This window comes from Papaver somniferum, chromosome 1 (genome assembly GCF_003573695.1).
Source record: "Papaver somniferum cultivar HN1 chromosome 1, ASM357369v1, whole genome shotgun sequence".
NCBI lineage: Eukaryota > Viridiplantae > Streptophyta > Magnoliopsida > Ranunculales > Papaveraceae > Papaver > Papaver somniferum.
Window position 1 is genome coordinate 179,524,721 of NC_039358.1, and position 72,089 is coordinate 179,596,809.

Sequence of the window (72,089 nt, forward strand, 5' to 3'; positions counted from 1 at the left end):
TGCAGTTGCGGTTTCCTCATTAACAAAATTTCTGGTGTCTGTGTTATTTCTTTTCCGCATTACATTTGTTTATATAATTGAAATATCACAGGTTGTGCGTAGTTGAATCATAGTTGATAAATCTGACCTTGTTTGTTGGATAGGACTTGATTGACACTCGGGCATTGTCTTTGGTACCATCCGAGTTATTCTCATAAAAATCAATCTCATAGAATTCTATCTAGTTGATTTACTGATTGTATTGAGAAATAGATAAAGCTCTTTGATATCTTTCTTGATTGAGTCTCACTTTTAAGTAGGTGCTCTCGAAATTATATTGGAGTTTAGTTCATACAGATTTCCGAACGAAATATTGGTTGTGGTTGTTATACCCCCACGTTTCCAGTATCAACATTGCTAGACTTTCTAGTCTAACCTAAATGAAGTTGACTCTAGTATTTAATCAAACGACTCTAGATGAGTTTTGATACTAAAATATGACAACCAAACTTGATATACCAACGCTTGGTGGGTTCAACCGAGCTATGCTCTAACAATATCCCTTTTATCAAAGTGACAACACTCTTATTACATATAGAGCTAAACGAATTACAAAATAACTCATTCTTTATACGCTTGATTCCAAGCTTCAACAACACAATAACCTGCATATATTCAATAAATAAATGCCGTTGTTGACATTTGAATAACAAAAGCTTTTACTCCCCTTAAAGGCAAGCTAGGTAAGTATTTAATCCGAACATCTTTGTTATTCCCCTTTTGTAGTCAGAAATACTACACAACATGATGATATGTTTCTCCCCTTTAGTCTATGATTTACTCTTTCGTTAGACATAACGTTTAAGCACAACTTTACTTTCCTAGTTATTAAAAATCACTTGTTTACTCCATATATTTCTCCCCCTTTTTGTCACAAAAATGAGAAAGGTTCGAGCAAACAAAGGACAAACCGAAAGGATCTTACAGATCTATAAGACTTGTACAACCTATAAGAGTTAAGCACGAAGGTTCCACATACCATTTTAGATAACCAATATTTCAACTGAAACTAAAAAAGTAATTTAGTTTCAATATGCTATCAAGGAAACAATTGCCCGAAGCAATTTTCCATGTAGGCCAACAAATCGACTAAGATACTTAATTCTAATGTTGAACCGATTGCGTATGTACAATCGCTTGTTTCGAGAAGACCAAAATAAAGGTCAGAATTAACTCTATTTCTCTGATCAGGCTCTAATCATTCAAGAGTAGACCTTTCCCTTTAGACAAGACAAACACTAGGTTAGCTAACTAGTTTTTTCTTGTCAAGGCATTCGATTAGACTTGAATAACCGAATCCTCCAATTGATAAGTCTAACTAAGATCAGAACTAACTTAGTTTCTCTTATACGAAATCAAATGGACTAAACAAATGACCCCGTAATTTTGGTAAGCCAAAAACAATAAACACAAACCAAAATAAATTGACTTGTTATTATTTTTCTCAACCGGAAGCAATTGAAACAAATATAAACATTACAACACCGCAATTGTACCGAATTTCGTTAAGCAAAAACACTTGATACCCAACAATAAAGAAGATACCAAATCATAAGCCAAAACATTGACACGGTTTTTCTAACCAGAAATAATTGAATCATATAAAGAAATCCATACACAATAATGGAACATTTTCAATTGTACCGAAGTTTTGTTAAGTAAAAGCAAAATATATGCAATATAAACAGGTTATTCTTGAACAGGAAAAATGATTAACTAACAAATAAAATCGTTACCTCAATTTCCGAAGCCACTTCTCCCCAGAAAGATATATCATTAAGCGCAAGTTCAAATAAGAATTCTCCCTATGTTTGTTGTCATCCTCTCACAAGAACAAAAGAACAACAAAAAAACAACCTTTACCAGATAAAGATTGAATTGTTTTTAACTAATGCGTGCCAATAGCAAAAGTTGAAACCCGAATCACATGTGTTATGCTAAACACAACTTCTGTAAACATAAATTGATGATCAACATATTGTGACTTTTCACATATTAGTTTCAATCGGAACACCTTATGATCATTTGATAAAGCCTACCAACATGGGCTAGAACTTACTCCCGCTAAATAAAAAATCCACACAAATCGTAAGGGATTCACAATATGAGATCGAAAATAAGGTTAATGAAAACCAACATTTATGTCATATATCTAGAGTACTCATACATATACCAAATATTTAGTTTATAGAATATAAACAAACATTAGTATATGTGACTTACATATGAGCTACACCATCAAAACTTTCTTATGATTTTGGTGTAGCAATCATAAAGATATGATCCAAAGATCGGCTGACCTCAAAAGTCACTAACCATAAGGAAGTGAGCCAATATATGAGACTGAAACACAGAAGTTTATCTCATAAACTCAAATGCAATACCCCATAAATATTCAACAGAAAATAAAGTATTTCAATTACCTCAATCTTGTAGGAAATGAAATTACGAAAACAACGCAAAAAAAAATGAGGTCATTCTGAGTTAGGACGAAGAAATTATGAGTAAAAAAGTTTTACACTCCTTTGTATGGATGATGTTATGACTGGTTACACCTTGATCCCTAGGTTAGGTTGTAACCGGATACACCTTGAGTTCCCACACAAAACTGTTTTAGGCCTAACTTTTGCATACGATGTCCGAATTCGGTGATTCTTGGCTCTTTTTAACCGTATAAACAAGAGGTACACATATATAACCTTAGATATCAACACCATAAACTAATAATTACTGTTTCTATCGAAAGAAATTATGGATAGATAAGGTATGAGTAAAGACGAGAAAAATTTCCCTGAAGATGTTAATTAGTCATATAATAACCGAGAGGTCATGTGCTCAGTTTTTATGTACTTCCTCACGTTCAATAAGATTGAGCACAAAGGTGAGCATGCACAATTCAACACAACTAGGTTGTGTTGAGTTGACGCTTGTCTTGTTTGTCACAGGTGACTAAGACAGAATCATCATCCTTGACCTCTTGCTTGGTTTTCTTATTACTCTTGTTCCATCTTTTCTTCTTTGAATTGTGATGAAGAGTGTCATTATCATAATGTGCATTTGTACAAGAAATATTAGACAATATAATGTCTTTCTTTTAGTCTTTCAAGACGATTCTCATAATCATTGTTACCAACAATTATCAAATGAGAATCATTCATGTAACTAACTTTTGGTCTCTCCTTGGATATGGGGGACTTCGTGACCCATTTGTAGATGGGTTTTGCAGGAGTGGATTTCTCCTTAATACCATTAGGACCATTGCCCTTTTGGCTATTTTGCGAATCGACCTTTCTCCAATTTGGAATATCAGATCTTGTCTTCGCATTTACAAAGTCATCTCTCTTTCTATAATTAGGTATTTTATGAGATGACCTTGTCGAGCGATATGCAAAATTTGAACTATCATTATAATAATTCTTTTGCCTAAACTTAGGACAATACCGATCTAAGTTCATTCGAGGAGCAAACTTAGCCAATTCGTTTGATACAAAAGAAATTACATCGTTCATCTTACGAACTTTGCATCCCCATTGCAAGTGTCCTTTATTACCACAAAAATAACAATGCTTAGTAACATGAGGAGCGTGATTTTTAATGTTACCTTTTTGTGGAACCTCTTGCATTGGATTTCAACGAGTTTTTTTTTTTTCTTCTTCTTCTTTGTTCAACGTTGTTGCTTTCTTGACATTAGCAGAAGTTCTCTCTTTGATTTTTGTTCTTGAAGAGTCTGGTTGAACACAATTCTTAGGCTTGACATGCTTTACTTAATTGAAGAAATAAGAACATCTTTGACAACAGTGGAAGCCTCTGGTTGAGAAGAATTCGTAGCTTTGAAAAACTTTACCTCTTTGCTAATATTTGAAGCATCTTTCCCTTATAGCCCAAACCTCGTCTATCACGATGATTTCTACTTGCTTCTAGCATTGAGGTTATACTGTTTGAGTTATCAACGCACTTTTTCAAGATCAAATTTTCTTCTTCCAATTTCTTGATATTATCAAGAGCACCAGTAAGATCGGGAGCCTTAAGGCGTTTTTCTCGAGAGAGATATGTGTTTGTACCCAGAAATATTTCCAGGCACTAAACACGATGATTTTGGTGATGATGAGGAAAACAGGGTTAAAAACATGAAATAAGCATAAAGAAAAGGGACACAGGTTTTACGTGGTTCGGCATGGTTTGCCTACATACACGGATGAATCCCCTTGTGGAGTAATATTTTATTTATCTCATAATTACAATAGTTATTTTTTGTATTCTCTCTCTCAGCTCCCACCCCCTCATCTCTATCAGGACTCCCTATTTATACAGTTCAATCCCTCAGTTCAACCCTAATTTAGTGATAAACTTAAATGGCCATTAATCTACCCATTCATGCCTCCCTGTTTATTTCTGCATGAAACTTCTCATTCATGCCTCCATGTTAAATTCTGCATGAAACTGCTCATTCATGCCTCCCTTTTTAATTCTGCATGAAACTGCTCTTTGCATGCCTCCTGAATTAATTCACATGAAACTGTCTTTGCATGCCTCCTGAATTAATTCGCATGAAACTGTCTTTGCATGCCTCCTGAATTAATTCGCATGAAACTATCTTTGCATGCCTCCTGAATTAATTCGCAAGAAACTGTCTTTGCATGCCTCCTGAACTAATTCTGCGTGCTGGCAGACTGGATTGATGGTTGACAGGCATAATAGGCTGATAGTATGGATGGAGACTGGCTGACAGCGCATCTGGCAACATGGCTGGAAACTGGTTAGCAACACATCTAGCAACATGGATAGAAACTGGTTGGCAGTGCGGCAGAGTACTTGGATGGAAATTGGTTAGAAGCACTGCTGGCAACATGACTGAAAATTGGCTAGAGGTCCGACGTACAACCTGACTTTGACAGTCGACCAACGGTTGACTTTGACTGTTGACCGAGCATTGAGTTTGACCATTGACCGGTCATTGTAATACTGGGCAGGCTGGTGGGCTACTTCGGTTGACTGGTTAGCGGGTGGTGGGCCGGGGAAAGTGTATAAAATTGAAGAGCAATGAAAACGGGCCTACAGTAATACCGCAAGTGCACGGTCGTCGGTTGTAGCTCGTGCAAGTACGGGTCGATCCACAGAGACTAGGTGTGTTTGGAGTTTTCTAGCTATTTTGGGCTCTAAATTGTTGTTGGGCTTTGAGTACAAATGGATTTTGGTAACCCATGGGTTATGATTGTGCTTTGGGCCTTTGAGTTCTTTGGGAATGAACTGGGCTTTAGCTTTAGCCTATCAGTAAACTAGGCTTTTAGAGAGAACTGTGGACTGGGCTTAACAGTTCACTTGTGAACTGGGCTTGGTAACAGTGAACTGGGCCTTTGCTTGGAAAGTGAACTGTTACAGTGGGCTTGTGCTGTGAGCCAAGCTCAGTTGCAGCAGCAGTGGTGGAAACCAGGTTGCAGCAGCAGTGGTGGCTGGCACAGCAGGAGCAGAAGCAGTGCACAGCAGCAGATGCTCAGCAGGGAAAGGGAGAGCAGCAGTGGCTTCAGCAGTGCACTTAGGCCACAGTGAGATTCAATGGACTAATGGGGAGCAAAACAGAGAAACTATAAGAGAAAAAGATAGCAAAAGAAAGAGAATAAAAGAGAACACAGACAGAGATGAGGAACAGGGAAGAATAGGGAACAATAACTAAAGGATTAACAATGGCAGTGAAACAAACTAACAATGATCATGGGAAAGAAGCAAAAATCAGTGGCAATGAGGCACAAAGGCAGTTAGCCTAAGGCAAGGGAGCAGCAATGAAACAAATGGTAACAGTGGCATTTAACAGGAAACAAAATCAAATAAACCAAGGCTGTTAGCCAAGGGCAGGGAGGAGAAAAAGTAACAAAGCAAAGCCAAGGCATTCATCTAGAGTGGGAAGAGAACCAGCTTGCTCACAGTCACTAGTGAGCACTAGTTTCTCCCCACTGCTCAATCAACTCAATGCTCTAAGGCTCTAACCTAGCATTGACACAAAACAGTAAACTAATCCTAACATTTGAGAAGCTAACAGTTGACAAAACAAGAGAGCCTAGGCATACAACTAGAGTGGGAAGAGAACCAGTTTGCTCACAGTCACTAGTGAGCACTAGTTTCTCCCCACTGCTCAATCAATACAATGCCTCAAAGCTAAACTTCTACCACTAACAGTGAACAAAACATGAATTTAAACAAGACAATAGAACATGGACTAGACATTTAAAACAAAATCACAGGGACTGAAATGAAACATGAACTGGAATTAAACATAACCAAGCATGGAATTGATCAAAACAAAAAGGAAACAGGGTATTGATTTAAACTTAACAAGAACAGTGGCACTAAAACATGAATCACAAAACAGGCACAATGCTAACAAACATGAACTGAAACAGTGAACATTAAACAAAGCATTTGAACACAATTACTGAATTGAAACACTAAAAGTAAACTAACATAGATTAACAAATTAAATTAAACTAACACAGACTAAAATTTAATTTCGAATTGAAAATGCAAATTAAGCTAACTTAAACTAAAACTGAATTGAAACATGCAATGATATAAATTAAAAAACACACATAAATTGAAAGTAAAATTGAAATTTAAAACTGAAATTAGAAACAAGAACCCTAAATTGATTTGGAATTTGAAATTAGAAATTAGAAGTGAACCTAACCCAAATTGGGTGGTTACTTGGCTAGTCCAAGAACACCTTTTACATTCCTTGCAACTTGCCTTTTATAGCTTTTCAAAAAGCCCTAATTTTGTGAAACCCTAAAATTCGAAAACCTAAATTTTTAATTGAAAAAATTCCTTACTGTTCTCGCGATTTTGATGTCGACCCATGCTTTATCTTCTCTTCCTCCTGCTCCTGCTACGTTTCTAGCTTCATAGCCATCAACCTAGTTCGTTATTTTCACACGCCAACAGTGAGAAGAGGGGCGTGAAATCGACGAACTCGACTGATAGCTAGTAGGGGAGGTCAGTGGTGATGATGGGTTTTAGTTGTTAGGGTTGTAGGGTGGCTGTGGTGGCTGTTAAGGGCGGAGAAGGTGGTGGCAGGGAGTAGGTGGATCTGTTGCAGAGGGATGGGGGAGAAGATGGAGAAGAAGGTGGTCGATGGAAAATTGGGTAAGGTCTGTTTGGCTGACGGGTATAGGTGTTAGGTGCTCGGGTGTTGGGCGGTTGTAGCAAATTGGATGAACAGCGAGGATGAGCCGTGGGATGTGGAGATGATGGATCGATCTGACGACGAGATGGAAGGAAGCGAGGAGAGACCGTTGGATGCGGAAGTACAACGAAACTGACGGCTCAAGATGGAGTTAGGTGCTATAGTGTTTTTCAGGATCTTCAGATTTTGATGCACTATGATGAAGCGACCGTACGATGCTGAGATGATCCAATCCGACGGATGAATATGAAGGCGGGTATGGATATTGGAAATGGGTTTGGGTGAGGGTTTTGGGCCTTGGGTATGCCAAGCTCATATCTTCTTTAAGAACAATTCTTCCTCTTCAAGCCCATTTCTAGCCTTTTGGTCTTGCGCACAACATTCCTCGCGGCTTCCTTGTGTGATTCCTCTTGGCTTCCACCACTTTTCTGCCCTTTTTGCTCCGCTATTCATCCAAACTTTATTTATTACCTAAAAATGCAAAATTAGTTAATAAAAATATTTATTCTTGAAAACAAAGAAAATACAGAATATGGGATAAAATGTAGAATTAATGCACAAAAGATGAGTTAAATGCCAACAAAAAGATATAGAAATATGCACTTTTTAGGACTCATCAAATACCCCCAAACCTGAATTTTACTTGTCCTCAAGTAAAACAAAACTAAGGAAATCCTACCTATACCACTGTCGCTGGTTTCTCGAATGCATTTAGCATATGCACTAAGCCTTTTAAACCACTAAGTGTCCCTAGTGGACGAGTGAAGTCTCGTGAAGGTTTGCTTAGAACGTACCTACAAAGTTCTAGGTCAAAATATAAGCTCAGATTCCATCAAATGTGACATGTGCAAGACAGTTTAAGCTCACAGCAAAATGGAGATGTCAATCTAGCTATCAAAGGCACAATCCTAGCACTGATAACAAAAAAAGACATGTGATAAGAGTGTAAAGTGTATCTACACATGTGTCTAGAATGACCTGAAGTTATGACTACTAATCACCAAGAGATAGTTTTTAGGCTAAGAACCGAATTCTAAGCCAAGCTAGCTGTCCGGCTTTACGAGAATTGTGAATGTTCACCCAATGAGTTGGTGATATTTCAGTTTACCCGCGTTATACATCGATGGCTGCACCCTCCTTGCTTATTACAAGACTATTTACAACAAAAAGATGACTCTTTACATGACTCTTATTTACATTGATTACTCTCTTTTATTTTTGGAACAAGAGAGAACTATTGTCTTTAACATGACAAAACATGGAATAAATAAATACTTGATTTTTTTTTTATTTTTTTTTCTTTTTTTTCTGATATTTTTTCTGATTTTTTTTTTTTTTTTTTGTAAGAAATAACTTTGATCTTTACAACATAGTGACACTTTTGATACATGAACAAAAAGAAAAACATAATTACATGACTCTTAGCAAGAGGTGGCCCTTATCGAATGCATCCGGTCAAATTCTATGGTTGCTTTTCTTAACGTAACCTCCAACTTCTATCCCAGCCAACCAAAGAACAAGCTAGTCAAGTCTCATTCAGTATTCTAAAGTGATTGGCAATCTAACTTCCTATCAAACACCTTGAAGATCGAGGCTATACATGTATTGGTAGATCGTGCGCGTGCAAATTTCTTATCACTATGTGAATTGTGCTAGAATCAGGGTGCCTAAATATCTAGACTAAGACTCCTAATAATTACATATTTGCACAAGAGTCAACATTTCAAGGTAAATGAGCTCCATTTTTATGTTTTTTTCAATTTTTTATTTTTTTATTTTGATTTTTTTCATTTTTTTCAAAAAGAAGGAGTTCTTGTTTTCAATTATGGCATATTATCAAAGTATCTACTTTTCACCCCCAAACCTAAACTAAACATTGTCCTCAATGTTTCAAAATATGAACAAAATTATAATACAACATATGAAGAGGATCATGTTGAGTAGAGAAAAAGGAAAGAGAATACCCGATTTCGGCGAAAGCAATATTAGAACTCCTTTATTTAAGGCAAGAATCCAACATATGTCAGCCGAGATCATATTGGATTAGCAAAATATATACAAAAGGAACAAAAAGGTTTTTAAGAAATTTTATCTACTGGATTATATACAAAAATTCACCATACACTAACAATCTAAAGAATTGAGGATCAACCCAAAAGACAAAGTGTAGAGGTTTCAACAGCTTCACACAATAATAATATTGTATGCATGCAAGTGAAGCTGTGAAACAAAATGAGCTACCCCCAAACCTGGATTTTTCAACGGATAAAATTTTGGAAACAAAATCTCGCAGTTTTGGGGGTTCATCATGCACAAGGTCTAGCTCGAAATGAACTGTGCTAGGGACGGGCAAACATGCTAATTCCAACTGTGGCTCCTAAAAGATATTATATTTAGAGCAACGGCGCCAAAAACTTTCCCCGGCAACGGCGCCAAAAACTTGGTCTAGTTCATCATGCACAAGGTCTAGTTCATCATGTAGGCCCGTTTTCATTGCTCTTCAATTTTATACACTTTCCCCGGCAACGGCGCCAAAAACTTGGTGGGCCCGGGAAAGTGTATAAAATTGAAGAGCAATGAAAACGGGCCTACAGTAATACCGCAAGTGCACGGTCGTCGGTTGTAGCTCGTGCAAGTACGGGTCGATCCACAGAGACTAGGTGTGTTTGGAGTTTTCTAGCTATTTTGGGCTCTAAATTGTTGTTGGGCTTTGAGTACAAATGGATTTTGGTAACCAATGGGTTATGATTGTGCTTTGGGCCTTTGAGTTCTTTGGGAATGAACTGGGCTTTAGCTTTAGCCTATCAGTAAACTAGGCTTTTGGAGAGAACTGTGGACTGGGCTTAACAGTTCACTTGTGAACTGGGCTTGGTAACAGTGAACTGGGCCTTTGCTTGGAAAGTGAACTGTTACAGTGGGCTTGTGCTATGAGCCAAGCTCAGTTGCAGCAGCAGTGGTGGAAACCAGGTTGCAGCAGCAGTGGTGGCTGGCACAGCAGGAGCAGAAGCAGTGCACAACAGCAGATGCTCAGCAGGGAAAGGGAGAGCAGCAGTGGATTCAGCAGTGCACTTAGGCCACAGTGAGCTTCAATGGACTAATGGGGAGCAAAACAGAGAAACTAGAAGAGCAAAAGATAGCAAAAGAAAGAGAATAAAAGAGAACACAGACAGAGATGAGGAACAGGGAAGAATAGGGAACAATAACTAAAGGATTAACAATGGCAGTGAAACAAACTAACAATGATCATGGGAAAGAAGCAAAAATCAGTGGCAATGAGGCACAAAGGCAGTTAGCCTAAGGCAAGGGAGCAGCAATGAAACAAATGGTAACAGTGGCATTTAACAGGAAACAAAATCAAATAAACCAAGGCTGTTAGCCAAGGGCAGGGAGGAGAAGAAGTAACAAAGCAAAGCCAAGGCATTCATCTAGAGTGGGAAGAGAACCAGCTTGCTCACAGTCACTAGTGAGCACTAGTTTCTCCCCACTGCTCAATCAACTCAATGCTTTAAGGCTCTAACCTAGCATTGACGCAAAACAGTAAACTAATCCTAACATTTGAGAAGCTAACAGTTGACAAAACAAGAGAGCCTAGGCATACAACTAGAGTGGGAAGAGAACCAGTTTGCTCACAGTCACTAGTGAGCACTAGTTTCTCCCCACTGCTCAATCAATACAATGCCTCAAAGCTAAACTTCTACCACTAACAGTGAACAAAACATGAATTTAAACAAGACAATAGAACATGGACTAGACATTTAAAACAAAATCACAGGGACTGAAATGAAACATGAACTGGAATTAAACATAACCATGCATGGAATTGATCAAAACAAAAAGGAAACAGGGTATTGATTTAAACTTAACAAGAACAGTGGCACTAAAACATGAATCACAAAACAGGCACAATGCTAACAAACATGAACTGAAACAGTGAACATTAAACAAAGCATTTGAACACAATTACTGAATTGAAACACTAAAAGTAAACTAACATAGATTAACAAATTAAATTAAACTAACACAGACTAAAATTTAATTTCGAATTGAAAATGCAAATTAAGCTAACTTAAACTAAAACTGAATTGAAACATGCAATGATATAAATTAAACAACACACATAAATTGAAAGTAAAATTGAAATTTAAAACTGAAATTAGAAACAAGAACCCTAAATTGATTTGGAATTTGAAATTAGAAATTAGAAGTGAACCTAACCCAAATTGGGTGGTTACTTGGCTAGTCCAAGAACACCTTTTACATTCCTTGCAACTTGCCTTTTATAGCTTTTCAAAAAGCCCTAATTTTGTGAAACCCTAAAATTCGAAAACCTAAATTTTTAATTGAAAAAATTCCTTACTGTTCTCGCGATTTTGATGTCGACCCATGCTTTATCTTCTCTTCCTCCTGCTCCTGCTACGTTTCTAGCTTCATAGCCATCAACCTAGTTCGTCATTTTCACACGCCAACAGTGAGAAGAGGGGCGTGAAATCGACGAACTCGACTGATAGCTAGTAGGGGAGGTCAGTAGTGATGATGGGTTTTAGTTGTTAGGGTTGTAGGGTGGCTGTGGTGGCTGGTAAGGGCGGAGAAGGTGGTGGCAGGGAGTAGGTGGATCTGTTGCAGAGGGATGGGGGAGAAGATGGAGAAGAAGGTGGTCGATGGAAAATTGGGTAAGGTCTGTTTGGCTGACGGGTATAGGTGTTAGGTGCTCGGGTGTTGGGCGGTTGTAGCAAATTGGATGAACAGCGAGGATGAGCCGTGGGATGTGGAGATGATGGATCGATCTGACGACGAGATGGAAGGAAGCGAGGAGCGACCGTTGGATGCGGAAGTACAACGAAACTGACGGCTCAAGATGGAGTTAGGTGCTATAGTGTTTTTCAGGATCTTCAGATTTTGATGCACTATGATGAAGCGACCGTACGATGCTGAGATGATCCAATCCGACGGCTGAATATGAAGGCGGGTATGGATATTGGAAATGGGTTTGGGTGAGGGCTTTGGGCCTTGGGTATGCCAAGCTCATATCTTCTTTAAGAACAATTCTTCCTCTTCAAGCCCATTTCTAGCCTTTTGGTCTTGCGCACAACATTCCTCGCGGCTTCCTTGTGTGATTCCTCTTGGCTTCCACCACTTTTCTGCTCTTTTTGCTCCGCTATTCATCCAAACTTTATTTATTACCTAAAAATGCAAAATTAGTTAATAAAAATATTTATTCTTGAAAACAAAGAAAATACAGAATATGGGATAAAATGTAGAATTAATGCACAAAAGATGAGTTAAATGCCAACAAAAAGATATAGAAATATGCACTTTTTAGGACTCATCAGCGGGCCTGGATGACAGCTGAACAGTGGCCTTGGCAACATTCTGGCCCTATATGTGGCAATTTTACTCACAAACATCGCCCCCTCTTAACCTCCAACTTGTTGCGGGGTTAAGAAGTTAGTTTTCCATTTTGTATTCACAGACTAAGATAAAATTCACCTTCAAGTGTGGATTATTGTCGTCTGAAGTAAATGACAACTTTCCTTGTTCGTTTGCGGAAATCAAGACGCCCCCAAGAGTAAATTACTGTTGTTGAAGCGCAAAGAAGACTGCCTTCGTTGATTGTGGAAATCATAATCAGGTCGCCCCCAAGTGAGGCTATTGCGATTGGAAGATCGGTGGGAAACGGTTGAGTATGAACAACTGTTGTATGCAAAAACAGGACTGAAAGCTATACTGGCTGCAATGGAAGCGTGATGTTGTACAAGAGTGGTATTGAAAGTCAGCTGTAACTGTTGATGTAAAAATGAACTGTGGTAGTTGCGTAGAACTTGACTAGTAACTGTTGTTTGGAAAACATGAGTTATATTTGACGTCACTCGGCTGGAATCTGTGTGAGTTGTTGTTGTAAACGAAATTTGAATTTGCAGACTGTCAGTAATTTCCGACCAAACTAGGTTGTAGTAGATGTTGGTATTAAGCTGCTACCAATTACGGACTGAGCCGCGGTAGTTGCGAGCGAAAGGGTGTGATCCTTTAGTAGTTAAGATGGTAACAGATTTTGTGTGTTGTTGGACCTCCAATGGTCTTGGCTGTGCTACTGGATGTGACGTCTATCTTTATATATCTTCAATAGTTATATGAATCAGGATAGCAACAGCGATGTCGACTAGATCACAATATTTGCTGCGGAACTAGATTGCAGTAGTTGAGGTAAACTGGACTGCGACGGCCACAGAAAAAACTGTCCTCTGCAGTAACGAGCAAAACTGGATAGTAACACCATTGAGCAAAGCTGATCTGCAGCAGCTGCGATCAGCTGGACTGCAGGAGCTGCGAACAGAACTGGACTACAACAGTTCGATCAACTTGAGTGTAGAAGTTATTAATGTTACTGCTTGAAATAATTACATCAAAATATTAGGGTGTATGATCGCCCCCTCTTAATCCTGTAACTCGTTGGAGGATTAAGAAGTTCGGATTACCTTTTGTTTCGATTTCCAGTAGATGAACTTCTCATTGTATTCAGGTGCCACGTAACTCGCCCCCAAGCGTGTGGAGTGTTACAAAGCTTGCCCCAAGAAAGTTACTTTAGACCATAAGGTGTTACATATCTCTCCCCCAAGTGATGGTCACCCACGTTGAAGTGATATGCAACTCGCCCCCAGAAGATAATAATTGTCATGCTGCTCAATGCTCGCACAAGGGTACACAACCTTGCTGCATCTTTCTCGCGCATGGAATGAGGTTGAAAGTTTTTCTGCTATCTGGAATTCGCACAGGGGGACAATCCCACTATTCCAGATTCACACAGAATTGAGATGTGTGCATCTCCTCATGCCTTGGCATGTGAAAATGCTCGCCACATTGTAAGTGTACTAGTGAACAAAAGTATGTATGATTATATGAAATGATAAAAAGATTCGAAAATATTGAAATTGTTCACGCACCGTATTAAAAATGTTATTGCGACTTCGTTTATGAGGTGATTTGGATGTCCGCTGTCTATGTTGATGTTTTCCAGCGGCGATGACTATTGTAATTGCCTTATCGTCTCGACTTGACTCATCAACTAGATTTGTCTGCGGGACTGGAATGCACTAGTTGAATCAAAAACTTGATTGAAGAAAGTTTCCATGGAACTGTATTTCAGCAGCTGCGATCAGCTGAACTGTAACAGTTATAAGTAAAACTGGACTAAAGCAGTTGCTGAGAAACTGAACTATAGAAGTTCGATCATATTGGATTGAAGCAGCTGTGAGGACTGTACTGAAACAATTTTGAGGAAAACTGGACTACAGCAGTTCGATCAACTAGACTGTACTAATTATACGAAAAAGGACTGCGGCAACTCGATCAACTGGACTGCAGTATTTGCTGAGGAACTGGACTACAACAACTCGATCAACTGTAGCAGTTATGATCATCACTGAAAAATAATAATTTTTCTTTGAACGTTGAAATTCCTCCCACATGTTGTTGGAAATTTACATGCGCTCGCAACGAGCCGGAAATTGCTCAATTCAGACATACGATGAAGAAGTTATAGAACAAACAAATTTGCATGTGAAGTAAGTCGAGAAATAGATTGTTGTTGGGGAAGGAGCAGCTGATGTGGCGCAACTTCTACTAATAAGATGGCAAGTTGCTAATGTGGCAACTTGTATGGAAGGAATTAGCTGACGTGGCACCCGGTTGAAGACGCGGTATTAACATGTTGATGACATGATCCATTTTTCAATGACTTTGCTCGGTGAGCGCCTTGCTCCAAAAATGTAGATGATGTGGTTGGTCCAAAAATATTCTCCTCAAATTGTAGAAATTTTATCTTCATGATGTTGGATATCCAGATACGATCACAATGAGCCAAAAATCATCCAATTCGGACGTCATATGAAGTAGATATCAAAGAAATAAGATCGACCACCAAGCCCAAGAATTAGTGTAAAATATCAAGTCCAAGAAGTGGTGAAAAATGTCAAGCCCAAGAAGGGAAATTTGCTCAAGCCCACAGAGGGGCGTACAAATCCGCAAGCCAAATGAACGTGGGCTGAAAAATCCAGGAACCAACGGCTCAACTCGGCTAGCTCAGAGAGCCAACTCGGTTCAACTAGGTGGGTGTAAACATCCTCTAGTGTAAATGATCGGGGTGTAAACATCCGGGGGCCACGAGCTTAACTTGCTCCGAGATGCACGAAATCAGGGCCATGGGATTAACTTGTGCCGCGAAACACTGAATCAGAACGTATTGGCCGGCCGTGGTAGGCCGCCGGTGACCTGCAGCTGCAACTGTTGCCGGAGAGGATAACGTTGCCGCGGAAGATGACGATGCCGGAAAAGACGACCATTGCTAGAGAAGGTGACCGGCGTCGGCAATCTACTGCTGTTGTCGACGATGACGTCACAGTGACGTCATGACGGAAAACTAACAGCGTCTATGTACGGTAACAGAATATTCTGAACATATATTAAGCCCGTTAACGGAATATTCCTGGTATATGCTGACGGTGTTTGTTACCGTGAAGGAATATTCTATCAGAATCATCATCTGCTGACGTCAGTGTCCAGTCAGCTGCTGACCGTGCTCATGCTGACGAGTGTCAGTCTCTGGTTGGTCAGTCCTGATGACGTGGCAAAGTGACGTGTCATACTGATGACATGGCAACCCTCGGTCGGTAGAAAATCACTGAAGTATTAATGATGCTGACGTGGCGTCCTGCTGACGTGGCAGTCGCTGGTTGGCCAACCCTTGGGACGTGGCCCGCTGACGTGGCAGTCGCCGGTTAACCAACCCATGTGATGTGGCATGCTGACACTACTTTTGCTGATGTCATGCTGACGCCATCTTTCGCTGACACCTGATGACGTCACGCTGATGTCATTGCCTGCAGACAATGAAGTGGGTGATGAAGACCTTAACGTGGGTGACGGATACCCTGACGTGGGTGATGGGAACTTAAGGTAGGTGAACGAAACCCTGAAGAGGGTGAACAGTGTTGGCTGCCGTTTTTTTTTTTTTTGAAACTTTTCGCGACGCTTTCTTACAATTGTGATCTTTGCCTTCGGACTTTTGTGACAGATTTTCTGAACTGTTGTCTTTTCCTTCAAAGCTTTTTTTTCTTGAATTTTCAGCAACAGTTTTCTAATACTGTTATTGTTTCTCACAAACTTTTCTGCAATAGTTTCTTGTTTTCTTCTTTTTTCTTGGACTTTTAGCAACGGTTCTGGGGACTGTTGCCGTTTCTCATAGACTTTTCCGCCACCGTTTTCGCTACACTTTTGTGATGCGGTTTTCAAGCGCCTAGAGATGTAGGCAACTTGACAACCCTGCGATCATGACAGTAGTGATTTTGACATACTACAAACTCGAACATGTGGAATTGCGTTATTTGGGAAGCAAATTCTTCGAACTTTGGACTTGAACATGCTGCGGATCGAACATCCAATCAACAATTCTAATGAATTTTGTGGCGGTCCAATTCTGGTGGCTCATGAAGGCGATAATTTCAGCAAATCTCAAACTGCGAAGCTGGACTATAGGAGTCGCAATCAGCTGGACTACAGTAACTGCGATTAACTGGACTACAGCAGCTGCGGTCATCTTGACTGTAGTGATTTCGATCAGAATTGGACTGCAGCAGTTTCGATCAACTGGACTGCAGCATTAATTGTTGAAGGCATCCAAACTGGAAATTTCTGGATGCTTTTCAAGAGTTTTTTTTAGGGTTTTCTCCTTGTTTTAACAGCAATTTCAAGGATCCTTGGCGGAAATTGCAACGAACTTTGGACCCTATCATGTTACGGATCGAACACCCTGCAACAATTTTGATGATGTTTTTACGTCATCATTTTTTTTTTTGCGGAACGAACGTCCGGGCAACAATCTCATCATTCTTTGTAGCGATGCAGTTTCAACGTAATTCCAGAGGTAACAGCTTCAGCAAACCTCGAACTGCGAATCTGAATTGCAGCAGTTGCGATTAACTGAACTGCAATATCTGCGATTATATAGTCTGCAGCAGCTGCGATCAGCTGGACTGCAGTAGTTGTGATTAAACTGGACTGCAACAGTTACGATCAACTGGACTGCAGCAGTGATTTTTTCAAGATATTCAAACTGCTTTTTAACGGACACGATTTTGAAGTATTCTGTACTAATTTTCTCAATGGGAATACATGATTCCTTTTCTCGTATTCCCCTTAGTCGGTGCCAATGTTTATACCCAGAAATATTTTCAGGGACTAAACACGATGATTTTGGTGATGATGAGGAAAACAGGGTTAAAAACATGAAATAAGCATAAAGAAAAGAGACACAGGTTTTACATGGTTCGGCATGGTTTGCCTACATCCACGGATGAATCCCCTTGGGGAGTAATATTTTATTTATCTTAGAATTACAATGGGTTTTTTTTGGTATTCTCTCTCTCAGCTCCCACCCCCTCGTCTCTATCAAGACTCCCTATTTATACAGTTCAATCCCTCAGTTCAACCCTAATTTAGTGATAAACTTAGATGGCCATTAATATCCCCATTCATTCCTCCCTGTTTAATTCTTCAAGAAACTGCTCATTCATGCCTCCATGTTAAATTCTGCATGAAACTGCTCATTCATGCCTCCCTGTTTAATTCTGCATGAAACTGCTCTTTGCATGCCTCCTGAATTAATTCGCATGAAACTGTCTTTGCATGCCTCCTGAATTAATTCGCATGAAACTGTCTTTGCATGCCTCCTGAATTAATTCTGCATGCTGGCAGACTGGATTGATGGTTGACAGGCATAATGGGCTGGTAGTATGGATGGAGACTGGCTGACAGCGCATCTGGCAACATGGCTGGAAACTGGTTAGCAGCACATCTAGCAGCATGGCTAGAAACTGGTTGGCAGTGCAGCAGAGTACTTGGATGGAAATTGGTTAGCAGCACTGCTGGCAACATGACTGAAAATTAGCTAGAAGTGCGACGTACAACCTGACTTTGACAGTCGACCAACTGTTGACTTTGACCGTTGACCGATCGTTGACTTTGACCATTGACCGGTCATTGTAATACTGGGCAGGCTGGTGGGCTACTTCGGTTGACTGGTTAGCGGGACTGGATGACAGCTGAACAGTGGCCCAGGAAACATTCTGGCCCTATATGTGGCAATTTTACTCATTGTACAAACATCGCCCCCTCTTAACCTCCAACTTGTTGCAGGGTTAAGAAGTTAGTTTTCCATTTTGTATTAACAAACTAAGCGCCTTCAAGTGTGGATTATTGTCGTTTGAAGTAAATGACAACTTTCCTTGTTTGTTTGCGGAAATCAAGACGCCCCCAAGAGTAAATTACTGTTGTTGAAGAGCAAAGAAAACTGCCTTCGTTGATTGTGGAAATCGTAATCAAGTCGTCCCCAAGTGAGGCTATTGCGTTTGGAAGATCGGCGGGAAACAGTTGAGTATGAATAATTGTTGTATGCAAAAACAGGACTGAAGGGTGAACTGGACTGCAACGGAAGCGTGATGCTGGACAGAAGTTGTGTTGAAAGTCAGTTGTAATTGTTGATGTAAAACTGAACTGTGGTAGTTGCGTAGAACTTGACTAGTAATTGTTGTTTGGAAAAGATGAGTTATATTTGACGTCACTCGGCTGGAATTTGTGTGAGCTATTGTTGTAAACGAAATTTGAATTTGCAGACTGTCAGTAATTTCCGACCAAACTAGGTAGTAGTAGCTGTTGGTATTAAGCTGCTGTCAATTACGGACTGAGCCGCGGTAGTTGCGAGCGAAGGGGTGTGATCCTTTAGTAGTTGAGATGGTAACAAATTTTGTGTGTTGTTGGACCTCCAATGGTCTTGGATGTGCTACTGAATGTGACATCGATCTTTATATGTCTTCAATAGTTATATGAATCAGGATAGCATCAACGATGTCGACTAGATCACAATAGTTGTTGCGGAACTGGATTGCAGTGATTGAGGTAAACTGAACTACGACGACCACTGAAAAAACTGTCCTCTGCAGTAACGAGCAAAACTGGGTAGTAACAACATTGAGCAAAGTTGGTCTGCAGCAGCTGCGATCAGCTGGACTGCAGGAGCTGCGAATAGATTTGGACTACAACAGTTCGATCAACTTAAGTGTAGAAGTTATTAATGTTACTGCTTGAAATAATTACATCAAAATATTAGGGTGTATACTCAATACAAAATTACACATAAATTCTTAACCCCCAGCAAGTTAATAGATCAAAAATCATGCAAAAATCATGCAATCTCTGCATATTGCGGTAATCATTAATGGATCCAGGGAGGAAATACTAAACGCGTTCGGAGTCAGGGTGATGCCACTCGCATGATTCGATTAAAATCGGTGGAAATCACATTGTTTTAGGATGCTCAAAGCACACTGGCTGCAGCAGCAACCGAGTTCGTAAACGAGATCAACATAGCAACAGGCATCAGAAACATTCAGCTCGTACCAGCAACTTGCATAACACACACTTTCAGCAAATCTGCATTGTCTCCATCTTGGGACTCATCCATCTGACAATCAACAGCAAGCATTTTATTAGATTTAGACATGTTACCAATGCTTGTCACTACCCAGCCTTCATCGTAAGAAGAGAAGGAATAACTCGATTCATATTCTGGGTGTCTGGATGTTAAGCGAACCAGCTTCGAGGATTTGAGATCTCTTGCAGCACTGTTCTTGTTAAACTTAGATATTGCTTTCCGATTGAAGTGAACCTGCAATATTTTCTCCAACACACGCAAAAAGAGATAAGCATACGTTTCTATCCTCAATCTCATTAAATTATTTTTGATTTAATTCTATGAATTAATGCATACATTTCTATCCTTAAATCTCATTAAATTACTTTTGATTTAATTCCATGAACTAAAGCATACTTTCCTTAAATTTCTCTAAATTATTTTTAATTTAATTTCCTAAATTAAAGCATACGTTTCTTTCCTTAGTGAAATCCAAAAAGCATCAGGATGAAACGCTTCATATGCTTCATATCATTATTATAATTCCAAGCAATTTGCTCAGCACAAGAGGAGTTAGTGGCGTTGGTAAAATCCCGCATGCAGCGATGTCGTAATTGGAAGGTATTACAAAAGTTGGCATTATGTTCGTGAAAGAAGTCTTGTTTGTCTTCAATAGCGGATCCAGCTTCATGTAGTTCGGAAGATAAACATGAAGGTTCAAGCATAAACCCTATGCTCTCTGATTGGGTTGGGTCCGAGAAGGTCGAGTTCCACAATTTTCCGAAGATCTCCTGGATTTTTTTTTTTAAAAAAAAAGAGTTCTCGTACACATAAATAAAACAAACCTTTTGTTTGTCCTTCTCATCTTGCTTTTAATCTAAAGGGGTGATAACTCAAGGGACTCGCTTTCTAGTTCGTGTTGATGGTGGTGGAAGGAGAAACGCATATTAATGTGAGATAAAACTATGGTATGGGGCAAAAGCCTCTCAATCATGTTCGTCATAGGATCCAATTATTAAAATTGTGGAACAAAGCCCCAGCAACCTCCCTTCGAGATCGGAAGGGCGGCGGACGAAGCTCGCAAAACTCAACTATGAATTCATAGCGACTATATCATGCACGAATTTGGTAATTACTGCAAAAAAAAAAAAAATCATCAGGAGACTCACTCCTAAACCAGTAACACCGGCTGCAGCTAACAAGTTCGCGACGAGACCAAACATCATTAAGCTTCGGAAGCATTCAGCCCATACCAATATATATGATCAGCTCGGATAGCTCACTTAAAAGAGCCGTGCACATCGATAGCACACTAAGCTAAAAGGAAGAAACACGTTGATGCGGTAAAGAAACCAGTTCTACCTTCAGCCAGAGGCATACCTCAAAGATAGATGATGCAAGGTTCCAACATCAAACTCAATACGCTGCTATGCGAAGGATAAATGGACTTATATATGCTGTTCACCAGATAAAGAAGTCCAGCAGCTAGTGATCGTCATATACCAATAACTAAAGGAGTAAAGATATGACCTGCTAACATTCCTCTTCTCCAACGTGGCAATTCTGGGTTGCGCATCCTCTTTCTTCTATTTATATATTTTGATTATGCACGGTGACCATATATATTATCCAGTAACCGTGGTACGTGTCTTTTTAAAAATACATAAATAGCAAGGTCTAATATTGATAGCTTCAATTCCACCATAATTTGGTTAACTCATATAGGATCTAACTACACCAGCTGTTTAAGATTTTCTGCATCTCTTCGTACTCTTGTCAAGTATGTTTATACTACACTTAGCTTTCACAATACTTCTATTAAAGTAACAAAGAGCTACTAAACGTTTTAGTATGGCTGCACGTGTTAATTATACTCCTACTTGTAGCCATATATGAAATCCTAACAACCTGGATGCTGCCATGTTAGATTTTCCATTTGCAATCACTTGATTTTGGTCAATTTTGCAATCGTTATATTTGACTGAATTGTATGTCAGTTAGCCAAGTGTTAGTCTTACATAATTTCAATGTTTGGACCTGACATTTCAGTGAGAAACAGACTACACCAGGTCGGCATCTTTTCTTCATATCAAGGTCGACGCTTACTTGTCATGGCGGTAGCCTCACCTGCACTTTTGATACCGAACTCACCTTAACGCACAAAGGCTTTATGAGGAGCTCGAAAAAAGAGGGTGCAGCGCCCATTGGAACCAAGAGTAATACCAAAAGGGGTTTTGTATAACAGCCTTAATCTATTCACTCCTATTAACTAATCACTCTTATATGCTGACGATTTTAGTTATCAAGCTATAATAATACTCGTTTGAAATGCATCTATTCAGCATTGGAGTCTCAAGCTATCCGGCGGTCCGTTCTCGGAAACCCAAGTCCGACGGTCCGCGCCTGGATACTCATGTGGCGAGCATCTTTGCATGCGATGGCATGTGAGAATGCACACATTTTAATTCTGTGCGCATCTTGAATAGTAGGATTGGCCCCCTGCGCGAATTCAACATAGCAGAAAACTTTATTCCTCTTTCCATGCACGAGCGAGATGCAGTAAGGAAGTGCACCCTTGCGCGAGCATTAAGCAGCATGACACTCACGATTTGCTGGGGGCGAGTTACATATCATCTCAACCGCCACCACCACTTGGGGGCGAGATATATAACACTTCGGCATAAGAAAACAATCATATCGAAAGTTCGTTTAAGCTTTCATAGCTAAGTTCGTTAAGTTGTGTTGATTTTTTATCCACAACATGATCGAGTTCGATGTAGCTTTTATAGCCAAGTTCGTGGAAGTTGTGTAGATTTTTTATCCACAACATGATCGAGTTCGATGTAGCTTTTATAGCTAAGTTCGAAGTTGTGTAGATTTTTTATCCACAACATGATCGAGTTCGATGTAGCTTTTATAGCTAAGTTCGTGGAAGTTGTGTTGAGTTCGACGTTCGTTTAAGCTTTTATGGCCAAGTGGAAGTTGTGTTGAGTTCGACGTTCGTTTAAGCTTGTATGGCTAAGTTCGTGAAAACGTTGCGTTGATTTTATGTCCGCAACATTTTATGTCCACAACATGATAGTTCGTGAAATATGTTGCGTTGATTTCATACCCACAAAAATGATTAATTTTTAAGATCCTGAAAGTTATCGCATTGACTTCTTGTCCACCATGTAGCCGAGTTCAAGTTTCATCCATATTGATGTTCGAGAAATTCTCCAGCAACTTAATCTACTTTTGATCTCCAGCAACTTGATATATATTGCTGTTCGAGAACTTCTCCAGCAACATAATCTATTTTGGAGTTTGTAAAAATTGTTGGTCAAGACCGTCACTCATTTATACAGCAAGCCTAAATTATCACACCACAGTGAGCATCGACAATACACGATCAAGGAAATTTACATAGTGGCGACTACACTATATACATAGTGAAGGATTAAATGAGTTCTTTTCAAGACCGACAAGTGATGTGAGTACTTGGATGTGGATGGATCAATAATTGCACAAGAAGACTAGCTGAATATACAAAGTGCTACATCTACAGTAAAATGGGGGTCAAGAAGAATTATTAGCCAGATAAAGTCAGTTTGAAGTACATCTATTACCTACGGTATTGCAGACAGCGTATTGGCATCGGTTAAGGCTGCTGATAAAGCATTCCTGATTCGATCCAGGTTATTCTCTCGAGATTTTCAAACCTGCAATCCCTGATATACTCGAGAAAGTTCGTTAGTTCTAGCTAGAAGAAGCGACTCAAGTTCAGAGATCTTTTGTCTAGACTCGCTGCACTCAAGAATGGTGGCTTTTAAATCTTTGTGACGAGATATCTCTTCTTCATGGTCTTTTATGGTCTTTCACAGCATTCTTTCAACTCGTCGACCATGGTCCTGAGCACCAGAATGTCTTTCCCAATTTCAAGATCACGATCGGTTCATGAAGTACAGTGAGAGCATGTGTTGTTCAAGAATGAGATGGAGCTCATTATCTGCATTCAATAAATAAAAGGAAGGGAAAGACGGATGGGAAGGACAGAAAGGAAAAGATACATACATATACACATATATATGCACAGTAACACCTGAAGTTAGTAAGGCTCCCAAAATATCCCAACAGGAAGGTTCAGTTGATAAGTTATGCAGAAAAATCAGTCAGTATGTTATTCCAACAAACAGTAATAGCTCCTCCACCCGAGAAGTGTTTTTCAAGTATCCAGTACCCTTAGCATTTAGAATTTCAGACAGCAAAGACGAAGGACAAGAGAATGTTCGATGTTTTTATCGCTGCACTCAAGTATTAATTTTCTAATGAGCGACCAAGGAAGAGTAAGATTTGGGATTTACCTTGTTGAAGTTCTTCGTCATATTTTTCATGAGCCAAGGGAAGTCCGAGAAATTGCATGTAGGACCAGAGGCTAGAGGTGTTGGACACGGAGACATGATTGGAGAAAGCTCTATGAACAACGGTGTGCTGTTCCGCATGTCACCTCGTGTGAGAGCCACTACCTTTAAGTCCATGGCCCGAGCTTGTAAACAGACCTTCCTGCGCACCGGTGCAGTATTGTCTTTCTGAGGGAGGTGCAGAGACAAAGTCGGTGGTTTTCCTCTTTTTTGGCTGTCCTTTCATTGTTCGAGTATTTGTGAGCTCTGGATTTGGAGGAACTGGAACATTGTTGGTGGTGGACGACGGATCTGCGCCTTTCTGGTTTTCGTTAACTTCGGCAGCATTCAAAGCATCATCTTGAGAAAACAATGAGATTTATCTGCATTTATCAAGCAATTTAGTTTCACCAAACGAGATTGACAAGATTTAAACAGCACACTTCATCAAAGAAAAACATACCATCAGGGTGCGAAAATGGGGAAGTTACGATCACTAACACGATCACCCATGGAGAAGGGAATGCCAGGCACTATCGTAGGAACCGCCCTTGGGGTTTCATCCTCAAGGGGGTTCTCTGAGCAATCACCGATTTTGGAGCCGTTCGGGCTCTCACTCTCAATTTTCTCCCAGAGAGGAACAAAAAAAAGTCAGCAGGAGAGTCAACAAACCTGAGACCTTTTCAGACGATGATGGGAGTGTGACGGACTTAGGTTGAATTCCTTTGCGAAGCCTTTTGAGCTTTGCCTCACCTCGGCATGTTTCAGAACGACTGGCGACTAAGGTCTTGTCCCTGATTGGACGCGTCTTGTATATATTTCGAGATATTCTCATTATGCTAGAAGAAGAAGTCTCTTGACTTCAATGGGTGTTCACTGGGTTGATATTTTTTACCATAGGAAAGCTACATTCATCACTGTTAGAGTCTCAATCAATGGTTGTGACCCCTGGTCTTCTATTAAGAGGAACAACATTAGTTAGGAGCAAGACTTCGTTTACATTCAACATACTCACTGGAAAGAGAAAATTCGAATAATCTGTCCGGTAAATTAAAGAAGCGTTTCATTCCATCATCACTCTCACCATTGCTACCATCGGTTAGGAGATCACTGCTGAGTTTTTTATCTGCACGTTATCAAAGGTTAGTCAGAAAAACATAATTATTGTGAGAGAAAGATTTGCACGAAGACAAAACAGTTGCAAAGACAGATGATACCAGTTGGAATAGCAGAGACGTTGTCTGTATGTTCCTTTCGCCATCTCTGAAATTTGTAAAAATTGCTTATCCCACTCTCTATAACTTTTGGTAAACCCATTGATCCGGAATCTTGAGTTTCTATTTTACCATTCACAAGAGAAGATTTTCCAAGGGCGACCTTGTACTTGCCAGCGCAAGCCAAAGCGATGGATGCAGTTGAGGTATTGTGATTCCCCATGCATCAAAAAGCGCACAAGTAAAAAATCAATCTGTTTGAAGACCACAAGCCAGTTGATGAAGACTAACTACCACCTTGTAGTTACCTACCGGATCAGTCATTCTCTTCACCGATAGCAGGCCAACCAGCATTTGAGATGCGCTTTAAAGTGCCACCAGGTTAGACGAGTTCGCTATCAGTATCTGAACATGAAAACTCATTTCTGCAAGTACAGTACACATACACATAAAATCAATTTGTACGCCTACAAATTGGTGTATGGCAAAATCAAGTGGCAACTGCAATTAAAAGAAAGTTAAGTTATCTAACCTTACAAGGAAGTGGATTCACAGTTCTACGGAGTCAATTGTGAGCTAGTGGAAATGGTTAAACTTGATTGATTTTGGGGCGTCAAAATTTGGTGGCTTATTTAAGTTTTCCTCTTGTCAGCTTATACATGAAGGTCCACTAATGGATAAAGGAAACAGTAACTCAGAGCTACCGATGATCTTATCACATTTTATCTGAGGAGTGATCATTTTTCTACTACGGAATTCAATTATAAGCGGAATTCAAGTCATAATTCCCAAGAGATTTTTATACCTTAAAACAGCAGCAGAGCTTCAGTGCGATAGTTCCGGTTCCTCTCGGTGGCCAAAATATCCTTTCTAACAACCGGAGATCTGGTGAAATCAGTGAATACCTTTATTTTTCTGTAATTCGAGAGGAAATGATGAGACCTAAATTTTTAGGGATTTTTCTCGGGCACAGATCGAGCAGGACATAGGAATATCTGTGGGAGTTAAATGGACCTGCGCTGGAAGGGCCCAATAAGCAAGACAGCCTTGCGCATCCTGCGTTAGAGACACGGCACCAGGTCCATACCACTGTCGAAACGGCGTTGAGTACCTTATAAGTGTCTGCTATCCACCATACTCCGAGCCAGATATTGTTGTTACTAACGGGGAGAATGGTTTGTAGCATCACACAATCTACGGGGGGCGACAAGAGGATTCGAATTAATTTCTTAACCCCACAACATGTTAGAGATTAAGAGGAGGCGATGTTTGTACCATAATATTTGGATACCATTGCGGGCTAACCATATCACTATTGATGAAAAACATATGTCGGCCCAAGCCTGGAAGCCTGTATATTGGTCCAGTTTGCTGACCCATTTTCAACGGCCCGTTTCTACCGGTCTATTCCTGAAACCCTAGAAGAACATTCTAGAGTATTCCAAATTATTTTATAAACAAGTCGGTACAACGATAGAAGGGGGAGGCTAGGTTTTCACAAGGAGAGAAAAACATTGTAATTCTTATTAATAAAATATCTCTCCCTAAGGGGATTTCATCCGTGGATGTAGGCATCAATCTCCGAACCACGTTAAATATGTCTTCTTTATTTTTCATCATTAGTAACTTAATCCTAATTACACATCAATCATCATCATCAATCGTGTTTAGTGTCTAAAAGTAATGATGAGACCTAAATTTTTAGGGATTTTTCTTAGGCACAGATCAAGCAGGACATAGGAATATCTGTGGGAGTTAAATGGACCTACACTGGAAGGGCCCAATAAGCTAGACAGCCTTGCGCATCCCTGCGTTAGAGACACGACACCAGGGTCTATACCACTGTCGAAACGGCGTTGAGCACCTTATAAGTGTCTGCTATCCACCATACTCCGAGCCAGATATTGTTGTTACTAACAGGGCGAATGGAATATAGCATCACACAATCTACGGGGGGCGATGTTTGTACCGTGTATAAAATACACGGGAGGCCCGCAAATCAATACAAGGAGGCATGCAGGGGCAGATTAATGTCAGGAGGCATGCAAGGCAAGTCAATAGGCATGTAGGAAGTTTTATGCAGAGTTAATTCAAGGAGGCATGCAGACAGCTTCATGCACATTTAATTCAAGGAGGCATGCATGCAGTTTCATGCATATTTAATTCCAGGAGGCATGCGGGGAGATTAATGTCATTTAAGTTTATCTTGAAATTAATGATTCAGCTGTATAAATTGGGACACCCTGATAGAAGGAAGGGGGAGGTTTTCAGAATCAGAAAAAAACATTGTAATTCTTATCAATAAAATATTTCTCCCTACGGGGATTTCATCCGTGGATGTAGGCATCAATCGCCGAACCACGTTAAATCTGTCTTCTTTATTTTTCTTCATTAGCAACTTAACCCAATCACACATAAATCATCATCATCAATCGTGTTTAGTGCCTAAAAGTAATTTTGGGTACAAACATTGGCACCGACTAAGGGCATTCGTGTAAAACAATCGTGTTTTATCATTGAGATAGGTGCGTCAAAAGCTCAGAAATCATGCCACGAATTTCCATGTAAAAATCAGCAAAAAAAAAAAAGAAAAAAAAATTAAGGTTGAAGAAACCGTTGCGGGGTTGAAGAAACCGTTGCGAGGTTGAAGAACCGTTACGAAGGTTGAAGAAACTGTTGAAGAAAACGTGGCCAAAACAGTAGCAGCAAGTATTGTGAAATCCAGAGAACAATAACAGTTATAACTGTTACAGAAACGCACCCGCTTCATCCAAATCTTGTTTCGTCAATAACTTCTTCGTTTGAAGTCCGAATTGAGTGATTTTTGGCTCGTTAGAACCGTTTTTCAATTCCCTACAGCATGAAAGTAAAATTTTCTGTGTTCGAGAAACTTTTATATGCACTTGGGGCAGCAACATGATCGAGTTCGAGGTTCGTGGATAACGACATGATCGAGTTCGTGGTTCGTAGATAGCGACATGATCAAGTTCGAGATGAGGATTGCATAGACCCTTCAATATTTAACCTTGCATCACTTCGCAAGCACCTAATGCCTTACCTTGCACGTGAGCACGTAAGTCTTGATTTTATCGCAAGCATAAAATCTCGTATTGCACGCGAGTACGAAAGACTTGCAGCTTGGCAAGCATAAAGTCTCGTCTGTACCACAAGCCCAATGCTCGATATTGGTCCAAAGACTTGTACTTAACACAAGCAACATCCAGCCTGCCCGAGAAGCAAGCGCTAGCCTTGTTACGTTGCGAGCAAAAAGCCTTGCCCCAGCCGCAAGCACACACTACATTCTACTCAAGACTCGACTAGCTATCGAGCATCACAAGTCCACCACGTGGCAAAAAGTCTCGCCTAGCACGTGAGTAAATTTTATTGCAGGTTATCACAGTTGGGGGCATCTTTATAATGTCTCTACTCACGCTTTGGGGCGACTGGCGAGTTACGTCATCGACGATCGACGCGAAGGAAAAACAAAATTCTTAACCCCCAACAAGTTGGAGGTTAAGAGGGGGAGATGTTTGTACCGTGTATCAAATACACGGAAGGCCCGCAAATCAATACAAGGAGGCATGCAGGACAGATTAATGCCAAGAGGCATGCAGGGGAAGTCAATAGGCATGTAGGAAGTTTCCTGCAAAGTTAATTCAAGGAGGCATGCAGGCAGTTTCATGCACATTTAATTCCAGGAGGCATGCAGGCAGTTTCATGCATATTTAATTCCAGGAGGCATGCGGGGAGATTAATGTCATTTAAGTTTATCTTGAAATTAATTATTCAGCTGTATAAATAGGGACACCCTGGTAGAAGGAATGGGGAGGTTTTCAGAATCAGAGAAAAACATTGTAATTCTTATCAGTAAAATATCTCTCCCTAAGGGGATTTCATCTGTGGATGTAGGCATCAATCGCCGAACCACGTTAAATATGTCTTCTTTATTTTTCTTCATTAGCAACTTAACCCAATTACACATAAATCATCATCATCAATCGTGTTTAGTGCCTAAAAGTAATTTTTGGTACAAACATTAGCGCCGACTAAGGGGATTCGTGTAAAACAATCGTGTTTTATCATTGAGATGGGTGCGTCAAAAGCTCAGAAATCATGCCACGAATTTCCATGTAAAAATCAGCAAAAAAAAAGAAAAAAATTAGGGTTAAAAAAACCGTTGCGAGGTTGAAGAAACCGTTACAAAGGTTGAAGAAACGGTTGCGAGGTTAAAGAAACCGTTACAAAGATTGAAGAAACCGTTGCGACATTGAAGAAACCGTTACGAAGATTGAAGAAACTATTGCGAAACTGTTGAAGAAAGTGTGGCCAAAACAGTAGCAGCAAGTATTGCTAAATCCAGAGAACAATAACAGTTATAACCGTTACAGAAATGCACCCGCTTCATCCAAATCTTGTTTCGTCAATAACTTCTTCATTTGAAGTCCGAATTGAGTGATTTTTGGGCGTTAGAACCGTTTTTCAATTCCCTACAACATGGAAGCAAAAAATTATGTGTTCGAGAAATTTTTATATGCACTTGGGGCATCAACAAGATCGAGTTCGAGGTTCGTGGATAACGACATGATCGAGTTCGTGGTTCGTGGATAGCGATATGATCAAGTTCGAGATGAGGATTGCATAGACCTTTCAATATTTAGCCTTGCATCACTTCGAAAGCACCTAAAGACTCACCTTGCACGTGAGCACATAAGTCTTGCTTTTATCGCAAGCATAAAATCTCGTCTTGCACGCGAGTATGAAAGACTTGCAGCTTGGCAAGCATAACGTCTCGTCTGAACCACGAGCCCAGTGCCCGATATTGGTCCAAAGATTCGTACTTAACACAAGCAACAACCATCCTGCCCGAGCAGCAAGCGATAGCCTTGTTACGTTGCGAGCAAAAAGCCTTGCCCCAGCCGCAAACACACACTACATTCTACTCAAGACTCGACTAGCTATCGAGCATCACAAGTCCACCACGTGGCAAAAAGTCTCGCCTAACACGTGAGCAAATTTTATTGCATGTTATCACAGTTAGGGGCGTGTTTGTAATGTCTCTACTCACGCTTGGGGGAGACTGGCGAGTTACGTCATCGACGATCGACGCGAAGGAAAAACAAAATTCTTAACCCCCAACAAGTTGGAGGTTAAGAGGGGCGATGTTTGTACCGTGTATAAAATACACAGGAGGCCCGCAAATCAATACAAGGAGGCATGCAGGGCAAATTAATGCCAAGAGGCATGCAGGGGAAGTCAATAGGCATGTAGGAAGTTTCCTGCAAAGTTAATTCAAGGAGGCATGCAGGCAGTTTCATGCACATTTAATTCAAGGAGGCATGCAGGCAGTTTCATGCATATTTAATTCCAGGAGGCATGCAGGGAGATTAATATCATTTAAGTTTATCTTGAAATTAATTATTCAACTGTATAAATAGGGACACCCTGGTAGAAGGAATGGGGAGGTTTGCAGAATCAGAGAAAAATATTGTAATTCTTATTAATAAAATATCTCTCCCTAAGGGGATTTCATCCGTGGATGTAGGCATCAATCGCCGAACCACGTTAAATCTGTCTTCTTTATTTTTCTTCATTAGCAACTTAACCCAATTACACATAAATCATCATCATCAATCGTGTTTAGTGCCTAAAAGTAATTTTTGGTACAAACATTAGCGCCGACTAAGGGGATTCGTGTAAAACAATCGTGTTTTATCATTGAGATGGGTGCGTCAAAAGCTCAGAAATCATGCCACGAATTTCCATGTAAAAATCAGCAAAAAAAAAAGAAAAAAAATTAGGGTTAAAGAAACCGTTGCGAGGTTGAAGAAACCGTTACAAAGGTTGAAGAAACGGTTGCGAGGTTAAAGAAACCGTTACAAAGGTTGAAGAAACCGTTGCGACATTGAAGAAACCGTTACGAAGATTGAAGAAACTATTGCGAAACTGTTGAAGAAAGCGTGGCCAAAACAATAGCAGCAAGTATTGCTAAATCCAGAGAACAATAAAAATTATAACTATTACAGAAATGCACCCGCTTCATCCAAATCTTGTTTCGTCAATAACTTCTTCATTTGAAGTCCGAATTGAGTGAATTTTGGGTCGTTAGAACCGTTTTTCAATTCCCTACAACATGGAAGCGAAAAATTCTGTGTTCGAGAAATTTTTATATGCACTTGGGGCATCAACAAGATCGAGTTCGAGGTTCGTGGATAACGACATGATCGAGTTCGTGGTTCGTGGATAGCGACGTGATCAAGTTCGAGATGAGGATTACATAGACCCTTCAATATTTAGCCTTGCATCACTTCGAAAGCACCAAAATCCTCACCTTGCACGTGAGCACATAAGTCTTGCTTTTATCGCAAGCATAAAATCTCGTCTTGCACGCGAGTATGAAAGACTTGCAGCTTGCCAAGCATAACGTATCGTCTGAACCACGAGCCCAATGCGCGATATTGGTCCAAAGACTCGTACTTAACACAAGAAACAACCAGCCTGCCCGAGCAGCAAGCGATAGCCTTGTTACGTTGCGAGCAAAAAGCCTTTCCCTAGCCGCAAACACACACTACATTCTACTCAAGACTCGACTAGCTATCGAGCATCACAAGTCCACCACGTGGCAAAAATTCTCGCCTAACACGTGAGAAAATTTTATTGCATGTTATCACAGTTAGGGGCGTGTTTGTAATGTCTCTACGCTTGGGGGAGACTGGCGAGTTACGTCATCGACGATCGACGCGAAGGAAAAACAAAATTCTTAACCCCCAACAAGTTGGAGGTTAAGAGGGGCGATGTTTGTACCGTGTATAAAATAAACAGGAGGCCGGCAAATCAATACAAGGAGGCATGCAGGGCAGATTAATGCCAGGAGGCATGCAGGGCAAGTCAATAGGCATGTAGGAAGTTTCATGCAGAGTTAATTCAAGGAGGCATGCAGGCAGTTTCATGCACATTTAATTCAAGGAGGCATGCATGCAGTTTCATGCATATTTAATTCCAGGAGGCATGCGGGGAGATTAATGTCATTTAAGTTTATCTTGAAATTAATGATTCAGCTGTATAAATTGGGACACCCTGATAGAAGGAAGGGGGAGGTTTTCAGAATCAGAAAAAAACATTGTAATTCTTATCAATAAAATATTTCTCCCTACGGGGATTTCATTCGTGGATGTAGGCATCAATCGCCGAACCACGTTAAATCTGTCTTCTTTATTTTTCTTCATTAGCAACTTAACCCAATCACACATAAATCATCATCATCAATCGTGTTTAGTGCCTAAAAGTAATTTTGGGTACAAACATTGGCACCGACTAAGGGCATTCGTGTAAAACAATCGTGTTTTATCATTGAGATAGGTGCGTCAAAAGCTCAGAAATCATGCCACGAATTTCCATGTAAAAATCAGCAAAAAAAAAAAAGAAAAAAAAATTAAGGTTGAAGAAACCGTTGCGGGGTTGAAGAAACCGTTGCGAGGTTGAAGAACCGTTACGAAGGTTGAAGTAACTGTTGAAGAAAGCGTGGCCAAAACAATAGCAGCAAGTATTGCTAAATCCAGAGAACAATAACAATTATAACTATTACAGAAATGCACCCGCTTCATCCAAATCTTGTTTCGTCAATAACTTCTTCATTTGAAGTCCGAATTGAGTGAATTTTGGGTCGTTAGAACCGTTTTTCAATTCCCTACAACATGGAAGCGAAAAATTCTGTGTTCGAGAAATTTTTATATGCACTTGGGGCATCAACAAGATCGAGTTCGAGGTTCGTGGATAACGACATGATCGAGTTCGTGGTTCGTGGATAGCGACATGATCAAGTTCGAGATGAGGATTACATAGACCCTTCAATATTTAGCCTTGCATCACTTCGAAAGCACCAAAATCCTCACCTTGCACGTGAGCACATAAGTCTTGCTTTTATCGCAAGCATAAAATCTCGTCTTGCACGCGAGTATGAAAGACTTGCAGCTTGCCAAGCATAACGTATCGTCTGAACCACGAGCCCAATGCGCGATATTGGTCCAAAGACTCGTACTTAACACAAGAAACAACCAGCCTGCCCGAGCAGCAAGCGATAGCCTTGTTACGTTGCGAGCAAAAAGCCTTTCCCCAGCCGCAAACACACACTACATTCTACTCAAGACTCGACTAGCTATCGAGCATCACAAGTCCACCACGTGGCAAAAATTCTCGCCTAACACGTGAGAAAATTTTATTGCATGTTATCACAGTTAGGGGCGTGTTTGTAATGTCTCTACGCTTGGGGGAGACTGGCGAGTTACGTCATCGACGATCGACGCGAAGGAAAAACAAAATTCTTAACCCCCAACAAGTTGGAGGTTAAGAGGGGCGATGTTTGTACCGTGTATAAAATACACAGGAGGCCCGCAAATCAATACAAGGAGGCATGCAGGGCAAATTAATGCCAAGAGGCATGCAGGGGAAGTCAATAGGCATGTAGGAAGTTTCCTGCAAAGTTAATTCAAGGAGGCATGCAGGCAGTTTCATGCACATTTAATTCAAGGAGGCATGCAGGCAGTTTCATGCATATTTAATTCCAGGAGGCATGCAGGGAGATTAATATCATTTAAGTTTATCTTGAAATTAATTATTCAACTGTATAAATAGGGACACCCTGGTAGAAGGAATGGGGAGGTTTGCAGAATCAGAGAAAAACATTGTAATTCTTATTAATAAAATATCTCTCCCTAAGGGGATTTCATCCGTGGATGTAGGCATCAATCGCCGAACCACGTTAAATCTGTCTTCTTTATTTTTCTTCATTAGCAACTTAACCCAATTACACATAAATCATCATCATCAATCGTGTTTAGTGCCTAAAAGTAATTTTTGGTACAAACATTAGCGCCGACTAAGGGGATTCGTGTAAAACAATCGTGTTTTATCATTGAGATGGGTGCGTCAAAAGCTCAGAAATCATGCCACGAATTTCCATGTAAAAATCAGCAAAAAAAAAGAAAAAAAATTAGGGTTAAAGAAACCGTTGCGAGGTTGAAGAAACCGTTACAAAGGTTGAAGAAACGGTTGCGAGGTTAAAGAAACCGTTACAAAGGTTGAAGAAACCGTTGCGACATTGAAGAAACCGTTACGAAGATTGAAGAAACTATTGCGAAACTGTTGAAGAAAGCGTGGCCAAAACAATAGCAGCAAGTATTGCTAAATCCAGAGAACAATAACAATTATAACTATTACAGAAATGCACCCGCTTCATCCAAATCTTGTTTCGTCAATAACTTCTTCATTTGAAGTCCGAATTGAGTGAATTTTGGGTCGTTAGAACCGTTTTTCAATTCCCTACAACATGGAAGCGAAAAATTCTGTGTTCGAGAAATTTTTATATGCACTTGGGGCATCAACAAGATCGAGTTCGAGGTTCGTGGATAACGACATGATCGAGTTCGTGGTTCGTGGATAGCGACATGATCAAGTTCGAGATGAGGATTACATAGACCCTTCAATATTTAGCCTTGCATCACTTCGAAAGCACCAAAATCCTCACCTTGCACGTGAGCACATAAGTCTTGCTTTTATCGCAAGCATAAAATCTCGTCTTGCACGCGAGTATGAAAGACTTGCAGCTTGCCAAGCATAACGTATCGTCTGAACCACGAGCCCAATGCGCGATATTGGTCCAAAGACTCGTACTTAACACAAGAAACAACCAGCCTGCCCGAGCAGCAAGCGATAGCCTTGTTACGTTGCGAGCAAAAAGCCTTTCCCCAGCCGCAAACACACACTACATTCTACTCAAGACTCGACTAGCTATCGAGCATCACAAGTCCACCACGTGGCAAAAATTCTCGCCTAACACGTGAGAAAATTTTATTGCATGTTATCACAGTTAGGGGCGTGTTTGTAATGTCTCTACGCTTGGGGGAGACTGGCGAGTTACGTCATCGACGATCGACGCGAAGGAAAAACAAAATTCTTAACCCCCAACAAGTTGGAGGTTAAGAGGGGCGATGTTTGTACCGTGTATAAAATAAACAGGAGGCCGACAAATCAATACAAGGAGGCATGCAGGGCAGATTAATGCCAGGAGGCATGCAGGGCAAGTCAATAGGCATGTAGGAAGTTTCATGCAGAGTTAATTCAAGGAGGCATGCAGGCAGTTTCATGCACATTTAATTCAAGGAGGCATGCATGCAGTTTCATGCATATTTAATTCCAGGAGGCATGCGGGGAGATTAATGTCATTTAAGTTTATCTTGAAATTAATTATTCAAATGTATAAATAGGGACACCCTGGTAGAAGGAATGGGGAGGTTTGCAGAATCAGAGAAAAACATTGTAATTCTTATTAATAAAATATCTCTCCCTAAGGGGATTTCATCCGTGGATGTAGACATCAATCGTTGAACCACGTTAAATATGTCTTATTTATTTTTCTTCATTAGCAACTTAACTCAATTACACATAAATCATCATCATCAATCGTATTTAGTGCCTAAAAGTAATTTTGGGTACAAACAATATGCACCTTCTTTCTCTTCAAAATTTTATTTTTTTGAGAGTTAATCCTTGCTTCGGACAAAAAGAGATCTCTCTGAAGATTCTCGCATTTGAGACTCTTTGAGTTTAGATCTTCTGTACGATCTTTAAGAAAAGAAGCAGAGATGCGATGACCTCCATAATATCCTTTGTAAACCTTCTTCAGTTTCCTGTTCTCACGGGAAAGAGGAGTCATAAAACGAACGAAATTCGAAGGTCTCAGTTTTTTATTTTTCAAAGGATCGAGTAGTTTAGAGTATTCTGAGATATCCTCTTCTACGTCTCGTTCAAAATCTGAGTCATCATCATCAGAAATTTCATCCAACACTTCTTGTAAACATGTTTTACAGTTGTCATCAGTTTCTACATCATTAACAAGATCAACTGGTTCAGTAGATTTCTCTCGTGATGATTTCATGAACGTTTTCAGATATTTATTCGTAGATGCCATCATAAAGTGTTAATTCAAAACTCTTGATATCTTGGTTTATGTTAACTTAATCATTCTCAGGTTCTATCAAAACCGTATTTAGACTCCAGTCTTATAGGTTGGATCGCACCAAACACAGATTGTTAGATCATTTCGTGTTTGCCTGCTATGATACCAATTTAAAAGACGAGGGTACCCAAATACACCACAATCTTTTATTTATTAACCTAAAAGTCCTCTACCGAATGTGATCGTCTATGGACAGAGTCGGGACAATACAACAAATTTGGTTCACACTTCGTGTGATCGTCTATGGATATGAGATCGAGATAATACAACAACAAGGTCACTTGTGTGATTGACTATGGATACAAGATCGAGACGATACGACAACAAAGTGTGCACTTGATAATAGGTTCGGTAATAACCGAAACTCTATATGATCAATATCAAGTGTTACAGAATTAACGTATGTGTGTAATTTACTTAATTATAATGCGTAAAACAAAGTGAACAACACAACAAGATTTTGTTAACGAGGAAACCGCAAATGCAGAAAACCCCTAGGACCTAGTCCATTTTTGAGTACTCTCAAAATTAAGCCGCTATACAAAATCTAATACCAACTTTATATAGTTGAGACCAAGTAGACTACCCCTAGCTACTTAGCTTCTTCAGTATCCCTACGCCTTCGAACTCTAGAGTCACACACGTGAATAGCAAGTTCTTTGGATCGTATTTCAAACGACCAAGGAAGAATCTGTTTGGTAACCACTCTAATCAATCTTGCTAGAAGATATGTGAGTTTTTGACAAAGGATCTTCTGTTTAATCTAACAAACTCGTGTCTGGTTAGATCAATTTATCTTTTGACTACCGAAATAATCAAATTATAGATTCCCAATCAATCAATATAGATCTCAAAGAGAAACTATAAAGCGATGCCGATCTCAAGAAACTAATCAATCAAGTATATCAAATATAAATCGATTCTAATTGAATCTCAGTCGATCAAGGTTTGTGCACTAAATCCACAAGATACGAAAACTACTAAAAATTCTTCTTCATCTTCAAATCTTCTATGCCTTCAAATACCTGCACAACAACACTTGAATCCTCTTGTGATCAGTCACTCACAGAATGAAGTCTGTTAATAATGGATTATCACAAGATGTCTTTAGATACGAAGATGGTTCTAAAGGTCCCGTCGCTACTTTGATCTAGTTTGAGTGAGCCTTATATCAAATGATAAGGTTCTCAAGAATAAACAAACTAGGCACAATCAAAGTGACAACAACCATTAGTCAATTATATCAATAACCGAAAACTAATAACACTGCAATTATCTAGTTCCCCACCAATGGTACTCGTAGAGCTTCTTGATCCCACAAAAGTCTTTAAATGAGCGTTCGTAAGAGATTTCGCCTAATTAGGGTACTTTCCTCTCCGGTTAGACGGCTCCATCAGAAACAACAAGAAATGAAGTTTGCCTAGCTCTTAGGATAGTTTGTAAGAAATGCAAACTCAAGTATTTATAGACCAAGGTTGTTCGGACAACAAGGAAATTCCAAAATCAAAAATATTCTCAAGATATGCATTAAAGTACCTAAATTCGGTTTTCCTATTTCCAATTAATGTTAGCCAATATTTCTGAAAACGCTCATAGAAAACTTCTATTAACTAATAATATTTTCCAAAGGATATGCTTTAATTGCTGGTAATGAAAACATATATGATGAAAATGATAATTATATGCTTTTCAATATTTTGGACCAGGGATCACCTTGAGCATCAAGAAATATCTTTGAATAATAAATGATAAGACTTATGTACATGTTCAAATATGTCAACATCTGAAAGCTTCTCGTCTTGACAAACCCAAAACCCTAATTCACACATACACCATGAAGAAATATGTGAACCATAGATATTGGTTTTGTACATGGAACTGATTAAACCATCACTCCAAAATATGTTGTGACCAGTTATAACATGATTCCCAATATAGGCTGTAATCGGTTACACCTTGCTCCATGAAGTAGCTTGTGACTATTACACCTTGCTTCCCAAAGGTAGCTTGTGATCGATTACAACTAACTTCCCAATTCATCTTGTGATCGGTTACACCTTGGTTCCCAAAGTAACTTATGACCAATTACAACTTGCATTCCAATATAGCTTTTGATCGGTTACACCTTGATTTCCAACCTCATGACCGGATACAACTAGCTATATTATATAGGCTATGACCGGTTATACCTCAAGTCTCAACAAAGTTAAGATATGTTCTACCATAGTTATCTTCCATTGGTAAACCAAAAGATATTCAATGAATAACAAGACCAATCATGATTTCCCTTTCGGTTATGAAAACAAGTTCATACTTCTCTACTTCCTTAAACTAATGTAAAGATACATAGTTTTCTAGGATAAAATTACACTTATATAATGCACACATAATCAAATAACTATATACAATAAATTATGTCGATGTCGTATTTACGAAGTTCCAAAAGATAGGCGTTTATACTTCGTAATACGTTTTCCTTGATGCTTTGATCATACTGTTATGACCTAGTCGCACGAATTGAAAGATACGTTAGGAATGGAAACAAGATCAAGTCAATGTTACTAACCTCAAGTGGAAGGATGATGTCATCTTTGTAGTCGTTACTTCTTCTCATTCTTCAGGTCTTCGGAGTAATACTTGTATGTCTCAACATTCCTAAACTTTCTAGTCTAACCTAAACGAAATTGACTCTAGTATTTAATCAAGCGACTCGAGATGAGTTTTGATACTAAATATGACAACCAAACTTTACATACCAACGTTTGGTGGATTCAACCGAGCTATGCTCTAACAATCTCCCACTTTGTCAATTTTAGTGACAAAACTTCTATTACATATGGATCTAAACGAATTACAAAATAACTCATTCTTCATACGCTTGATTCCAAGTTTTAACAACACAATAACCTGCATATATTCAATAAATAAATGCCGTTATTGACATTTGAATAACAAAATCTTTTACTCCCCCTAAAGGCAAGCTAGATAAATATTCAATCCAAACATGTTTGTTATTCCCCTTTTGTAGTCAGAAATACTACACAACATGATGATATGTTTCTCCCCCTTAGTGTATGCTTTATTCTTTCGTTAGATATAACGTTTAAGCACAATTTTCCTTTCCTAGTGATTAAAAATCACTTGTTTACTCCATATATTTCTCCCTCTTTTTGTCACAAAAATGACAAAGTTTCGAACAAACAAAGGACAAACCTAAAGGATCTTACAAATCTATAAGACTTGTACAACCTATAAGGGTTAAGTACGAAGATTCCACATACCACTTTAGATAACCGATATTAAAACCGAAATTATAAAAGTAATTTAGTTTCAATATGTTATCAAGGAAACATTTGCCCGAAGAAATTTTCACTGTAGTCCAACAAATCGAGTAAGATACTTAATTCTATTGTTGAACCGATTGCGTATGTACAATCTCTTATTCCGACAAGACCAAAATAAAGATCAGAATTAACTCTACTTCCCTCATCATGCTCTAATCATTCAAGAGAATAACTTAGACCTTTCCCTTTAGACAATACAAACACTGGGTTAGTTAACTATTTTTTTCTTGTTAAGGCATTCGATTAGACTTGAATAACCGAATCCTCCAATTGATAAGTCTAACTAAGACCAGAACTAACTTAGTTTTTCTTATCCAGAATCAAATGGACTAAACAAATGCCCCCGTAATTTTTTTAAGCCAAAAACAATAGATACAAACCAAAATAAATTGACTTGTCATTATTTTTCTCAACCGGAAGCAATTGAAAAAATATATAAATATTATAGCACCACAATTGCACCGAATTTCGTTAACCAAAAACACTTGATACCCAACAATAAAGAAGATACCAAATCATAAGCCAATAAATTGACACATTTTTTCTTAACCGAATTTTTGGTGTTTGCGTTATTTGTTTTCCGCGTTATATTGTTTATCTTTATATTTGAAATATCACATGTTATACGTTAAAATCAATTCAAGTAGATAAGTCCATCACTATTGTTGGATACGACTTGATTAATCTTTGGAATCGTCCAAGTACTCTCATGGAATAATCAGGTTTACAGACTTGTCTCTGTTTAATTCTGATTGTGAGAGAAAGAGATATAAGCTCTTTATATCATTCCTGATTGAGATTCATTAAGTTGTAACTCTCGGAATTGTATTTGAGTTCAGTCTATACAGACTGCCTAAGAAAAAGTTGGTGGTGTATTTTGGTATCCCCGTGTTTTCAGCATAGACTAGGGAGGAGAAACATATCATCATGTTGTGCAGTATTTGATACTACAAAAAAGAATAACAAATATGTTCGGATTGAATATATACCTATCTTTCCTTTAGGGGGAGTAAAGCTTTTGTTATTCAAATGTCAACAACAACATTTATTTTTTTGAATATGTGCATGATATTGTGTTGTAGAAACTTGGAATCAAGCGTATGAAGAATGAGTTATTTTTAATTCGTTTATCTCCATATGTATTAGAGTTTTGTCATTAAAATTTACAAAGGGGGAGATTGTTAGAGCATTGCTTGGTTGAACCCACCATGCGTTGGTATGTCAAGGTTGGTTTTCATATTTTAGTATCAAAACTCAAGTACAGTCACTTGATTAAGATTACTAGCGACAACTTCTTTTAGGTTAGACTAGAAAGTTTAGGAATATTGAGACATGCAAGTATTACTCTGAAGACCTGAGGAACGCGAAAATGTAACAACCACAACGAAGACATCATCTTTCCACTTGAGGTTAGTAATACTGACTTGACTTGTTTCTTTCAAGTCGCTTAAGATTAAAAACATAACATGCGAGGTTATATATGATATTCTATTATTAGACTTGGTCATATTAGTATGATCAAAGCGTCAAGGAAGCATATGAATTACGAAGTATAACGTTTATCTCTTGAACTTTGTAAATGCGACATCGAGTAATCTATGTAACTTGTTACTTGATTGTATATTGGATATAGGTGTGATTTCATCCTAGGAAACTATATTTTATTACATTGGTTTAAGGAAGTAGATATACGAACTTGTTTCGTACAGTATAAACTTCATTCATTAATACTCGATTATTTAATAAACTCTGATAAATAATATTTTTAGCCGATCCCGACTCGGGGAAAATGTGCCAAATTAATAATTTTCTAAAATTATAAATTAATACATTTTTGATCATCTATATAGACCCCATATGAAATATAAATTAATAATTTACTATATATATAATCAATACATTAACGTTTTATGAAGATTTCTCGGAAAATGAATCAATTGTATTCTGTTTTTTGTTAAATTAATATCACATTGAATTTCATCTCTAATTTTTCTTATCATTATAAGAATTCATAGTGTTGTTTTTCATAGCCCAGCGAAAAAATATTTAATGTGATTGTCGCTTTAACAACCTCGTTTCATGAAGGGGAATCTGTTGTAGATCTTTCATCATCTTATTTGTCATCTTTATCAGTTCTCATAACGCTCTCAATTATTTCTTCATCAGTCTACAATTACGTAACTTCATATTCTTCCATATATTTAGAACATCTTGGCATTTACTAAATTGCGATAACCCAACTTTTCGATCAAATTTTGCAAGTCTTGAGTGATATCACCGTCTAATTGTTCATCCGAACTGTCTAAACTTATGTTATCTGTTGATCGAAGTTAAATTTATCTATAAGTTAATAAGATATAAATTAAATTATTAATTTATCGGTTATTTAAGTTCACGCTTAATTAATATATTCAGGTGGTCCCAACATCATTAATTTATAGAGTTTTTATTGTATTTGAAAGGAAATCAATAGGTGTTTTGGTACGGTTTTCTATGGAGATCTATTGGATGACTAATTCGAACCTAAGGTGGGAATTCAGGTAGATTCAATCTTAACTTGTGTTGATAATCAAGGTAGAACCGATCCCCACCTATCTTGGGATACTTGGTAGAACCGAACCTAGATTTTGTTGGGAATCATGGTAGGTCGGTCCCTACCTATATTAGGAATCATGGTAGATCTATCCTAGCCATTGTTGGGAGTCAAGGTAGAACCGATCCCTGCTTATATTGGAGACTTGGTAAAATCTATCCTAAACTATTTTGGGAGTCATGGTAGAATCGATCCTAAGGGAAAAACCAATTTTCAATATTCACATATTACTTTGGGGTTTTGCGTGAGTTTGGAATTAGGGTTTGCTAGATAGGAAAGTTCAAGATGTCGACCTAATTTGAACATGTACATAATTTTTACTATTGATTGTTCAAAGATATTTTTTGATACGCAAGGTGATTCCAAATCGAAATATTGGATAATCTTTTAAATAATATTTTCAAATTATATGTTTTTGATTTTCCAGCAATCAAAATATATCTCTAGGAAAACTATATTAGTTAAGTGCTAAACCAATATTAGATATTTTCTAAAGAGAGATTTTGGAATTACAGTTTCGATATTAGTTGGAAATATGAAAACCGAAATTAGGTACTTCATTGCATATCTTGTGAATCTTTTTGGTTTTGGAATTTCCTTATTATCCAAACAACCTTGGTCTATAAATAGTGAAGTTTGTTATTCTTTCAAACTATCCTTAGCCAGGCAAATTTCATCTTTTTGTTGTTTCTGGTGGAGCCGGCTACTAGTATTACTTGTAATATTATACTGAAGAGTAAAATACCCTAATTAGGCGAAATCTCTTACGTACGCTCGTTTAAAGACTTATGTGGGATCAAGAAGCTCTATAAAGTACCGTTGGTGGGAAACTAGATAATTGCATTGTTATTTTAGTTTTCGATTATTGATTTGATTGAATATGGTTGTTAAAACTTTGATTGCACCTAGTTTGATTATTCTTGAGAACCTTCTCTTGTGACATAAATTCACTCAAAATAGATCAAAGTATCAACGAGATCTTCAGAACTGTCACTACAAGAAAACATGGCTTTGTGACGATAGTTTTTGTGGTGAAGAATATTTCATCGCTGAAGCTTAGTTATTGTGACCAAAATAATTTTTGTCAATGTTGTTCGGTTATCAGCAACGAGACTCGGGTTTCGTCACTCATAAGTTTTTAGTGACCTTATTTAGAGACGAAATAATGTCTAGTCACTAATGAATTTTTTGTGATTATATATGTTTGTCACATTCAATGCTATTGTGATGATGCTAAAAAATTGACATAAAATCTTTTTGGTGATAATCTATAAATTTCGTTACAAAAGAAAAGTTTATACTAACAAAATTAATTCGTCACTAACTAATTTTATAGTGACGAAACTAAATGTTTGACGCTATATTTATTTTTAGTGAGCATCAGCTTGTTTGGTTGCAAATATTTATATAGTAAAAACTTATATTCGTCACAAGACAGAACATTCGCAACGAACTAGATTTTGTCGCTTTAGTCATTTTCGGTGACACTATAACTTCACCGCAGTTCGTGATTTCAGTGTTGTCACAAAGATTTCTTTATGGTGATAAAAAATACGTAGCTGCTAAAGAATAAGTTTTTGGGAACAATATATTTTATCATGTAAACATAATACTTAAAAATAATGTAATAAATTATAGAGAATCAACTCACTTGTCGAAGTAATTTTTCATTAGGGGAAACATAAAAGTCGTCATTTGTTTACGTCGTTTAATGGGAAAAGATCAAAAAGAATGCTATATAGACCAAAGATTGAATCTATAATATTGAATCAAAAGTATGTTGGATGCAACCGACCCTCCTTTTCCTGGACAACAATTTCGTGTTTTGACATTTCAAGTTTAAACCAGTTGTTTGAGCACCTTAAGTTATGCCAACAGAAAAGATCACCATGCACAAGGAAAATAGAAAAGACACAAAAAGCACATGAAGAAAGTGGATTCCCAGACTACATTAGAAGAAGGAAAAAAAAAGAAAAAAAAACTGAATTTGAGACAAAAAATATTGTTGAAATCCAACCAACAACAAAAATAACCAATCCCTTTGTTCAAAAAAACAAACAAAAATAATCAATCTCTCAATCATTGAAAGATAAAGAGCTATTGTTCTAATCAAAATAATTATCAAACCAAACAACTATTTTTAAGTAAATAAAATGCAAATAACTAATCCTCTAAATCTGTATCATCGTCAACTGGCACAATGTCTTCCTTGTCCACCTCCGAGTCATTATAATCAATCAATGTCTCATCTTCTTCCTCGACATCAACATCATCCACGTCAATATCATCTGCACGTACAATCTCTGCATCTACCAACTCTGCCTGCACATCATCTCTATGGAGTTCATTTAGTCCAACATTATTGTCTTGTATGACTGATGATACTGTTACATCTCCAGTTTGTTGTTAAACATCCTCTTCTTCTTCTTCGTCATCATCATCCATTTCAGGAACATCCCATATATGGTTGTGATGCATCTTTTGAACCACTTTCCAGCCTGCTCCGAATTTATGATCATCCAGGTAGAACACTTGTCGCACGTCCGATGCGATAACATATGGTTCATTCTTATACCACGTACTACTCACATTCAAACATGTCAAATCATAATCTGTTTTAAGATTTTTCTTCCGTGGAGTCAAATCGAACCAGTCACACTTGAATAACACAACCCGATAATTGCCCAGGTATTCTACCTCAATAACATCACATAATATACCATAAAACTCAATTTCCTTGCCTTCAAATACTGAATCAACTAGCAATCCACTATTTTGGGTTGTTCAGCGAGCTTCACGTTGTTTCGTATGAAACCGAACTCCATTCAGGTTGCAAGCTGAATATGAGTTTGCTCGTAATGCAAACCCCAAGGCCAATGAATGCAATTCTTCAGTAGCTTCCGGTGAATTGATATAACGTAAATCAAACATCTGCAAATTGTTTGAAAAATACTACGTGAAATAAATATACAACACACGATCATAATATATACTTGAGACAATGAAATTTTCCACATACTCGATTCTTAAACCAATCAGGTAACTCTTTTTGTTGTCGTTGTGACAGCAATTTGTCATCATTCGTCTCTTCTTTCAACTTCCTCAAGTGTTCCCTATATTTTAAAATAAAAAAGTTAATCACGTACAATCTGAAGTACACATGTTGCATAACAGATAAAAATGTCTAAGATTTTCTAATTACTTTGAAAGCCAGTGATACTATCATACACTCCAGTGGAGTCCCTCTCTGAAACATTCATTCCATGAGCTAAACACTTGTTTTAATCAGTCTTTACATAAAAGCATGGACTATGAACTCATTCAAACAAGCGCACACACATTCACAAAAACAAATAAACACCGAAACACGCATACAAACTTGGCACACAGATAGATTACAACAACCATGATCAACTACAAGTGACGCTTTTGGCGCTATGACTCAACTATTGTGCTCAGCTATTGTCTGAGACTGCAAAATATCTGCAATAAGACTGACATGCTGGTACTTTCCAACACATCAATATGACTACAAATAAGAAACTGAGAGGGGATAATTCACATTGAATGGAACATACACTGTTAAAGAGACCAAGTAAGAAGAGTGAGTGGTGCTGGTGCAAGTAAGTTGGCTTGCAAAGCAATTCTTTCGGTTAAGATTAAATACTAAAATAAAAGATGTTCGTACCCAAGTATAGGATTAAATTGCCAAAATAGTGACCAAATACTAAAATTGAGATGTCACTTTGGTAGATACTACGTAAACAGCTGAGGTTACAAAGAAAATATGGAATTTATCTACCAACCTAGCCAGCATAAATACTGAAGAGTGTACGTGTTTACGAACAACATTGAATAGAGGTCCACTTCATTAGGTCCTAAGCCATGCTCCTAAGTTCGGAACTAATGTTAAAACATAATAACCACTGGAAATAATCTTAGAAGCAACTGGTTGACAATTTCACTTACTTCATGTAAGGCTGCACCTCTTCGCAATTGTTAAGGATGAACCAATGTATCTGATCTCGTTCTTCTGGTGACAGTGACTTTATATCCGCAGCACCAGTTGGGTGGACTTTTTGAGCGAACACAGATATTGTTCCTTGGCGTCGCAGACTGCCATCTAATTCATCATCATTTCTTTCTTTCCGATTAAATTTAGTTTCAGTTTCAGTGAAGTACATCGATGAATGTCAAACATTCATTAATGATGTAAGCCTCTGCAATTGAACCTTCTGGGCGCGCTTTATTTCCCACGTAGTGTTTAAGTGTTCCTAGGTACCTTGATATATACATACAATAAGGCAAACAGGTAAACATCAGTAACTATACATGGAGCCTTATGCACAAAATTAAGATACAATAAGTTTTCTTTGTCCAATGAAATCTTGAAATCAAACTTTTTTTTAGCATTTTTTTTCTTTTTAAATATTATTCTTAAATTCTAAAAATAATACTATTTTATTATTAATGGATAAAGAATATTACATTAACTAGTTAGCCTAACAAGCTAAGCTCCAACAACATACTACTACATTAATTGAACTAGTTGTTGTACTATCCTACCAGCGAGCCTCATGGGACCTCCTGTAACGCATGAAACTTTGGGAACGGGGATGACCAGCTGAGCTAGCTGGCCCGTTTTTGAATATATATTTTATTTCTTATCATTTAGAAAAACAAAATAAACTTACAAATCGTCAACAAACTCTAATAAGAGAATGGTGGGAAACCTAGCAACAAGTTGGGCACCTTTTTGGATAACTATACCTTTTTTTTACTCAATAAATTTCATGTTTTGGTGGCTGGGAAGCAAGGACACGAACATACGGATCCGCAAAACCAGTACATGGTCACATTTATATATATATATTGATTAAGTAATTTAATTTAATATATATCAAGATCGGATTGTTATAGTATTTCAAATATTTTAATCACATAAATATATGCAAAAAATTCAATTTATGTCGGATTGTTATAGTATTTCAGATCGAATGGTGAAAATTTTCCTTTGTTAACAATTATCTTGCATGGGAATTTTCGATTTATGAGGAGAAGAATATTCACTTATTTGGAAAGAAGATATGGATAAACAGAAAAACCCTATTTTTATCTCAAAATCAGAGAAAAACTAGCTAAGAAACCATTTCGATTTTGGGTAATCTTCAATTCTTTTTGGCGCCATGTAAATCAAAAGGAAAAAATGCTGTGCGGGATTTTTTCCTGCTTGATCTTCCATTTTCTCTCTTATAAATACAGTCCCAAAGTTATGAAGTTTTGCTCACAAGATACCGATTGAAGGTAATTCCTCTCTAGATCTCATATCACTCTTCAATCTTATATGTTAAATCATATATGCAAAGCCCTAATTTTGTAGTTATTTGTTCTCCAGGCTTATTCTATCCCTTGGTTATCCTAACTTCAAGGATTTTCAGAACTCTAACTTAAGGTTTGTTCTGCGACTTTGAGTTCCCTTTGTATTCTGTTTTTTAATTGTATTCCTTTACCCACTTTAAAAGCTCAAGTAATCACTGCAGTGCTCAGTCTCTATAAGTATACTCTATTTTATGCATTTCTGTAGATTTAATGTTTGTTATTTGTGCTATTGAACCCAAAGTAGTTTCAATCAACTTTCACTAATTTTCGTAGGTTAATTGTTTGATCTATTGTTTTATTGAACCTAAAGATGTTTTTCTCAAATTATTTTAAAGTGTTTCATCAATTTGTATTTATGTACTTTGTTTTGTTTAGTAGTCAGTAAGTTAACTGTTTGATCAATTGTCTCAACGAATAAGCAAATAATCGTATATCCATTGTGCTTATTTCTCTTTTTGTTAATGTAAGTTGACCTAAAAATATCCCTCTTCTATTTCTCGTTTAGTTTGGTAGTCAGTAGTTGAGTACCATAATTTGTCTATTTTTGCTCGATATTGAGTACCGTAATGCAATCAAATGTTACCGCTTCATATAGCTTAGGACCTCGTAATCTGTACTTTTTCCCTCCATAAGTAAGTTGTTTGAATTTGTTCAGTTGGTGCTGTTATTTTTTCATTGGGTTTTTTTTAGCCCACCCAAACATGAATTCCTGATTCCGTAGTTGGGTTTCTTAGTTGTTCTTTTAATCATGGTGTTGTTTCATTTCCCAGGTGAAAAATGGTGAACAATAATGAACAACCAGCTCCAGCAACATCATCTTCTGAGGGTACCTGTTACTTTTCCCCTTTCTCTTCTTTTTGGACTTTTACTTCATTAATCTCCACAGTTAGATTGGTAGTTTTTAATCCTTTTTAGACTTATGTATGGAACCTGATTGACTTCACAATTTTGTGTGCCAGCTGAGACTTTGTTAAAGTTATTTAATTGAGTTGGTAATGTTCTTACTTAAACAGTTAAAAGTAGCATTAAGCACTTTTAAGTCAGCAACAATCACAAAACATAATTAGGTCTGTAATTTATAACTTTTGAGCTAGGTTAATGCAACACTCACAAAATGTGAGTATTTAAGGTTTTCTCATTTTTCAATAACTCAGATCACCTTGTATATGTGTCGGTAGGTCGATTTGGTAGCTTACTTGGCCCTTTCCTTCTATAAATGAAAGCAGTAGTGTTTGAAAGTTCTTTCTGTTACTTGGAGTCTGAAAACTAAGTTGAACAACAAATTGATTTCCATCTTGTTAATCTCTTTCGTGCTTACTGGTCTCAATTTTGCATCATATACTTTGTTGTAAAATATGTTTAGGGTACCACTTTTATAGTATTCATATTATCTTTATTACCTTCCCATAAAATTGATCTTTTTCACATTTGTAGGCACAACAGCAACATCAAGGAACGTGAGGGGCCCGACACGAGTCCTGAAGCTAGATGCTTTGATTGCAGCTAACAAAGGGAAGCTTTCTGTACACTTATCCGAATTAGAAGGAAAGCCGGACTGTGAAAATTCCAATCCACTCGCAAGCGAGTGTGGGGTGATTGTTCGCTCCCTTGCCCCGTTACAATATAAGTCATGGACCAAAATACCTATCTGCGAGAGAGATGCGTTGATTTAAAGGCTCAAGGTAATGCATTTCTGTTAAGAATAATTCAGTTAGAATTAATATGTGAATACTGATATAGTTTTCATTTGCAGAATAAACTCATCTTGGACACTTCTTTGCCGATGGTGAAGGAATTCTTAATGAAATCTATGGGCACAAAGTACTCAAATCGTAGGAATAAAATGTCCATTCATTTTAATTTGTCCTTAAAAGATGGAACTTATGAAGATGCCAAGAGAAATCCTTATAAGAACGTGTCGCTGGAAGATTGGGACTGGTTGTGCGACCATGTGTTTTCCAGTGAAATTTTCAAGGTATTGTCTTTATTATCTTCTTCTTTTGGAACATGTTTTTAATTGTAGTACAATATGTTTATGTAAGTTTTTATTTTATTTTTGTTATTTTAAAATTTGCAGAAGCGCTCTGCAGCAGGTGCAAAAGCAAGAGAAGCTACTGCGTTCAACCATTGTGGAGGTTCTAAGTCACATGTGGTCACAGGGAGGAGGTATGTTCCTTTATATGATTTTCTCTCCACTTTTCTGTTTTTTATACACTAGTCCAGAAGGGGCTATAAATGACGATCAAAGTCTGTTATAAAACATGAATTATCACGGTTTTCATCTGTCATTCGAACCGTTATTTATTTGGTGTGATTTTTTATAAATGACAAATGGATAATGTTATTAAATACGACGACTAAATTTTGTGATCTAAAATCACGTACGAAATCTATTATTAAGTACCACGGTTATCGTATGTAACATATAATAACGGTTGATTATTATCATAAGAAAACCACGATTACTATATGTAAAATATAATAACGGTTGAAATATGCCATTTAAAAACCGCGGAAGATGTTTGTTAAATAAAATAATGATTCACACCTGTTATAATTCGAGGTATTTTTATTAAATAAAATTTTTAATTCTAACAAGAAAGTTTTGTCATTTTTCTGGATACCGATTCAGATATTGGTATTCATATTTTCTGAATCTGAAATCCGTTCAGAAATATGAAATCCGTTCATAATTATATTTGGTGTGTCAGAAATTCATCCACATTAAAAAAACAAAATAGATGTTAAAATTAGCTTTATTAATAAACTTTATTAATTATTTTTTAAAAGAAAATAGAATATTCCAACATAAATTAGAAGAGGTATCCTAACAACTCCAACTTACATGCTAAAACTCAAAAAAGTAATCAATTTATTGTCACTGCGGCTCTAACTTGATAGCTCTGCTATGGGAGTCACATAGGCCCTTGGCCACCTAATAATAATACCTATAGGAACATCCTGAAGTACAACATCATCTCTGTCGCACAACATTGCATTTGGCTCAATGATTCCTTGAAGCATGCAGTCGTAATCGTCATCAATCAGCACCTTAGTTTCGACATATGCAACTGCAACCGGCTTTTTCCTTAAGCTCAAAAAGAAAAGACCAAACGACGAGGGTATCACTGGCATGCCAATATCCTTTATATTTAACAAACAAGACCAAGTAAGTTTAAGAAATCATGATAGAAACATTGTATGCATCTGACTACACATTACTAAGTGCTATTAGAAGTCACCTGCTGGTAAGAGGTATTAGAGATCTGATCATGTACTCCAGTGTTGTTTTTCTGTCTTTCATCATCCAACTGTGCTTTCAAAGCTTCGGCTTTCTGCTTATCTTTCTGTAACCTGGCCTTCATAAACTCAACAACAAGAAACTGAGATTTAGAAACACCAGCACCCATTACCCCTTTCCATCAGGGCCAAAAATCTAGCCATATTTAAGAAGCAAATTCAAATTCCATGAAATTCAGTTAAACAAATAACGTAACACAAGGGCATTTTTTAGACTACTGTACAGCTGGAAAGTCAACAACAATTCACAAGGCGGCAATAACAGTATACACATAGAAGGAAACTTCAGTTATTAACAAATTTTTCATATACAGCCTAGCACTTAGTCTTCAAACATATAAAAACTAATGAAATCTGCATACTGGTGCTGGTGCTGGTGCTGGTGTTGGCTACTTGAAGCAGCAATTACTACTAAAATATAAAATAAGACAGTTCTACAGATGCAACAGTATTACAGAATGGCAATGTGATTGTAAGAGATTGAAAACAATTGCAAACCAAATCAGTAAGCATTAATGTAAGAGAGCAACGTAACCAATATCACCATCCAATATAAAAATGCAAGAAGCAAAAAGATTCATGTAACAACAAATTCACCACTAACCTTGGTAACAGCGTCGGTTCCCAAACACTTTTGTGCTGAAGGATCTTTATCATATTCCTCTGCACCAATGCCTACACATCAACAGAAGCGAACTAAAGTCAACTGATATCATAAATGTATCAATAAATAATATTAGACAAAATAGGAGAACTTACTAATGTTGCAGCTGCCAGTGATTTAGATGATGAGGGATTATCATCTGGGGTGACTTTATGTGTCTTCACAAACACGTATGGCCTATATATCTCACCAGTGGGACTTTCTTTTTCCTGTGACAACACAATGCATCAAATACTTGCACAATTTTGCATCAAAATGCGACATCTTTCAGACAATAAACAAGAGGTTTCTACTGACAAGATAAGTGCATCAAAATTCCATTAGATGCTTCGATAAGTGATCATTCTATAGCATCACGTCTTATATAATCCAACCAGCTTAGTTTCTTCAGTTCATATTGCAATTTAAAAACCAATTGGATTGAAACTAATAAGTGACCCTTTCAGCAGGAAGCAATAATGCGCGGAATGAACAAGAACCAACGAAACTGCATAAACAAGGACTCTTGGCATACCAAAAACTTATTATGATATCCAATTAATGAAACAACATAAGAATAATAGCTCAAAAATGCCATATAGTGTGTTAAGAATTTACCATTTCATGCCACGTTCTAGGTACACCTTTCCTACCACCTGTATACCGAGCCTTCACTTGTGATCGTTCCATGCAGCTCATCATGCAGTTCATCATGACCTGATTCAGACAATATGGGGCTTCGTCTAGGAGACGAGGGAGAACAGTTGAATGTGGGGCTGCTTTCAACCGAACAAAGAGTGGTAATAATTCCTCCAGTCATCTGAAACACAAAAAAAAACTATTCATCAACAAAACAACCACTACTCTGCCATAGAAAACCATACTAAAAAAAGGATAGCAACAATCTAATAGCTTTATTGAACTGATTTTTTATTTGCACTAAAGATTTTATACCCTGTTTTGGGATCACAAGATGCGTAGTCTCATATAATTGCTTCTTGTTTTTGGATCATAAGAACAGACCTCAATTACATTACACGACTTATATACTTTATACACTTTTAGGGGCCAGAATATAAATGTTCAGTTTATGCTGTTAACTAAAACAGGAGGAGCAATAGATTGAAATGATACACATTTTAAAGCCTAAAGTTTGTCAAAATAACCACCATGGTATCCAACAGGAAGTTAATCTTAAGTTTACACTATTCAACTGAGGAGATTGGACAAAGGAATGCCTGTGAGACCCAGTACCGTGCCTTGTCGAAGGTACAATGAAAAAGAGTATCGTTAACTTCCGATCTAATTCTGGAAAGTACAACTGAACGACAGGTATCACACAAAAATTAGATTAATCTGGGAAAAATTGTTGTCCATATTTTGTTTATACCTTGTTCCATTTTTTTAATCTTCAAGCACAATAGATATACAACCATATTTGAAAGGATAGTAACCAAAATACGATCCATATACACGAAACTCAGTCTTATTACAAAACTATAACAAACCCAAGTTCAAATTCAATCGGAGATAGTCTGATATGAAACCCATTCATCTTTTCAATCAAAAAGTCATAAGTTAATTAGCAAATGTATTATTACAAAAGTAAAATAATCCTATGTAACCTAATTTCAGATTCAATCAAAGATACTCTAATATGAAACCCATTCATCTTTTCAATAAAAAATTCACAAGTTAATTAGCTATTGTATTATTATAAAAACTAAAACAATCCTATGTAACCTAATTTTAGATTCAATCAAAGATACTCTAATATGAAACTCCTGCATTTTTTCAATCAAAATCATAATAAGTTATTTACCAACCTATAGATAAGCATAAAAAAGATATACCTCGCTGTTTTTGATCTCTGATAATCCCCCGAAAAGATAAATCTCTTAACATTTCTTAATTGACTTTAGGGTTTAAATTTATAGCTATTCCAAAACACCAAGCGGGAAATAATCCCGTCCAAAAGGATTTTCTTTTGATTTTCATCCCGCTAAAAAATTGTTAGGGTTCAAATCAAAAAAAATTGACCGAGATTATTTCCGCTAGATGTTCTTCTTCAATTCCTTCTCGATATATTCTTCTTTACATCCTACGGCGATGCACAAATGTTTCCGATATTGTAGAACAAATCTTCACTAATAATCCCTGATTTTCTGCCAAAAAAATTTTACCGAGGAGAAAACTTGCCTAAGATAGAGATAAGGATAATACAACTGAGAAGAATACCCTTTTAACAACATGAAAGACACACGTCTTTCTTTCTTCTATATGTAGTATATTTTTTTTCTTTTTGTTTAATAGCGTTTAACACTTTAACTAGTGAAGTCACACCACAAGACTTTGGTCTTTCATTTTTAAGAATCTTAGACCATAGTTGACCGACACCAATAAAAAAATATAATGAACTAATAAATAAAAGGCATTTTTGTTGAAATTATTTTGTAAAGCATAATTAAATTTTACCACCACACAAATTTAATTAAAATAAAATTACCAATTAATGTTACATAACAATTTTCACAGGAAGTTTCCCGGTCTCGCTCGTAATCATCGATTTTTGGTTACATGGCGTTTTCATTAAGGGTAATAGTCGATTTCCACTCGTAATTCCATTATCCATCTGACAGTAAATGTTACAGTGAAATGGTTGTGAGATGTAAATTTGTCCACTTGGAAATTGCCAGTGGTCAAGATAGCACTATTCGTATCATTATACTGATTTTAGGTTTAAGTTTTGAAGTATGGGTCACAGTCAGGTCGACTTTTAGTTAAATGGCACATTCTTTCGTCGTCCATTTGATTAAAGTTGAAACTTCAACCTTTCGAGTTGAGGCAATTTGAATCAAAATTTATTACACAGTCAAAACTCGACTCTTCGATATTATAATAAACCGAAACAATATGAATATTTTTCGATGAAAATTGGATCGAGTTAGGATAAATTGGAGAAACTGGAACTTCATCTTTTTGAGTTCTTGCTATCTGCGTCAAAATTCAGTTACATAATCAAGACTCGACACTTTAGTCGAAAATTTGATGTTTGTTCACATGTATAATTGTTTTAGGTCCTTTAGAAGCTTAGGATAAAATTTGATCGTCTAATGTTTACTCTATTTCTGTTGCAACATCAACTTACTTGTTTTTTTTATTTCTTGTGTAAAACAGAAACGAAAAGCTGGATTCGAGGAAGGTGACATTCAAACATTCTATGACACCCATACATCTACTATTAAAGAAACGGGAGAAGTTGTTTGGATTTCCGATGAAGCTCGCATCAAATGGGTGAGTATAGACAGTATTAGTGTTACAGTTTGTGTTGTATATGTCTAAACAAATAGGATTCAGAAACACACCACACCCGATAAATATTTGTAATCTCTTATACAATTTTATATCACTAGAATTAACCTACTTGTTTGACATTCTGCTGCAGTTTCTAATTATTCTCTCTATGATGTATCTTTATATAGGAAACGATGAATGAGCTAATGCAGCAAGGCAACAAAGCGGGAGCTACACCACCCACTGAGGCAGAATTATGTGCTCAGGTTTTAAAGAAAAAGCAAAGACGACGTCGTTCTGCGACCATTGTTTCTAACAATGAAGGAATTCATGAAATGCTTCAAGAGCAGGCTGATAGAAATCAAGCTCATGAAGAGCAGATACACACCCAGAATGAGGTTATCAAAACGATGAAGGAAGACGGCGAAAAGGTCATAAGAAACATGCAGGATATGATGATGCGTTCTTTTGGGCTGAACAACATTACTGCTAATAGAACTGAAAGTTGAATGTAGTCACATTAATGTTTTAGTCTTAGTATTTTTTTTCTTTTTTTCTTTTCTAGTATTGATGTTTATTTATTGCTAGAGTTTATTTATCAGATTTTTTTAAGTTTGGATCTTGTATAAACAATTTATTTTTAATGGGTAATTATTTTTTATTCAACTTGTATTATTTATTTAAATGCTTATTTGTTTATATATATTTTTTGTTTAATAATAAATCTAGGCTAGTCACAAACGAAAAAATGGTGACGAGTTTGGTATGGTGAGGGTAGGGTTGTGTCTCTAATAACTTTTGAGGCGAATGACTTTGTCCCAAAAATTATTTTGGAGACACCAATATTTGCAGGTAAAGTTGTTTTGGAGACGATGATATTCGTTTTTGAAATGACCATATAGAGACAATCCTAATTGGTCATCATACGTATTTTTAGAGACGACTAAATTTTGTTATTGATTTTTTTATTTTTGGGACGAAAGTTATTCCGCTTCTAAATCATTATTTTGTCAGAGATGAAATGGTTTCATGGCTAAAATTATTTAAGAGACGAATTTGTTTCTTCACTATAACTATATTTTGAGACGAACAAATTTCGCGGCTAACAGTTTACGTGATGATCTTATTTCTTCACTATAAGTACATTTTGAGACAAACAAATTTCGCGGCTAAAACTATTTTATGTGACGAATTTGTTTCTTCACTATAAGTATATTTTCGCGACTAAAGCTATTTTAAGTGATAAAATATTTTCCTCACCAAAAATACCTAGATTGAAAAAATTCTTCATCAAAAAATTAATGAACATTGTCAATTTTATTTGCTCACAAAAATATAGTTTTGGTGGCAAAAATATTTATGTCGCTAATTAAAAAAATTTGGTGACGATTTCTTAAGGACGTCATAGAACACTTTAACCGACTCACTATAGGTGATGAATTTTTTTGCGCCACTGAATTCTTTTTGCAACGAAGAAATTGATTTTCGTGACACAATATTTTGCCACTAAAAGCGACTTTTCTTATAGTGTGTTTTTAGATATGAAGACAACTTGTGATCATCCATTGTTAACAGACTCTGTTCTGTGCGTGATCAATCATAAGTGGAATCAAGTTTTGTGTGCGGGTACAATTGAAGATTTGAAGACAAGAAGATTTTTCTGATTGGTTTCGCATATTGTGATATTACTTTGGGCACAATCTTGATCGGCTGGGATCCGACTAAGATCTTATTTATCTTTAGTAGATTTGACAAGTAGTTGTATAGATCGGAAACTATCGTTTGTGGTATTTTTCAATATCCGATCTGATAGCTTGTGAATCTGGATCTGATTATTTCAGATCTTGATTGATCTTACCCGATAAAGGAGTTTACTTGTTAAACAGAAGAGCATTTGTCAAAACTCAACATATTTTTATTCTTAAATATTAATAGAGTGGTTACCAAACAACTTTATTCCATTACTGTTTGGAATACAATCAAAAGGAGTTGAGTGCTTAAGACTTTACATCGGTAAACAAACTCAAGATAGTGATTTCTATCTTGGGATTCAGGTGCGTTGGCCAGACGGTTGTAGGCACAGGGATACTGAGGGAACTAAGTAACTAGGGGTAGATTACTTGGTCTCAAGAAGTTGGCTTTTTTATTTCTATAGCGCCTTAATTCTGAGAGTATTCAAACTGGACTAGGTCCCCGGGTTTTTTTTTGTATTTGTTGTTTCCTTGTTAATAAAATTATCGTGTTTGTGTTCTTTTACTTTTTTCGCATTAAAAGTTATTTAATTGTAAAAGAATCTTATTACTTGTATACGAAAAGATTGTGTTATACTTGAGTACCCTCGTCATTTTATTTTCGTTTTCTACGAATAATGTGCATTTTCCAGCTGTTGATGATGAGATGAGGTTATGTATGGAGAGAGATTTCAGTAAGGAGGAGGTGATAGATGTGATTATGCATTTTGGTGCCAACAAGTGTCCGGGACCGGACGGATTTTCTATGGAGTTTTACAAGAAATGTTGGTTTATTATCAAGGAAGATTTTATGAAGATGATGGTGGAATTTCATACATATGGGGCTTGGGACTTGAAACATAAATCTTTTATTTTTATGATCCCTAAGAAAGAAGACTCCTACTTTCCGAAGGGTTTTAGGCCATTAAGTTTATTAGGTAGTGATAAACGCATTTATATGTCTAATATGTCTCATTTGTATGTATTGTTAGTGCTCGATTTTGTATTTATTGTGTTTGTAGGAAATTTTAGAGAAATAAGTCCTTGCGGCGAAATGGGCTCGAAAAGTAGTGTTTTACACCCCAGGACAAAGTACTAAAGGCACCGTAGAAATGCACCGGAAGCACCCCAGAAATACCCCGGAGGGACCCCAAAAAAGTGCGGAAGACACCCCAGAAAAATCGCTAAAGGCACCCATCATTTGGATAAGGGCACCCCTGGACACCCCAGCTGCTAAAGGCGTCCAACTTTATGATTAAGGGAACTCCTTTTCTTATTCAAATTTTCAAACTCAAAAATTGGCGGGAAAATGCATGCAGACGGTTACAGATTTTGGACTTCGAATTTGAGCAGCTTTGAGCGAGATTCAATCGCTGGAAACCATTGGGCTGGTCTTGAATGGAGTTAACAGGCCTTGTACGTCTGTTTTGATCGATGAATTTGGGCTAGAATAGCCGGACTTAGCTAAACAGCGAGGAAGAATATCTTTGCGAGAATATCGGGTCCTGTTGGAAGATTACATGCGTGATATTGGAGGAGAATATCTTCTCATGATTCTTTTCTATCTTTAGAATAATACGCAGTAAACAGGGAGAGATTTTTGGATGAAGCATTGACGCGTAAAAAGAGTTTAACAGGGAAAGAAATACCAGACTTTACGTGAAGAATAAAAAAAATATTGGGAGATAAAAGAGATTCTTGGTGAGGATTTGGTGGAGCTAGATGGTATAAAAGGAGTTGTTCGAGTCTCATATAAGGGAATCAAGAGTTTGGGGTCGATCCAGAGCTAGGAGGAGCGAGAAAATGGAACCAACAACAATGTTCACCTTCTGCTGCTACTGCTGCCATTAAAAAGCTTCAAGAACACGAAGAACAGACACTTAAAGACAGTCGTTCTTCAACAGTTCCAGCAGCGGAAAGAAAGTGTCGTTGTTTACAGCGCTCGGGTTCTATCGTTTCTTTCTGGACGGCTTCTGTGAGTCTTAGAATCATTGTTTTATAACTTTTGACTCTTTTAATCATATTTTGAGCATCAAATATATATTTTTATAACATGATTATTATGAATAGCTAAACCCCATTACTGGGATGATGGAGGAAACCATTCTGTATGCATGAGTAATTCTATTTAATTCTTTTATGACTATTTGCACTATTATGAGTTGATTTATGATTTTTCTTGATTATTTGTGATTTTATCTTATGATGTATGCTTAGTCTAGGAACTCTTGATGCATCATGATTATGATTTACATCTAATACTTTACAAAATCTATTTTTCGCAAAGAAAAGAGTCGATACTTGTTATCATTATAAGTTATAATTATCTAGAATTAATAGTTGATTCGCATGAGTATAAGAATTGGTGGAATCCTGAGTCCTAGTATCTCTTGATCCTGTGACAAATTTTGTATATATTTTTGTTTTAAAAATATTTTCAAGTCCGAGCAACGAATCCTTATTTACCGCAATCAAAATTAATACTACATCAAAATGGCCCCGCCGACGCGGACTTGTGTATAGATTTATTTTTATTTTTTTAATTATTTTTGTTCTTCTTTACGTTTCTGTGTTTTTTGTATTTTTCTTTCAGATTTTTGAAGTTGGAGCGAAAGAAAATTTTTCCAAAGTTTTTGGTGAATACTTAAAGACTGGCATAAGAGGCAGAGCGAAAGGGGCGAAAGAAGAAGATTTTTTTTATTTTTTATTTTGATAAAAAAAAGAGAGAAAAAAAGAGAAATATTTGTATTTATTTTTTTTAGACTTTATTTTTCTTTTGCACTTTATTTTTTTATGGACTTTGGACTTTAAATTTTGGAACATTATTTTCTTATACCCTACGGAAGGGTACCCTTAAATATAAACTGTGTGCAGGGAAGGACGACGATTACAATATCGTCTCGGCCCCTCGGTACTGACACCGGAGTCAGTGGCCCGAGTCGACTACAGCGGTTCTTCGCCCGTCTGGTACGGGAGGTAAACTTCTAAACACCCGCGAATCTCCTGTCAGCGGGTTTACTGTCTGCCTTAAGGTTATTATATGTTGAGGACTGAACCGGCTGCTTTAATTTCCTAGTAAAGGGAAAGAACTGGCCATATAAGATAAGGGTTCGGATTTCATCACTGTTCCCTTCTTGCCCGCCTTAGGTAAACGAAACCTAACGTGAACCCAAGCTTAAAATCTGATTAGAACGAGACCGATAGGGTAACGAGCTTGGTAGGAAAATCTTTCGAAAAATATCGGTTACTCTTTTAGGCATACTTTAAAGTTCTTGATGGTTTCTGTAAGTTGAATGCGTGACTGCGCCGCCTTGTGATAGTGGTGAGGCCTTGGGTATCAAAGCTCCACTCAGCTTCCCTCGCCTCGATTCAACTTACATTAGTTCGGATTGATTCCATAGGGGTGTGCTCAAATTGTAACGAATTCCTTTTCGAAGGAATAAAAGCTGGTCTAGAAAAAATCTAAGTGGAGCCATCATGCTTTTTGTTTGCTAGATTCTATAGGTTTGATTTGGTCGAGTCAGCCTTGTTTGTGATTGTGTAGAATTCCCTTGCAATTAAGAATGTCGAACTGGTATGATAGAAGCCAATACAATGAGTATCAATATGAATTTTAATATGGACATCATCATTTTTATGACCATGGTGGGAATAGTAGTTGGGAACGCCAACCTTTTCAAGGTTATGGTTCATACCATGGTGATCCCAATTACTATCCACACGCGAATTGGTCTTACGAGCAATAAAATCAGGAACACTGTAGTACTGGTTACTCGTTTTTGGAAACTAGTCCTGATTATGATATTTTTTAGCCTGTTCCATCTCTAGAAGATACCCAACAACGGATTGAAAGGACGTATAAACGTTTAGTTGCAATGAATAGTTCAAAAGAAGAGTGTACACGATATTCTGAGATGATAAACGAGAGTGGTGAACGTATAAGTGTTATACTCAGCGAAATTCAGGCACGTCTAGAGGCAGAAAATGAACAGTTGGCTAATGCTGCTCGAAATAATCTAAATTTCCAAAATAGGGTTTTTAATTATACCCTTGATATCAATAGTGAATATTTGCCTAATTTAGAGGACGAGGATAGAATAAAAGACACTACTTATTTAGATAAGGTTCAATCATCTTTGTACTATTATGATGATGAGGATAGTAGTAATGAAGAATCTGAAATATGTAGGCATAGTGATCAGGAATCTATTAATCCAATTGAGCTTTATAATGATTATATTATTTCTAGTTCAAATCCAAATAATTTTTATGATTATTCACCTATTCAAAAGGACGAGGATTTGATTAGGGATACCACCGTTTTCGACGATGTAGTTTTTCCTTTTGATTACGAAGCCGATAGTGGTTTAGAGGAACGGGTTTATTCCGAAAATGCTGTTTTAGAGTCTAGCGACTTAGAAACAATAGTTTTAGATGAAGAAGATATACCCGTAGAGATGAGTAAATATGCACTACCTGATAATAAATTAGAAGAATCAATTGACCATTTTCAAGAATCTAATGATCCAGAAATTAGGGAGATTGTAACTAGTCTATCTAGAGACACTGAAAACTCTAAGTTTGGGGGTGATTATCACCTTCCTAGTGTCTTACCTTTAACTCTCAGAAAGTCCCTTCACTTAGGACTTGATATCTCTGCCTCGACAATTTTACAAGATTACCTTCATACTCGTTTTCCCGAACCTAATGATGTCCAGGAAGAAGTTCAGTCGTTAGAAACCCATCCTCTGGTTGATGTGGTTTGCCCAAGCTATGATCCCCATATTTACTTTGTTTTCCCACCAAATAGTTTTCTTCCAACTTTGGGAACGTTTATATTCCAAATGTGTCGAATATTAAGTTGTGAGACTAAACCTAAATGCTTTAGGAAATTAGAATCGACACATTTGCTTAAGAATGACCACTACTCTCATTGTGGTCAATTATGTGAGTCAAATCTTATTGACTTAGAGGATCCTCAGTTAGTTAGGTTATTATTGTACGCTTCTAAGATCATATTTGAGTTTTTCCAGACTCTAGGACCTAATGATTCGGATCCCACCTATGAAGAAACGCAGTCAATGAAAATTTTCTATTTAGACCCTTTCATAGAACCTGAACTTGAACCACAATTAGATATAAATTTCTTAATCAGGAAACTAAGTAAGGGCATGCTAGTCTTGTTCACTTTCTTGGTTCATTGCAGTTTCTTTTGGTCAGCTCTATTTAGTTTTGAAGACCCACAGTTATCTCGACTATTACTTTATGGTTCGAGTTGAATAATCCTTTCCTAAGTCTGGCTGAAGACTTTAAACTTAGCACTTCTTGGGAGGTATCCCATGCTCATGCAACACGGTAATATATTTACTTAACTCTTTCGCTTCAAATGGTAACAGTTTCTCCTTGTTCATGCTTTTAGTTTCATCTTTAGAACATTGAGGACAATGTTAGATTTAAGTCTGGGGGTATGGGAAAATCTTTTAGTTGCAATAAATAAATACGCTCCAGAGCCTAGAGATTTATGCGTATTCAGGATGGCACTAACTAATCTAAGTGGATGGAAGCATCTTGGTTGTAGGAGTTGAGGAACCAATCTGACTAGATGGAAACATCTATAGAGTCTATTTATAAAAGCACAGAGCTCAGGTGTTAGAAATAACATGATAGTTGCACCATATCTCGTTGAGTCCTTTTCATTTCTTTTTTTTATTTTATTTTTCTTTTTAAACTATGTTTCTCTAAGTGATTAGGTGGGGCACACGATTCAAGTTGTTACCACTGCTAGGGTGAATTAGAGTGACTGAGTTACTAAAAAAAAAGGGATCGGACCAGTTAGACCAATCGGAATAAGTATTAACACTTGGATAGCAATATGCGTGTGTTCTCCCTGTTTCCGTCGCCTAAGCAAGCGTGGAATGCAGGACCCGTGGGAACTATCGTGTAATCTGCTGACAAGAAGCATGCGCTTGGATCAAAAAGATCTATTCATGACGTTAAGTTAAAAAATAAAATAAAATGGTTATTGTTATGTGTAGTCAACTGCTGGTTCCCTTGTATTTGCCAGTTTGTTGATCTAGATTTAAGTTATTGACCACTGGTTCCCTTGTATATGCCAGTTGTGTTGATATTAGTCAGACCGGTATCTCAGTCCATTAGGATAGGTTCATTCTGGCAGTGGCCTTCAGACAGATATGTGAAACATCGATCATTTGGTTAACATAAAAACCATCTACATTTTTCTATTTCCATCTCCTTTTTCTATCCATATGATTAGTTTGACTCTGAATATGATGTCCATAGTGCAACTATCTGAGTAGAGCTCTGTCACTTTATATGAATTTTAGTATGCTTGAGTGCAAACTCGTGTACAACAATTGGAATTTCGCATCAGGGTACTTCCTCCTATAGTCAATGATTGTATGCCAACCAAGGAGATTCTTTAGTGCCTTCCAAGGTTCTGCGTAGATATCTAGGGTCTGGAGTATTGGTTTTGTGGGTACACCTCTGGTAAACCCTCCCGAGATTAACTCGGTCACTAGGGACACCTAGTGAGTTAAGATTTTATTTTCCATATTAGTTTTGCTCGAGGACTAGCAAATAATAAGTTTGGGGGTGTTGATAGACGCATTTATGTGTCTAATATGTCTCATTTGTATGTATTGTTAGTGCTCGATTTTGTATTTATTGTGTTATATTATATCTTTGTAGGAAATTTTAGAGAAATAAGTCCTTGTGGCGAAATGGGCTCGAAAAGTAGTGTTTTACACCCCAGGACAAAGTACTAAAGGCACCACAGAAATGTACCGGAAGCACCCCAGAAATACCCCGGAGGGACCCCGAAAAAGTGCAGAAGACACCCCAGAAAAATCGCTAAAGGCACCCATCATTTGGATAAGGGAACCCCTGGGCACCCCAGCTGCTAAAGGCGTCCAACTTTTGAATTAAGGGAACTCCTTTTCTTATTCAAATTTTCAAACTCAAAAATTGGCGGGAAAATGCATGCAGACAGTTACAGATTTTGGACTTCGAATTTGAGCAGGTTTGAGCGAGATTCAATCGTTGGAAACCATTGGGATGGTCTTGAATGGAGTTAACAGGCCTTGTACGTCTGTTTTGATCGATGAATTTGGGCTAGAATAACCGGACTTAGATAAACAGAGAGGAAGAATATCTTTGCGAGAATATCGGGTCCTGTTGGAAGATTACATGCGTGATATTGGAGGAGAATATCTTCTCATGATTCTTTTCTATCTTTAGAATAGTAAGCAATAAACAGGGAGAGATTTTTGGATGAAGCATTGACGCGTAAAGAGAGTTTAACAGGGAAAGAAATACCAGACTTTACGTGAAGAATAAAAAAAATATTGGGAGATAAAAGAGATTCTTGGTGAGGATTTGGTGGAGCTAGATGGTATAAAAGGAGTTGTTCGAGTCTCATATAAGGGGATCAAGAGTTTGGGGTCGATCCAGAGCTAGGAGGAGCGAGAAAATGGAACCAACAACAAATGTTCACCTGCTGCTGCTGCCATTAAAAAGCTTCAAGAACACGAAGAACAGACACTTAAAGACAGTCGTTCTTCAACAGTTCCAGCAGAGGAAAGGAAGTGTCGTTGTTTACAGCGCTCAGGTTCTATCATTCGTTTACAACAGTTTAGTTCTATCGTTTCTTTCGGGACGCCTTCTGTGAGTCTTAGAATCATTGTTTTATAACTTTTGACTCTTTTAATCATATTTTGAGCATCAAATATATATTTTTAGAACATGATTATTATGAATAGCTAAACCCCATTACTGGGATGATGGAGGAAACCATTCTTTATGCATGAGTAATTCTATTTAATTCTTTTATGACTATTTGCACTATTATGAGTTGATTTATGATTTTTCTTGATTATTTGTGATTTTATCTGATGATGTATGCTTAGTCTAGGAACTCTTGATGCATCATGCTTATGATCTACATCTAATACTTTACAAAATCTATTTTTCGCAAAGAAAAGAGTCGATATTTGTTATCATTATAAGCTATAATTGTCTAGAATTTGATTCGCATGAGTATAAGAATTGATGGAATCCTGAGTCCTAGTATCTCTTGATCTTGTGACAAATTTTGTATATATTTTTGTTTTAAAAATCTTTTCAAGTCCGAGCAACGAATCCTTATTTACCGCAATCAAAATTAATACTACATCAGGTAGCGCCTATAAAGTTTTATTTAAATTTCTGGCGAATAGATTAAAAGTGGTTATGCCTTTTTATAGTGTCATATTTTCAGGTAGATTTTATAAAAACTAAACAAATTTTGGATGGTGTTTTAGTTGCTGGAAAATGCATTGACAGTAGATTGAAATCGAAGATTCTGGGAGTTTTATGTAAGATTGATATGGAGAAGGTGTTTGATAATATCAAATGGAAGGCTCTTTTGTGCATCTTAAAGAAACATGGTTTAGGCGAAAAATGGGATTGTTGGATATATTGGTGTTTTAGTTATGCTAATATCCTTGTTTTGGTTACTGCAGTTCAACTGAAAAGTTTAGGACACCAAAGGTTTGAGACAAGGGGACTCTTTGTCTTCCTTTGTTTTCTTATTGGTGGTGGAGGTGTTATTTAAACTTTTGGAGGACGCAGTTCGACGAGGGATGATACACGGTTTTAAGGTCGCTAAATACGGTATTAAAGTGTCTCATTTGCAATTTGCATATGATACCCTCATTTTAAATGCAGACGTTGTTGAATTGAGAAAGTTATTGCTGATCTTGTCGACATTTGAGATGCTAACCGGGATGAAGCTGAATTTCGACAAAAGTTCAATTATAAGTGTAGGAGCAGATGACTCAGTTAGGAAGTTAGTGATGGAGATTGGATGCAAAGTGGAATCTACGCCAATTAAATATCTTGGGTTGCCTTTGGGAGTTACTTCAATAAACATTTCAATTTGGGAGGTCGTTATTCAGAGAATGGAAAGTAAAAAAGCTTTGTGGAAGAGGAATTTTTTGAATAAGGACGGAAGACTAACTCTCATTAAAAGTTGTCTCGCAAGCTTACTAATATATTTTTTTTGTCTCTAATTCATTTGCCTGTAGCTGAGGAGATGAAGTTAACTAGGATTATCGGGAATTTTATGTGGGATTCATCTGAAGATAAGAAAAAGATGTGTTAGGTTTCCTGGAAGACTATTTGCACTTCAAAATGTAAAGGTGGTTTAGGAGTGAAGAATCTGAAACTTACCAATAAGGTTTTATTATCGAAATGGATATGGAGATATAATATAGAGAAAGAAAGATGCTCTATGGAGAAGGATCGTACAAGAAAATTTCAAAGGAAGTAGGGAGCTATTTTTTCCGATGGATTGTTCTTTGCCGCAGGGAAGAGTATTTTGTAAAAATATAGTGATATCTAGTTCTTTGATTCAGGGAGGATGTGATCTGCAGGTAAAGAATGGGAAATCTGTGCGATTCTGGCTTGATAATTGGTGCACAAATTATTAGAGCACTACTCTGTCGAACTCGGAAGCGTTTCTATATCAAGCTTGTTTGTCAAGTTTAGTTGATCAAAACTATATACTTGATTTCTAGTCTACTTATAGCTATGTCTCGGATTAGGATAAAATGTGTAGTTGAGCTTTAGACTTCACGCTGCTCACCAATTGAAGACGAAGATCTACTGAGGAGATTGGTGGAACTTCATCAACAAAAATGTGGAGACTAAAACTTATCTATCACTTAGAAGTCTATTCTATTCTATCTTCTAATGAGACTAAGTCGTATAGCTATATAGACTTTTACATTATACACATTTGATATTTCAAGCGAGTTTATCTCGCTTATCTTTTTCTCGAAATATATGTTGGAAGCTTTTTGCTTTAGCTATGTTCATCATATTCTTGACGAGTTTAGTTGGAAACTAAATATAAGTCAAAATATGATCATGTGAAAATTGCCTTGAACATCTTATTTTATTTGTGTGAGACAGTCATTTGATGTTAACTTGGGAAGTTTCGTATTGATCATTCGATCACTTGAAAATTACTTGAAGCTAATGGTTTGAGACAACCATTGTCGTATTCCAAGGATGTTTGAATGATTGAAATGAGAGTTTAGAATAATTACCCATGTCTGGATACAACACGGTATGCATACCTAGTATGTGAACTGTATTGTGATGATTCAGGTACGGAACTCTTGTTTGCGTACTTAGTATGCGAACGGATTTACCTGAGAAGGTCCGGAACTCCTTTTCGCGTACCTAGTATGCGAACGGGTTTACCTGAGAAGGCCCGGAACTCTTTTTTACGTACTTAGTATGCGAACGGGTTTACCTAAGTTGGGTCCGGGATGGCTGTTTGCGAACTGGGTTTGTGAACGGCTTGACAGACCAAGGTCCGGAGCTGTTCGCGTACCTGGTTCGCGAACACAGTGGTAAAGTTCTAGAATCGGTCATGTACTCATGAACTAAAACATTTATGATTTAAGGAATGCAATCTTTGCAAACAGTGGCTTAATGTTCATGAATTGATTCTTGTATAAGTACATTGTACGATTACGAATCAAACTGATTTCGATTCAATTTGTTCATATATATTTTTATGAGATAGTGAACAATTGAACGACTATATTTGAAATACAATTAGATTCATTTGATTATCTTTCATGATTGATTAATCTTCATATTTGAAGTGTTAGCTGAATACGGCTAAGACAAAAGTGTTCATATGGCTAACTTCAGTTAATTATTATTGAGGCAACTTAATATACACGTTTAGGTATAGTAACCCATATTTAAATAAAGGTATATTTCATTTATGTGTAACAAGATAAGACCATCTAACATTCGAGATTGATTGCTTTATTTTTAAGAAGACTTAGCTGATTTTTTAATTTTTGAATGATGTTGTAGTAATGAGGTTCAAACTCTCGGACTTGTGAAGATTAAATTTAAAGATTTAATAAAATTATATACAAAAATATTAACAAAGTGGGCGAGAGGTATGAGAAAACAACCAAGACACTGATTCCACTATTACACATGAATTAATGATGGTAAATAATCCAAAACTCTAATTATCTTTTAAGTCCTTTATATCTTAACTCACTAATAATCAAGCAAATTCTCAAACATCAATTGTATCCCTTAAGCATAGATTATCTAAACAAAGCATAACCTATCTAATTGAATCACAACTGATTAGGAAAATTACGCAAACAATTTAAAACTCTGCAAAAGCAGTGATTGAGTGAATTATAATTAAATATTAGAGAAAATAAAATAGTGACCAATTATTCATGCGTAAATAGCTTCCTCATTGCCTTGGTTGTGGGAGAATTAGCCGCTCATCATGTTGGAAACACACTCAAAAATCATTATTATTGCTCAAAGGGTGTTTACAAATGATGAAAAGAGAGAAATAATTCAAAACCGGGTTTGTAACAATTATATTTGTTACAAACCAGAGAACTACGACCCTCGGCAAATAAGACTGTCCTGCGACAGTAACAAATAGGACTGTCGGGCGACAGTCGCTGAAACTATAGCAAAATAATACTGCTTTGTATGGGTCTTATGTTCTTCGTGTTCTTGGTGCAGTAGCAGCAGCAACAGCAGAAACCGAATTTGGGAAAACTTGAATTTCTTCTTCTCTGGCTCTCCTCAGCCCCCCAGACTCTCGACACCCTCTCTAGGACTCCCAGGGAATCTATTTAAAGAAAAAACACGCGTTGAATCTCCTACATTAATCCCAAATAATCTTCTTTTACTCGGGATATTTTCTTTCTTTTTTTATCAATGATTTTGATTTTTACGCATCTGCAGCTGGATTAAATTCCTTATAAATCTTCTTCACGTTCCAAAGTGTTGATTAAGGCTTCCAAACACGTGCAATACACGTTTAGATTCACCACAACTCGTGTAAGCTCATGTTTTTCCTATAACTCCCTGTTTGGATTAAACCAAGTTATCTAGACAAATTTGATCGAAACAAACACCCATACTAGCTTTGTTAGGACATATCACAACTACCCATTAAGTTTCAGCCCTTTAGTCTACCCAGAACTCCTTCAAGAATCGATCGAAAGTTACACAGTTGAGAATAAAATTTTCCCGCCAAAACGAATTTTTGAAATGTTGAAGATGGTGTCCCCCTAACCAAACTGGGGGTGCGAATAGCAGGTGCCCAACTGAGGTGCCCCTTATCCAAATTGAGGGTGCCTTTATTACTTTTCTCTGGGAGTCCAAATAGCACTTTTTGAGCAACTTTTTCCACACAAGTGTATTTCTCCAAAAACACCTACAAACACACAAAGCATCAAAATTAGTACAAAAATCGAGCACTAACAATAGAGACATTGAGTACAATTTATACACAAAAATGTGTCTATCAAATACCCCCAAACTTATTATTTTCTAGTCCTCGAGCAAAACTAATAAAAAATAAAACCGAGTTAATCTCGGGAGGGTTTACCAGAGGTGTACCCACAAAACCATGACTTCTAATTGGTCACAAGTATCCAAAGAGCTATGAGGACATACATATTCTCAACCTATCTCCAAGTAACTAGAATGCCAGAGAAATTAAAGGTGTCAGCTCTAAAGATGACTGAAGAAAATGGGAGACACATCCGCAACACTACTAGATAAAGAGATATCCGCTACACAGCTAGATAAACATTGTAAGATGCGTCCGCTGCTTTACAGCTGGATAAGATTAGGAGAGAGATAAAGATGAGAGGGACATCTGCTACACAGCTGGACTAATTACGTGTGATGAGTTAAACCAGTGCTAAAACGATCTTGTGCCAGATTGAAAGCGGACTAACAAAGCAACCAAATGTATCTTTCTTCGACTCTCTCATAGTGCTCAGTAGAAACAACGTCTTCTTCGGTCTTCAACTGTTGATGATAAACTATCGAACCTCATAAAACCTTGACAATTAACTCTTCTCTTCGATTTCTTGCTTGACTTATAAATTTCTACTTCCCTTTGGCCTTATTGAACAAAACGTAACGATGATTTTTTTTTCATTTTTCATTTTTTTTTTTTGTTGTTGGAAACAAAAATTACAAAACAACAATTTACATGGCCATGAGAGAAGGACTTTCAAAACTTGGATCTTCGCAACTTGTGATGTCTTGGTATCATGGATTCTAACAACTTATATCATTTGCTCTTATAACTTCAACTTTGATTTTTGAATTATTCTTTTCTATTGTTGCTTCTAAACCTAAAACGTCTTCAACTTTCTTCATAGATTTTGATGTCGCTCCGCTTGTTGATGATGATAAGTTTCTACTGAGAGAGAGTCGCAATCCAGTAACTAAGACTACATTGTGAGGTTGCTTTGTCTTTCTGGCATTTCCTGACCTACTTGCCTTTCCATCATGTATGGTTAGGTCCATCACGGTTACCCTCTAAAAGGAACAAGTTCTCTCCTGAATTTCAAGGATCTCAATGTCTTTTTCTCTAATGTCTCAAAAGGTTGTTATCCCTAGCATTCCAATTTTTATCTTTTCGGTGAGAAACAGTATGTAAACTTAGCTAACCGGGTACCATGTGACGCTAGAAGTTTCAAAAGTGAAACTAAAAAGTTCTTCCCCACCCCCAAACTTAAATCTAACATTGTCCTCGATGTTCTAAAGATAAAATTAAAAGCATGAACAAGGAGAAACTGTTACCACTTGAAGAAAAAGAGTAAAGGAAAGATATTACCATGTTGCATGAGCATGGGTTACCTCCCAAGAAGTGCTAAGTTTAAAGTCTTCAGCCAGACTTAGGAAAGGATTAGTCAACTCGAACCGTATAACAGTAGACGGAATAACTGTGGGTCTTCAAAACCAAATAGAGCTGACCAAAGGAAACTGCAGTAAACCAAGAAAATGAACAAGACTAGCATGCCCTTACCTTGTTTCCTGGTTAAGACAACTACATCTAATTTTGGTTCAGGTTCAGGTTCTATAAAAGGGTCTAAATATATTTCTTTAGGCTGCAACTCCTCAAAAGTGAGATCCGAATTATTAGGTCCTAGAGTCTGTAAAAACTCAAAGAAAAATTTAGAAGCACATAATAATAACCTAAATAATTGAGGATCCTCTAAGTCAATCAAGTTTGACTTACAAAATTGACCACAGTGAGGGTAGTAGTCATTCTTAAGAAAATGTGTTGATTCTAATTTCCTAAAGCATTTAGGTTTAGTCTCACAACTAAATATTCGACACATTTGAAATATAAACGTTCCCACATTTGGAAGAAAACTATTTGGTGGGAAAAAAAAGTCAATAAGGGTATCATAGCCTGGGAAAACCACATCAACCAGAGGATGGGTTTCTAATGACTGAACTTCTTTCTGGACATTATTAGGTTCGGGAAAACGTGTATGGAGATAATCTTGTACGATGGTTGAGGCACAAATGTCAATCCCTACACGAGGGAACTTTCTAAGAGTTAAAGGTAAAGCACAGGGAGAATGATAATCACCCCCAAACTTAGAGTTTTGTGTGTCTCTAGGTAGACTAACTACAATTTTCCTAATTTCTAGATCATCGGAATCCTGAAAATGGTCAATTGCTTCTGTTAGGTTATACTCAGGTGATGTATCCTCAGTCATATTTAAAATCTCTACGAGTTCATCTTCTTCGTCTAAAACTATTGTTTCTAAATCGCTAGACTCTAAAACATTATTCTCAGAATAAACTCGTTCCTCTAAATCATTATCGACTTTGTAAACAGGAAATACTACATCGTCTAAAACGAGGGTATCTCTAGTCAAATCCTCGTCCTTTTGAATAGGTGAATAATTATTAAAATTATTTGGATTTGAAATAGAAATAATATTATCATTGTAAAGCTCAATTGGAGTATCCATTTCCTGATCACTATTCCTACATAAGTATGATTCTCCATCAACACTATCCTCATCATAATAACATGAAAAAGATCGAACCTCATCAAAACAAGTAGTGCTACCAATTCTAACCTTGTTATCTTGATTATGTAAATAACTATATTCATTCTCAAGGGTATTATTGGATACACGATATTGGCAATTCAAGTAATTTCGAGCAATTCTTTCGTTCGTCTCAGCTATCCGCTTGAGGTGGTCTTCTAAAGAAGATTCACTCATTATTGTAGTTCTTTCGTCTATAATTATACTATTCATCTCATCTAACTTACGCGTCGACTCAGCTAACTTCCTGAGGGACTCTACTAAAGGAGGAATAGGAACAGAGGGATCATAAAAAGGACTACTTTTCAATAGTTTGATTGTATCCTCTAGAGACGAAGAACTAGTACTATAATCTTCTTGCTCATAAGACTGATGCATGTGTGGATAGTAATTGGGCTCACCAGGGTATGACCCATATCCTTCCAAAGGATGGCGTTCCCAACCACTATTCCCAACATGGTCATAAAAAGGATGATGTCCATATTCAAATTCACGTCGATAATCATTGTATTGGCTTCTATCATATCAGTTCGACATTCTTAATTGCAAGGGAATTCTACACAATCACAAACAAGGCTGACTCGACCAAATCA

General features: G+C 37.3%; 1 protein-coding gene and 1 long non-coding RNA gene across 5 annotated transcripts; both read right to left on the bottom strand.

Moving 5' to 3' along the window:
• Positions 1 to 23,073: 23,073 nt before the first annotated feature.
• LOC113308977 lies at positions 23,074 to 26,223 on the bottom strand. 4 transcript variants are annotated; one of them, XR_003340253.1, is made up of 5 exons: positions 25,799 to 26,223; positions 25,270 to 25,691; positions 24,516 to 25,178; positions 24,017 to 24,435; positions 23,074 to 23,661 (listed from the first exon to the last, which is right to left on the bottom strand). It is a non-coding gene; the product is annotated as an uncharacterized LOC113308977 (long non-coding RNA). The 4 variants fall into 4 exon arrangements; XR_003340247.1 differs by having other exon boundaries at positions 23,074 to 24,435; positions 26,072 to 26,223; XR_003340252.1 differs by having other exon boundaries at positions 23,074 to 24,435; positions 25,270 to 25,767; positions 26,072 to 26,223.
• A 24,297-nt stretch (positions 26,224 to 50,520) lies between these two features.
• LOC113334352 lies at positions 50,521 to 53,565 on the bottom strand. The gene is made up of 6 exons (XM_026580629.1): positions 53,390 to 53,565; positions 52,155 to 52,356; positions 51,653 to 51,766; positions 51,498 to 51,568; positions 50,836 to 50,952; positions 50,521 to 50,737 (listed from the first exon to the last, which is right to left on the bottom strand). The coding sequence occupies exons 2-5, from the start codon at positions 52,248 to 52,250 to the stop codon at positions 50,913 to 50,915; spliced, it is 321 nt and encodes a 106-aa protein (XP_026436414.1). The 5' UTR covers positions 52,251 to 52,356; positions 53,390 to 53,565; the 3' UTR covers positions 50,521 to 50,737; positions 50,836 to 50,912.
• Between the last annotated feature and the right edge of the window lie 18,524 nt (positions 53,566 to 72,089).

Coding starts and splice junctions, on each gene's coding strand:
- LOC113334352 (XM_026580629.1), bottom strand. CDS start 52,250: ATGATGAACTGCATGATGAGCTGCATGGAACGATCACAAGTGAAGGCT. Junction 51,767..52,154: donor CTAGAACGTGGCATGAAATG/GTAAATTCTTAA, acceptor GTGTTGTCACAG/GAAAAAGAAAGTCCCACTGG. Junction 50,953..51,497: donor GAACCGACGCTGTTACCAAG/GTTAGTGGTGAA, acceptor GAGTTTATGAAG/GCCAGGTTACAGAAAGATAA.